This window comes from Protopterus annectens, chromosome 4.part1 (assembly GCF_019279795.1).
Source record: "Protopterus annectens isolate FY-2018-M chromosome 4.part1, PAN1.0, whole genome shotgun sequence".
In the NCBI taxonomy this organism is placed as follows: Eukaryota; Metazoa; Chordata; order Ceratodontiformes; family Protopteridae; genus Protopterus; species Protopterus annectens.
This window is the reverse complement of record NC_056734.1, coordinates 312787596-312859684: the sequence shown is the minus strand read 5'-3', so window position 1 is coordinate 312859684 and position 72089 is coordinate 312787596. Positions and strand designations below refer to the sequence as shown.

The 72089-nt window shown below is 40.0% G+C and overlaps 1 protein-coding gene across 1 annotated transcript; it reads left to right on the top strand.

The window, feature by feature from the left end:
• The first annotated feature begins 23440 nt into the window (after positions 1-23440).
• On the top strand, positions 23441-54615 carry LOC122801369 (C-C motif chemokine 8-like). Its single transcript, XM_044070900.1, has 4 exons — positions 23441-23589; positions 24923-25043; positions 32981-33058; positions 54438-54615. The coding sequence occupies exons 1-4, from the start codon at positions 23508-23510 to the stop codon at positions 54454-54456; spliced, it is 300 nt and encodes a 99-aa protein (XP_043926835.1). The 5' UTR covers positions 23441-23507; the 3' UTR covers positions 54457-54615.
• The last annotated feature ends 17474 nt before the right edge of the window (positions 54616-72089 follow it).

The window sequence follows — 72089 nt, the reverse complement described above, 5'->3', positions numbered from 1 at the left end:
AGATAACTCATAGCACATACACTGACAGCCTAGGACCCCAGAGACTGTTACTCCTACTCACATACATATAATAAAACAGCTGATGCCAGGCAACACACACAACCTGTACCTATCCATGTATTGGCTGTGTACCACATGCATTACACAGAGTCAGCCCTGAACTACAGGTCTGTCAACTGCTGCATTCTCAAGGTATGTCTGTAACCTACACACTAATTGTAAGGATTACTATAATAAGGTATTGTATGTATGGATCTGCTGCTGCTATGCAATAAAAAATAGTGGGCTATTTGGTCAGAGTTAGCATCCACATGGGACAACTGATACCCAGTCCATTAGTATATGTTCCTTAATATTCACTAGGCCTCATGGTTGGAATATTTATGACATCAGGCAAGGGATATGGTAAACAGTGGGCAGATGATATCTGGTCTACTGCTACCCAAGCTGATTATGTGCTGTTGTTCTCCCACCCCCAATACAATGGGGTATCCATATAACTACTTTAACAGAGAATCAGCTTTAGTATAGTAGTGGACCAGGTAATCTCAGGGCTGTAACATAGACAGCACTCACACATCGTTATGTCTCTCTTCATGCAGGATAACAATGTACATATGTATGTTGTTGAGGGTCTATATTACATGATTGAGTGGTCAAATAGTTGAACACGTAATAGTCGACCCGTAATAATCGAACCGCCACAATATCGAACGGAAAGTAGAAAAAGAAAAACCCACCCAAACAAAACATTTAAATGCTCTACGCAGGTTGGCAAGCCCCTCTGCACCCCCCACACCCCCCGCTACATAAATATACCAACTCTGAGATCTCACTACAGTGTAGACAATGGAAAACTTCCATTCCGCACTGTACGAAGATCTCCATTGAACCTTTCAACACTGTGGCGGTTCGATTATTATGGGTCGACTATTATGTGTTCGACTATTTGACCATTCAATCAAGTAATATAGACCCATTTTTGATTGTGTGATGGATGACCCCTGTCTGTCTAGCGAACTCTATAGATCAGTGGACTAGGGAAGCTAGTGGGTGATGGAATTCATGGTTCTCTAATCTGGAATTACTCACTTTTGCATGTAAGGTAGTAGGATGTTGGTGTTTTCACAGAATGTCATACCGCCCAACCTCTCAGTGCAAGCCCAAAACATAGGGATAAAGTTTAAATATTGGTCACATTAACTTTACTGAGCATAAAGGTGTGGTAGTAGTACATATATTCCGATAGATATAAAGTCTGACACACAATTGTTTGTGTATACTAAGTAGAATGCATTGGTGTCAACATTCAGCAAAGCACCAGGAGACTGTAAAAGTAGACACTGGTAGTCCAAAATAATAAAGGAAAGTTAAATTTAATGTTAAGCACTTTTCATTTACATAAAATAGTAAACTTCATCAGACCCACCAGGAGACCCACCAGCACCAGAAGATTACAGATGTCTGAGGAACAGACCAAATATATGAGGAAACATTCTGGACATTCTATGAAAATCAGGACAGGTGAGAGGTATGCAGACTGTCAGTCTATTGGTGGTGTAACATTACCAACCTCAGTCACATATTTAGTACAGCAAACAGCTGGAGAATGCTGTGGACATTTTTAGTGAAGTGCAGCAATGCAGAAACAGGGGCGGATGTTAATGCCTGTAATATACAAATTCACGGACTGGAATACAGGTAGATGTGGCCTGGACTCACATTATAGGTACTGGCAATCCCACTGGCCATGACCATACACCTAGTAAAAATGAGGGCAATTCTCTTGGCCCTTCATTGACAAGACCTATTATGTATAAATGTCTGCACATACAGACATATACATATACATATCCGTCTGTCAGTTTCTTTCTCTCACATGCATAGTATATCTATCACTGTGTAGTGTAAAATAAATATATATATAGCTATATATATTAAAATGATACATAGACACTCCCATATATGTACAGAACACATATACATATCACACACACACACACACACACACACACACACACACACACACACACACACACACACACAGCTACATGTATATATACATCCCTGTTATATACAGAAATATGTGTGCAGATGTCTGCAGTGTCTGACATACCCTAATAATGGTGAGTAAACTGCACTCTCACAGCCATAATGTTGCTCAAAATATCCAAACTAAGGACACAACAGTACATAATCCACTTACCTACAGACCCCTATGCCTGCTGGATGTCACCATGTAGACAGACACAGATGAGCAGGTGGTGTAATATATAATGGTGTCAATGCACATATGGACAGGTCACCTTGTCCATGCCCACAGTGTCACCTATCTAAATACAAGCAGCCACATATGGCCATACCGTACTAGTAACTGTACACGCATAACTAGGATAACATCAGTTATCTCACTGCTAGGATGCTAGATGCAGATAAGAGTATGAACCGATATCGCTCTGCAGGCCACAGATGATGTTCAACACAAGCCTAGTTTGTGTAATGAACAAGTACTGTGCCTGCAATTAAATATGCAACAGACATAACCTGTGGTGCATGCAATAAGTACTGTGATCTATAGTATAAACCTAGATAAGTAGTGGATCTAATCTCACTACAGGCCACTTTGTGTGTGTGTGTGTGTGTGTGTGTGTGTGTGTGTGTGTGTGTGTGTGTGTGTGTGTGTGTGTGTGTGTGTGTGTGTGTGTGTGTGTGTGTGTGTGTGTGTGTGTGTGTGTGTGTGTGTGTGTGTGTGTGTGTGTGTGTGTGTGTACCCCTGCAAAACAATGGACATGTCCTCATGGGCTATCCACCTGCAATATTTATGTATTTTTTGTGCCTGTAACTTTCTGCTGGCTGCCAAACTGCTCTATTCTAGAAGGCCTGCTGATGTCAGACACCTTTAGACTACCAGCTGATAGGGTAGCAGCTAGACTTAAGCTGTGGTGCATGTGATAAATACTGTGATCTATTGTGCATAATACTATATAGGTAGGGGTTCTAATCCCACTCTGCTATGGTGTGTGTGTATATCCATATGGCATATATATGATATCCTATGTAAAGCAGACATAGGTAGGGCTTTGCATCATTTTATTTGTAGTGGGTGATGTGGCCTCCCCAAATGACTGACCACAACAAGGCTTGCTTATATCAAGAAGCATTATGTGTTCTAAACTGATAGTACTAGCAGACATGAGTTGTGCTGGGTGCATTGAGCACTGTGTTCTGTAGTGTGTAACAGTACGTAGTTAAGTGTCATAATCTACATACAGCCAACTTGAAGTATGTGTGTGCCTTGGCGTGCCCTGTGTGCAGTGAGTGGAAGTGGTGCTAGCCTGAATGTGGCCATGTTTGTGTGTGAGCCTGTTACTGCAGTGTACATCAGGATTTGGGGCTATAGCACATGTGAACTTAACTAGCATAAGGCCATATAGCCCTCACAATCAGAGACATCTGTATACCCCTTGTACAGGATCAGCACATATTGCCCCAGTCCAAGAGGGACTCAGGCAGATGTGTGTTGATATGACAGCTGCCGAGCCAATCTAACAGATAGCATATGTTGAGGTGCACTGAAGTTATCTGTGTACCTTTAGGCAGGGTCTGTTTCAAGGGTGCATTTATGTCTGCTAGATAAATGTCTCACAGAAGCATAGGTCCATAGGTTCATAGGTTCATACTAGGCTATCTGCCCAAGGGCATTTATAAGCCTAGCCCATAGTTATTTGGCTTTCGCCACCCCTTTAGTTTGAATAAAACTATGCCTATTATTTTGCTGTGCCTCTGTCAAGCAGTGACACTGAAGTAATCCCTGGGGTATATCTGCGATCTCCCATCCATTGGTCAAGATTCCTCTTGAACAAGGCCAGCGAGGTGCTCTGCCTCACATGTACCGGGATTTTGTTCCACAGCATAGGGAGTCTATGGGTGATTAATCTGTCCCTCCAGCATGTTCTATTAATAACCGTGTCAAGGTTTAAGTCTCCCGCCCTTGTGGTTCTGAGGGATCTAGATTTTTTGAGGTGAAGCATATTCATCAAATCTGGGTTTGACATGGCCTTATATGTCAGGCACAGGTCACCTCTGAGCAAGCAGTATGAGACTGAATAGAGCTGGAGTTCTTTCAGTCGGGCAGCATAAGACATATTTTTGAGACCCTTTATCCTTTTGGTGAGGAACTTTTGGGGCCTTTCCAGCTGCTGCAGGTGTCGGGTCAGATACATTCCGAATGGGGCATTGTACTCAATCATAGGTCTAATGAGTGATGAGTACAAGGGGACGATGACCTCCCTTGATCTAGATGTGAATCCCTTCATGATCAGGTGGGCAATGTAGAAGGTTTTCCTAACTACTTTAGCAACATGAGTGTCAAGCGAAGGCTACTGTCAACCTGGGTCCCCAGATCCCTGATGACTTCTTCTGTGCTCAGTGGATTGCCACCTATATGGTAGCTAGGGGTAACCTTGTTTTTCCGAAGGGTATGACTATGCATTTCTTGGCATTTAACTTTAGGCCATGGCTCTGGCACCAGTTATCCGTTTCTGTGAGGCCCTTCTGAAGGATATCTGTGTCAGATGTGTTTTCAACTATGGCGCCAGTTTGCAGTCATCTGCAAACTTTGTCAGCCATAACCCTCCTGCGTTTGCTTGTACTTCAGAAAAGTAGATGCCGAACAAGAGTGGACCCAGGACTGAGCCCTGTGGGACACCACTTGTGACAGGCTTTGAGTCTGACATGGCTCCAGCAACTCTGACCCTGTGGGTTCTGTCACTTAGCCAGTTTGCAACCCATCTTGTGATGTATGGGTTTACATTCAAGCTGATGAGTTTTTCGATGATACCTGAGTGGGGTATTGTGTCGAAGGCCTTTGCCAGGTCAAGGTAGGCTGTATGGACTGCCTTTCCTCATCAATGGCCTTGGTGACTGTCTCGAAAAAGTCAACCAAGTTTAAAAGGCATGATCTGCCTTTGACAAAGCCAAACTGGGTTGGATCCAAAGTCTGCAAGTTCCCTATGTCTTTATTTATGAGTTCCATTATGATCCTCTCCATGGCTTTGCAGATAAGGCTTGTCAAGCTAATGGGACGGTAATTTCCAGGGTCGGTGGAGGCACCGCCCTTGTGAAGTGGGACCACAGTCGCCGTGCGCCACTCCTTGGGTACGTATCCTGAGGTGAGGCTAAGATTAAACAGCTGTCCTAACTGCGGGTTTAATTCCTCATTGAGTTCGTGGAGCACACAGCCGGGGACACCATCCGGTCCCATGGATGCTGTGTTTTTTGCTTTGGAGAGAGCAGTTCTCACCTGGGCGTTGGAGATGTTTGGGGGCTACAATCCTCTGGTATAGATATCTCTCCTTTTGGGGGGGGGGGGAGAAGTTTGCACTGAACCTGTCAGCCAGAATGTTGGCAATGTGTGTAGGTTCAGTAATCTTCACATAATTTTGAACTAATTCTGAGCATATCTGGGAGTTTCCTCCTAGGTTTCTAACATAGCTAAAGAAGGCCTTATGGTTGTCTTTTGAGTCCGTGGCGATTTTTCTCTCAAAATTTGCCTTGGATGATTTTATGAGAGCTCTTAGTTTCTTACTTATAATGATCAAAGGTGTCTTACCTTTCAAGGATTTTGCTCTATCTTGTAGTAGCTTCCTCCTTTTGTTGTAGAGCTTATTTATGGCTGGGGTCCACCAGACTGGACGCTTGCCTTTGGTACAAAGAGTCTTAGTTTTGTTTGGGATTGCCTGATCCATGCAGTCCTGTAGGTGCTGGTAGAAGGCATTTGTAAGTGATTCAGCGGTTTGAGTAATGTTTACCACTGGCTCAGGGGCCTTAAAGGAGACCACACTAGTTTTTAGAAGTGTGAAGTTTTTCACTGTGGTCTTTTTTATTTCAGGTGGGGGCGGGATGAGGACCTCCAGCGAGATTAGTTTATGATCTGATCTCACCAGCGAGGGGTATACTTCCGGTGTTGAACATTGTGATCCCATGTTCGTGGGATGTAGTACTAATTCACAGAGTAGGTTTATGTCCTTACAGTAAGTCATCCATCTACTATGCTCACAACAGATAGGCAGAATACACACACCAGTAAGGTCACTCCTTGCCTTGTAGCAGACCTTATCACAAATTATGAATGCATGAGTGTGCTGACCACCACCAATGTGCCTGATAGACTGTCATACAGATGTGAACCTATGGATCCAGGTAAGTATACTGCTGCCCCTTGCTTTAGTCATATTTCCGCTGTGCTGCCATGTCATGCTTTGCCACTTCACTGATGCTGCTTGTCAATAGGTTATCCCCTCAGACTCCTGCAACAGAAACATAAGCAGGTATGTGACATACCTGTCATTGTGTAACAGTATCACCAGTACATCATACAACATAAGGTCCACAAAAGTATGTTGCATATGCATGACACATTCCAGCATACAGTATATGTTGATCACTACAAGTGGCATGCAAAACACTACTACATTACACAATTGCATGTCAAGTAATATAATCACCCTGTGCATCAGGCACATAGGTTCATTCTCCTGCACCAATAGGAAGGATGACAGGGATGTGGCATAGGTATCCTCACTTGCACAGGGTGATGTGTGGGGGTGCTGGAGGCCTAGGCTGGCCCAAATGGTTGACACCATGTGTGTGAGTTAGGAAGGGGAGTGGGTTAGATAGGGCATGGAGAGGTGGCGTGTATGTCTGTAGGTGACCTGCATTGGAGGGTGGTGTGTGAGTGTGTGTGTATGTACACAGTCAAGCTCAGTGCTAGCCCTACACATGTTTATGTTGAACAGCTGTGGACCATATATGGTAGAGTTGACAGTTCACTGTCTCTGGTCCTGAATACAGGAACTGGCTCAGCCAGGAGGTGCACTGTCACCCACCATGCCCAAGGTCAGACATGGTGCTAATACCTGATGATGACTGCTGTCTGCTGGGACCGTGCCCCCCACATGACTGCTCAGGACCACGTGCCAATGGCCTGCCATGTTGTGGTGTGGACAGCATACTTCACTCTGTAGCACTGAATGTACTACCACTACAACAGCATCACTGCACATGGCATTGTGGACTTTCAGCCGATGGTGTTACTGAATTACACCCATGAGTTTGGCGACCAACTCCAATTATGCTTTCCAGCCCAGACAATGCACGGTCCAAGACAGACACTGTCTCATCCCACTATCTGTCCACCGCATCCAGGTTGTCCCAAGTGCGGTGGAGGCAGTCACGGATGTCACACTGTGCTGCATCAATAACCCTAAGCATATGACTGATGTTCTGTTCAGAACATGCCTGTGCCTCCATGACAGCCCAGAACATGTACCTCATAGCCCTTGCTGTGACACCTGCAACAGGTAGTGGATGGACAGTGGTTCTCCTATGAACACCTCTGTCAATCCACCTGTGTGGAACCTCGTCAGCTCTTTAGCTATGGCCAGTGTCTACACTCACTGATGCCATAGTTGCCACACTGGCCTGTTCAATGTCTCCACCTTCTGACTCTCTCATATATGAGGCCTGTGGTGACTGGGTGTGTGTGGGCATACTGAATGTGTGCATGAAAATTGAGGCAGAAGAGGGATGTCAACCTCTGGGAGAGAATCAGCCCCCAACAACCCCACCTGTCCCTCACTGTGGTCACCATCATCATCAGAGTCAGAAGAGACACTGAAATCAGGTGGTGTGGGGAAAAGACCCCAACCCCCCTGGTTACCTGTGGAAACCAAGACAAAAGCAGTACATTACTACCTGCACTATTATGTATGGAAAATCCACAAAGAGTCATAATAATAAGGATCCAGAACTGCATTACCACTCTCACATCCTCTCATCTCCACTTTCGTGCTCAACAGATTTCCTCAGAACAACATACACATTCAACTCAAGGTCTTTATAACAAGTACGTCAGGTAAATCATGTGACATTTGCCAGTACAATGTACCTTTTAGGTATGCAATATAACACTATACCTGATAACACAGCACATAAAACCCTGTACACCTCTCTTAACAAATATATACAAATGCAAGTTTCAATACCTAATGTATGCAACATCAACCTTTCAATATGTACAAGGCATGTTGTCTTAATTGTCTCATGTACACCAGGAGGCCTATTCACTCCGAACTATAACTGCAAAAGTGTTTCTGCTCATTCAACTACACTCCTGTGATTATCTGCTCTAGGAAACTTAGGTAACTGCTCCAGCCTGGAACATACAAACATTCTACTCTGGTTATACACAACATTATCTGTACATAGTGTATTATCCTTGCCCTCATCCTTAATTGCATATGTATGTTTCATAACAAAACAGTATCAAGCTTACCAGAAATAGCACCATGGCCCTGGACAACTCCTGTTGGACCTGTGAAAAGGTGAGGGTGAGGTAATTTCAGTACCACCACATGCTGCAGCACAACAAGGTAGTACCTGCATATATCTCACATGTACACTAGCTACTGTGTTATTTGATGTTTTGCTGACATTCTGGGTATGAGTGTACAACTGAGCTAAATCTCCCACCCCGCAGCACATAGACCTGACTCCCATATAAAGATATGTACAGCCTGACAGAATGACTGCTACAGTATAACAATGGTGATCACAGTAAGCTTACCTGCATGCTGCTCTACTGTGGACATTGTGGCACCCACCTACACGATGTATGGTGTGATGGATGCCTGGGAGATGCCATGTGTCCCTAGGTATGCCAGGAATTCCTCAGTAGCTGTGAGTGGTTGTTTCATTGCAGGCACTCCACCGGTAACAGCACAATCCCTGGCTACATTAACTGCTGCTCATTGGGCAGCATTCACAATGTCCGTAGCATGGTGTTGAACCTGCTCATATGTCCCGTCCTGGTGGCCAGTCTCATTTACATCCTGGACAAGGTCTGGCCACATGGCAGCCTGCTGCTACCTGTAATGCCTCTCCCTGGATAGGACGATGTGATGATGCTGCCGTAGTCCTTGAAGAATAAGTTCATTCTCTTCATCTGAAAAGGGAGCATGTCTTCTGTGATACAATAGTCCTAAACACACCAAAAGGGAAACACATTACAGGATCAAATACATGGATGTCCACTATGTACAGATAAAGCAAGAACAACATGGCTGACACTATCCACTGCTTGCTCACACATATCATACCCGACAGTGTGACTACATACTATGTGTATGGATACAACCACGATAGTATCATTACTGAGATAGTTCCCTGTGTGCCATGAGAAACTCTGCTGTATGATCATACACACAACACTTGGGTCCACTGTGGTTTGTCCCTTAAGGCCAGCCGCCCACTAATATGTCATAAGACCAGCACCAGACAAATAGCAGTGTACTATTATGACAATAATATTGGGATGTTCAACAGCACCAATGTGCCACAAAGACAAAATACAATGCAACCCTGATATATTGTGCATCCCCTGTAGACAGGCTAACTATTGTATTCCCTATTCCCTAAACCGCTCTCCTCCCATCTGCATCCTGTTATACACAAAACACAGTTACATATCTGGTGGAGTGCAATACTCCTCTGTTGAAATGTGCTATTACTACTGTGTCACAAAGATGTGCTCTGTGTGAGCGAAGTCTCATACAGAATTTTTGCCCATAGCCAGCTGCTTACATTTTAACATACTTCTCATTAGCAGATAATTGCCACTAAACCAATCTGTGATTCTGATATGCTAATGGCAGGCAAATCAGCTGAGGTGCGGTATCATTAGCCAATGGCATGCAACCACGGTAAATATATAAGGCCTTCATGTAGAGCAGGGCCTCTTTCTTAGCTGTTGAGATGGACATTACTGGGGTGAGGAGACTATATCACTGTAGAGGGTAGGTCTGTAGCATAAATCTTTGCGTAGAGCTGTGTGTACCATAAGCTGCAGCTGCTGCTGCAGGTAATAGACATGCGCTGTGAGTGTGAACACTTTGGAGGACAACAAGCTCTATGTGTATCTGTGTCAGCTGTGTCAGCCTTGTTGAGGCAGAGCCAGGGTGAGAATACCCTTGGCACTTCAATTACAGCATGTGTTTAAGATGCGTATGTTAGGAAATTGTGCCAATAACAGAGTACTAGGCAACATATAGTAATGCTATACAAATATGTGATATGTGTCCCTACCAGTAAGCCTGTGACTTCCAGCAGTGAAAAGCAGTTATTTACTTTGCAATGTTTTGTGTGGATAAAGAGTGCATGAGTCATTCATTAATTTCTGTCTTCACAATAATGTAATTGAAATACAACACAACACTGAATTTGAACCCATGACTGAGTGTGGCAAAATGTACTGCATGCAAGGCATTTAACAGACTGAGCTACTGAGTCACTGCTACAGTGGGTGTATTTCTAGGATATGTATGCAGACATACAGACGGTGACATACATTTACTATATCCATCAGTATGTGCATCACTTTATATAGATGTATTTCTGCACCAGAGTCCCACTTGAATATGCATTTTGCCATGAATGTCTTAGCAGGTGACTTTCTACATGTTGCAGATAAAAGGGCACATTTAACTGCAATCACAGGTCTCAGTTACATCCATTATCATGTATTTGGCTGTCTAGTGGTGTACTATTGCACCACACCCCAAGGTACACTCCCATTTTTCCATTACTATTTATTCCAGTTTATGCTGTGTGGCATGGCACACAGCTCAGTGAAACACGCCTAATGACTCTAAGTGGCAATCTTTATGTTTTTTTAAACCAGCTGCTTTAATTAAGAGTTGCTTGGTGTGGTGGGTTAATGCAGTGTGCTGCAGGTGTAATTGGCTTGGATTTGACACATGACATAGGTGTTTATTTTGTACATGCCTTTTACACAGTTAGAAACACATATAGTCATTATAGCTCCATTTAGTTGAGCTTAGCAAAGCTGAGCAACTCGCACAGCTCTGCACTAAAATATGTAAAGAAAACAAAAAAGGGGAACTAGGAAAGTGGTGAAATGGGGAAAACAGAGGGAAAAACATAGTGAAAGACAAGGAAGGATGTGAAGGAAGAGTGTATGAAAGGACCACAGTGTACCTCTCAACCTCTTAGAGCAAGAAATTTGGAAAAAAAACATGAATAAAACTGGGACAAAGGCCCAAAAATAGGGACAATTTTTAAATATTGCTCTTACAAAATTAGAACATTGATACAATAACAGGTTTTACATTAGCATGAATTTTCTGAATGGCATGAACTTTGAAACTCAAATGTTTGTAATTACTCAGTCTTTAATGATTTGCCACTAATTTGTTAGAAAATCACAATTGTATGAAAAATGGAACAAAAATATTTGGCAAAAATCTGGACATTCTGAAAAATCTGTATAGCTGAGAGATATGGACCACAGCTATCCATTTCATGTACAGCAACAACTGTAGACTTTGACAGAATTTATAGATGAATTTGGATTCTCAAAACCCAGAGAGAGGGGTGAGGACAACATAACTGCATTGTCAAGCCAGTTGGACTGAATTATGTGTGCTCAGTGGACACGTGTGCAAAATGGAGAGCTATGTATGGGATGATAACTATATATTTTGTGGGACAGGTGCCAATTTTCTTTAAGGTGAGAGTGGAATGTTGGGTAAGTAACATCGGTACATGTGGGGTAGGTAAGTTGGGTTGGTGAGGATGCATTTGAAACAGAAAAGACAGACAAGACAGCAGATTGGATGGCATCTGACACATGAGGGGGGTGTACACCTGGATAAGAAGGGTGTTGTGGAATCCAAGTCCCATGTGCCTCCGGATGGCAGCAGTGTGACTCATGTCCACCAATGGGACTATCAATACTCATCCATTACTGACCATAGGGTGGCTGTGTTGGAGGCTGGGCACCAGGGTGAGGCTGCCCCACCATCATGGCCAGAATGCCCTCAATCCAGTGCCAGCAGCAGTCAGAGCCATGGTGCACTGTCCTGTGCACCAGAGCTGGCAGCTCTGCATTGGTGACAACATCTCCTCTGCCACTGCTCCCAGAGGGGGGCCAGGCCCTGTCTCTTTTGGCAGTACTATGCAATGCTGCAGGTAGTGCAGGGGCAGCAGATGGGACCCCACCAGTCTGGGTCTCAGACGTGCTGAGACCCGGTGCCATTGCTGGTTGAGGCAAGGTAAGGGGATCAGTCAGAACCGTCCAACCTTGACGTGCTGTGGGATATGAGGTATAGCAATACATTGCGGTTAGTAATAACCAAACCAATGCTAGTATTAACAGAATTGAACATCATATACATTCATCCAAATACATATTAATGTATAACATGTGCAACACAACATTAAGTAACATAACAGTATGGTAGCAGCATGCCAGCAAAAAGTAAACCATAGGGCCAACAAAACAGTTAGTTTAACAAATATGTTAATATAGCATCATAATAAAACATAACAATAATCAACTACATTTCCCAATCTATAGTTAGATTAACAAAATATGTTATTAAATCATAAAAAAACATGCCCATAATGAAACACATTTTTCAAAATATAGTTATTGTAGAAAAGTATGTTAATATTAAATCATAATAATAAATAACAGTAATAAATAAATGAAGATGAGGGGTGGGGAGAGAGAAAAATTCCATTACTGACATTGCAGATTATATCTCTCAGTACACTGAAATATATACTCTACTGGTGCGTAGTGCCAGGTTTGAGTAAATGACTACAATTCTCGTATAACTGATTAGCACGTACATACCTCTCAAGCTGTTAGCATGGGTCAGTATGGGTGAAGCAATAACAAATGTAGGTACACCATTACACAGAACAGTTTCACATAATGCTGACTTACATAACTATCCAGGTGTTCTGTAAACGGATATGGTAATGCATTGCATTGCACTGCATTCCAGGTAATAATTTATCTGCTAATCATGTGACAATGGCTTAGGCAGTTTTAATTACATTATGAGAAATCATGATACTTGAGAGGCATGTTTTTGTACAGTAAGTAAACTATACAGGTGTCATGCCTTAGTTGGCAGGCATGGGAATAGAACCCAATAGCTGTGACTGCATGGGACATCTGCAAGTAATGAAATAATTGACTGCAGCAACTTAGTACAGATATACAAGACATGCAGCCATACTGGGATTCCACAGCTTTATTTATGACACAAAAATGCTGATGAACTCATTCATGGTATCGATGTTGACATTCTGCAAAATCTAAACACATTATCTGCTCATAATATGGGCCACCTCAACCATATATTTGTTGTGTCTCTAGTGAGAAAAAAAATGTGAGCATTGCATAACTGATACTGAAAATTTAATGCTACATACCACTGGATTTGAACTCAGGGCTGTATGTGATAAAATGCACTGGATGCAAAGCATTTAACAGACTGAGCTACCCAGTCACTGTTGACTGTTGAGTGACTGATACTTGCCTGGAGATCACCTGGAACTATACCATGAACTGAGCAATACAAGTTACAAGACATTCTTCTGACATTCTAGGACCATTACAGTGTTATAGTAGACTGCAGTGACAGTCTAACACACATGCATGTAAGTACAACCATTCTACATATATGAAAAATACTGCCTTTTAGAATTAACAATGCTAGTGAACACATTTTCTTGATATTGGTTTGAAATATCTATGAAGTCCACACATAATATCTGCCCATGGACTGGGCTACCTCACCCACGTACCTTTATTACCTGCTGTCTGAGAGTATTATGTGACCGATATTGGCCTTGAGACAGTCTTCAACACCACTATGGGTTGAGCAATACAGTTTGCAGACCATTAGATTTGCTGGCTACAGCTATTACTGTGTCACACTTGACTGCAGCAGCCTTACCATTGACAATCAATGCATACAGTTCTACTGCAATGGTTCTGACAGTACACAATCCTGTTGAACAACATTTTGCTCACTGTTATTAGTATTGCTAATGCTTTATTGATATACAGTTCTTATTGTTCAGTTATTGCACTACAGCTCTGCAGCTCTAATTATCCATTTACTGCACTACAGTTCAACTTGCCCATTTACTGCAGTACAATTTTTCTTGTGTATACTTTATTGCAGTAAATGCTTTACCCTTTCTTGCTTATTGTCCTACAGTTGTCATACTAAATCTATACTTACCATGCTCACGGTGCAACCTGGCTGGCTCAGCATGGAACTCGACACTGAGAACTCTTTCAGCTGCAACTGTTGGAAGACAAGCACACTAGTATGCATACTTGTTTTGCAGACCTTCAGCTTGCATATTGGTTAGACAGAGGAAGACATACTTACATACTTGTAGAGCATTTCCAGCTCGACCTTCAAGAATCCCAGGTGTCAAAGGTCCCTCTCTTCCTCCTTTTCATGTCATCAAAATGGTGACAGCACTGCTCAACTGTGCACTACAGTACAGTAACACTGGTGAGTTCTCTGGCCAAATGGTCTCAGGCCTCCTCCTTGCACTCTTAGGGCTGGAATCTGCCCTGCATCAACCAGAGTTCAAGGTTTTTAATAAGGAGCCCAACCATAATGCTGGCCTTCTGAATGGCCCACTGTGGCACACAAAAGTGCACACCTTGACCAACACGATCAGACATACCAACAGTTGAATGAACTCCGATGATTGTTGCAGTATTCCCACCTATTGGGCTTAATATAGGCTGTTTTCCCAGCCTTACACGTTATTCAGCATCATGGTCTGGTTGCTATTCGAGACATCTACCAGAAAAAGGTTATACGCCTGTAGACACTTGCATCATCTGGGGCAAGACTGTGGATCACCAAACAGGCCATGGCCTGCTTCTCTTCTTGAGATTGGTGTTAACATTTTGCTTCTGGTGAGAAGCAAAGGAACATTGTATCCCAACAGACTGAAGCTTTGCTGAGACCAGCATTAGTAGTAGCCAGGCAGTAGCCATTCATGCGACTCCCCTCTTTTCATTATTCTTAACAAGCTAATTCTTTATTTTTCAGTAAGTGCTGCTTGATTTCTTTCCAACTTCAGAATATCTGCCTAAATACTTCATCCTTAAATTTTCAGGGTCTACATATTAGTTTCCCCTCAAGTGCTTGGCAGTGCCCTGTACAGACTCAGACACCTTGACTGACATTTTTCCTGTAAAAGGAATATATAAGGAAACAGCTCCAGTAAATATTTATGACAAGAAACAGCTACCAACCAAAGGTCCGACTCCACAAGTTACAGAAAAATTAGATGACAATGGAAATGGAAGTAGGACCACCATGAGCCACAAAACAAAACTGAAATACGCATTAAACCAGAGAAATATTTAATAAAACAAGCGCTTTCACGTGCGATAAACATGCTTCTTCAGGTTTTACTCACATAACAACTGAGTCCATATATATATGCAAAGCATAACATTCAATAAATTAGCAAATTGATAAATTGATGTCAGCTATCAATCCATTAACCATTTAACAAAATAAACACAAAATATGCTTGCAGTCAATTAAATCAAGTGCATCAACATTTTCGATGGTAAAAACCTCACTAAATAAAATTAATGGAAGATAAAAACACATTAAACTAGTAACAACAATACAAGACAATTAAAACACATTGCATATAAAAGACAAAACATATAAAACTATTTATCTACGAGCAGCCAAAGCCGGCCTAATGCTGACATATTGGTTCAACCCAGGTTCAATGTGAGCCCTCAATTTAAAAATCCAATCTAGCTCAACTAATTCAAGATGACTTAACCTGTCCCCCCCACATTTATTTAACCTAACCATTTGTAGCACTCTAAACTCAAAACTATGTTCAGGATTTATATCAATATGTTTAACCAATGCGTTAGTGGAATTCATCTTCCTTATATCATAAATATGGTTATAAATCCTGTCCTTAAGTTTCCTAGACATCATGCCTACATAAAAAGCTGCGCATTTTATACAGGTTGCTAAATATATCAAATTTATACTATTACAAGATGCATGAAATCTAGGTCTAAAAACGTAATCTATACAAGGATGTGTAAATTCCTGCTCTTTAGTAATATATCTACACATATTACACCTATTACATGGATATGTTCCATTGTCTAAAACCTGTCTAACTTCATTCAAATGCCCATTACATTTCTCTGAACATAGTAACCTCTTCAAATTCCTGCTGTTCCTGTATCTAAACCTCGGGGTACATCCTATTACATCTAAAACACGTTTATCTAACAGCAACACTTTCCAATTCCTCTTAATTATTTCTATGATTTTCATATTATCATTTGTATATCTGATCATGATGGCTAAACAATCTATTTTGGAGGCCATTTCCTTTAAGCTTTTTACCTTATGTCCTCCATTCCTTTTATTATAAACTCGACAATAGTTATGCCTTATACCTTCAGAACTAATATCTACCAGCTCCCTTGCATTATTTATTATCCTCTCTGTATAACCTCTATCCCAAAATAGTTCATTCAAACGCTCCAGCTGTATACACCTATCAATAGGATCTGTACAGATATTAATAATCCTAGAATATTGACTCTTAACAACATTCGGAAAAGTATAACGGGGATGCATGCTGTCAAAATGCAACAAAGCATTCCTCCAGCATGTTTTCCTATACAACGAAGTCAACATCCATCCTACCCCATCTTTACGGATAGTCACATCTAAAAAATGTATCGCTGAGAAGGAAGTTTCCATAGTAAATCTCAAAAAAGTCGTAGTTGTCTCCAGATAGGAGACAAAATCTCGCAACAAATTCAACTCACCATCCCACACTATTAGTATATCATCTACAAAACGACGATACAACAAAATGTCCTGGAAGAATGCAGTGTTAAAAACATGTTCCTCCTCTCAGTCGTACAATACCAAATTCGCATAAGAGTTCGCACATGGGGTGCCCATAGCGACACCACATGCTTGTAAATAAAACATATCCTGAAACATAAAAATATTATTTTGTAGAACTATATCTAGCAGAGTACATATAAGGGCTTGTTTATCACTGGTATACCTACCAATTGCATGCAGCAATTCTCTTACTGCTTCCAAACCGTAGGTATTAGGTATGGCTATAAATAGATTTCTAACATCCAGAGTAACTAATACTAGGGAAGAAAGGGAATCAGGTTCTAAATTTAAAATCAAATCATTTAGTAATTGATAGGTGTCCTTCAGAACTGTGGGTATACTCCTAACTAAAGGACCTAAATTATTCTCCAAGTAGCGAGATATATTTTCAGTAAGCCAACCTTGTCCCGCTACTATCGGTCGCAAGGGCGGTGGAAGAACCCCCTTGTGTACCTTGGGAAGGCCTTTAATCTGCGGAATCACTGGATGTTCAATGTTAAAATAATCATAAAGTTCATATGAAATCTGTCTACACATAAGAAGGTCATATAGTTCATCATAGACCCTCTTCATAACTCTTTCTATATCCTCCTTCCTAATCCCAACATATGTTTCATTATCAGCAAGCATTAGTAGTAGCCAGGCAGTAGCCATTCATGTGACTCCCCTCTTTTCATTATTCTTGACAAGCTAATTCTTTATTTTTCAGTAAGTGCTGCTTGATTTCTTTCCAACTTCAGAATATCTGCCTAAATACTTCATCCTTAAATTTTCAGGGTCTACATATTAGTTTCCCCTCAAGTATTTGGCAGTGCCATGTACAGACTCAGACACCTTGACTGACATTTTTCCTGTAAAAGGAATATATAAGGAAACAGCTCCAGTACTTACTAATAATGGCCATCCCTCCTGGCATGTCTAAAGGTCAGTTTCCCATGCTTTCTCCTATTAAACTTGTGAACTTGGGCATTCAGAGGCGGTTTAGCAACTGCCTCATATACACAGACAACCCTCTTCTCTTAACTCCCAATACTCAGACTTGTGAGAGATGCACTTATTTCTCCAAATTGGAAGCCATGCACTCTCAAGCCAAGACCGGAATAGCTGGTCAAGAGGAAAAGGTCAACACCTGCACTACACAACAGACAACACATAGCCCTCCAGAACACTCACCATCACAGCTTTCACATAAAAATACAAACCACACACACCTTTGTGGAGGCTATCAACAGAAATTTACCCAAAGAGCAGAGACCTCCAAGGCAAATATGCACTTGACCGGTGCAACACAGCACAAACCACAAGACACATAGCTCACCTACACAGCGTGCCCCTCAACCTAAGCCCCTAAGCCAAAACAGCTTGCCCAATACTCTAATCATAGGTGACTCAATAGTGAGGAACACTGATGTTCCACTCACTTGGTTGAATAAGGAGAAGGTAACAGTCAGCTGTCTATCAGGTGCAAAAATCCAGCATATAATATACACACCCAGGTCACTTCACAACAAGTATGACTCTGTCACTGTCCATATGGGTGTGAATGACCTGAGACGCACCTCTCTGGACTACCTGAAAAGAGACATGGAGAAGCTCTCAGATTATGTTGCCCAGACAGGTATGACCCTAGCCCTGAGCAGCATCCTACCATCGCCTAAATTATACCACAGTACAAGCAGAAATGTATTGACTTCAACAATTGGCTAAGTTTCTGGTGTCATTCTAAGGAGATCCATTATCTGTCTTCTTGGGATGACATGGTTGAAAGACCTTGATGCTTTTCCAGAGATGGCCTGCATCTATCACCCCTGGGTTTCTGGATACTGGCTAAGGGTCTTGCCTCCCCATAGCATCTTTTTTAGGTGATGTTCCAAAGTCCAAATTACCACCATAACAGCTATAAATAAATGCAATCTGAGGGTCATGCTGCACAACACTAGAAGTCTAAATGTCAAGATGCACTTGCTTAAAGCATTCCTAAAAATGGAAAACATTGACATTTGTGCTGTAATGGAGACCTGGTTTAAAGCAGCAGAAAGCACCCCTGTACTACCAGGCTATAACTCATTCCACACCTTTTGGCCCCAGAACATGGACCGAAATTCCAAAGGCTGTGTCTCCATATTCATAAAGGATATACACACCTCCAGACTTGTAGACCAGCATAACACATCTGAGATACTTCAGGTACAACTAACATTGGGTAAGATGGTGATTCAGGTCATAGCCTGCTATAGGTTGCCAGCCATGTCCCAAGACTCTCACTCCATGTTACTAAGCACCCTGGAAGCTTTTAGGGTCCAACCCAACACTCATACTAGGTGACTTCAACTACCCCTCCATCAACTGGGAAAACTACTCATGCACCAATACACTGGCCCAGCGCTTCCTGGAATTCATCAATTCCAATGCCCTGGACCAGCTCATTCTTATCCCCACTAGAGGAAGCAACATCCTTGACCTGGTTATTACTAACAAGGCAACTATTGCTCTACACCAGTAGTCAATTCTTCCCTGATTAGATCTGACCACAACCTAATCACCATGGAAATCCACATCTCACCCACTCCCCCTGCAAAGGTAACCACCATGAAAAACTTCTCCAAAGCTGACTTTGGTCTCCTAAAAACAGAGGTGGCTAACTTCACAGCACCCATGTCAATGGGAAATAGATGCATGACTGCCAAATCATACACCAATTCACTGTACGAAAACTTACATAAAGGCATGGAACTAGCCATACCCAACAAAACCAAGATGCTCTCCTCCAAAAAAAGGAAGCCAATCTGGTGGCCCCCTGCCATTAATAAACTCTACAACAGAAGGAATAACCTGTTGCAGAAAAAGGTAGAGTCCCAAGACTGGAAGAACTCCCTTATTAGCCTCAACAAAAAGTTGAGATCCATCATCAAAACCTCTAAAGCCAGCTATGAAGGCAGAATTGTGGCAGACACTAAAAACAATCACAAAGCCTTCTATAGTTATATCAAGAATCTCCACATCAATACCCAGGTTTGCTCTGAGTTACTGCGTAATGGTACTTCCTATACTGAGCCAACAGATATTGTCAACATACTGGCCAACAGATTCAGTGCCAACTTTACCCCTCTCTCCCCCCATAAAGGACCAATCACTATACTGGAGGAATTCCAGGCATGCAGCATTACTGCAGCACAGGTCAAAGCTGCTTTGATCAAGGTCAATAATACAGCTTCCATGGGACCCGACAATATCCCTGGATGTGTTCTACATAAACTACAAAGTGAAATGGCACAACATCTGTGTGCCCTGTTCATTTACAGCCTCACCTCAGGCTTTGTCCCTGCCGAATGGCGCACTACTACAGTCATCCCTCTCTATAAAGGGGGAGTGACCTCAGACCCTGGGAATTATCGCCCTGTTAGCCTGATGAGTCTGATATGTAACGGTATGGAGCACATCATCATGGACCTAATTAACAAGGATATAAGGAATCTCTGAACTCTATATCCCATGAAATTTGAATTTGGTTATGTGAAAGGTAGATCATGCCTGCTCAACCTGGTTGACTTCTTTGCGTCAGTTACCAGAGGAGCTGTGGATGAGAGAAAGGTAGTTCATACAGCCTACCTCGATCTGGCCAAGGCCTTTGATACCATTCCCCTCTCAGGAATTATTGATAAACTCGGCAAACTAGGCATCAACCCCTATATCACTAGGTGGGTTGCAAACTGCCTCACAGATAGAGCCCACAGTGTGAAAGTAGCAGACTCCTAGTCAGACTGCCGACCAGTCACGAGTGGAGTCCCACAGGGATCAGTCTTGCTTCCTCTCCTGTTTGGCATCTATGTCTCAGAAGTCCAGGCCAACACAGAGGGACTCTGGCTGACAAAGTTCACAGATGACTGCAGACTGGGAGCCATTATTAACTCCCTAAGTGATGTAGACATCCTAAAGAAAGGCCTCACTGAGACCAATAACTGGTGTTGAAACCATGGCCTTAAGCTTAATGCCAAAAAATGTGTCATCATCCCGTTTGGGAAAAACTCAGTTCCCACTATTTACCACATCGATGGCAGCCCACTAAACACTGAAGGCATTATAAGAGATCTGGGGACACAGGTTGATAGCAATCTCTCCTTTGACCACCACATTGCCACTGTGGTGAGAAAGACCTTCTATGTGGCACATCTCATTACCAAGGGTTTTGCATCCGGGAAGAAAGAGGCCAGTCATTGAGTATAATGTCCCATTTGGCATGTACATCACTAGACACATGCAACAGCTGGAAAGGCCGCAAAAGTACCTCATGAAGAGAATCCTAGGCCTTAAACATATGTCCTACATGGACAGACTCAGAAAAATCCAACTATTCTCTGTCTCATATCATCTACTAAGAGACTTACAAAGCCATGTCTGACCAAGTTCTGTTTGAAATGCTGCATCTAAACAAATACCAATCTCTCTGCACCACATGCTCCAGAGACCTCAACCTCATTACCACAATCAACAGAATATGCTGGAGGGACAGCTTCATAATGCAGAGACTGCCCATGCTCTGGAATAGACTTCCCATACATGTCAAGCAGAGCACCTCACTAGCCTTCTTCAAGAGAAATCTTGATGAGTGGATGGAAAATAGAAAGTTCACCCCAGGGATCACTGCAGTGGCTCTACTTGAAAGAGGCACTGGGAACTAACGTCAGGCGGCACAATGTCAGGGCACTTTTATGGGCTAGGCTTGTAAAGACTCCAGGGCCTTTAGCCTAGTACACACCTATGAAACTATGAACCTAATAATGGGCCACATCACTTAGCAGTGCACAAACCAGCTAAGCAAAGCCAAGCTGTGAGAAAACTCGCAGAACAATGGTTTTAGCAAAGCTTAGTATCTTGCAACCATTAGTAGCTGTTAGCATGTTTATGTACTGTGCAACGTGATTGAGCAGTGTTTAGCAGAATGCAGCAATGCCAAAATTCACAATACTATAATAAAATGAAAGAAAAATGATACATTCATTATAGACATTCTGCCTGCTATGGACTCAAACCCAGAACCTACTACACATAAGACTGTAAGTTGGCCCATGGAGCTAGTTGGATGCTTTAAAAACTGGTATACCTTCACATATAATACTAGGCTACCTGTTAGCATTGCTGAGCACCATGCTGCACAGCACAAACATGTTTAAACACACCAATAAACAAATAATTAATTACATCTGTTTTCTATTTTTAGATGTCTGGCAGGTGTCTGCCATGTATGTATGCATGAGCTCCTCTCAGCTCTGTTTCACCCCACGCCAAGCAAACATGCAGTAAGAAAAAATATAGAATAAAAATATTTAAAAAATAACACTTCATACAAAAGACTTATTATACAGTTGACACACTTCACAACATTACAACAGTGGTGGGGAGCATTACAGGGACACTCCCATTCATCTGCAGCCATGGGTAGCCACTACACTTCTCCCTATACTGATTCAATATCCATGTTCCTGAGCTCCCTCTCAGCAACATGTCATCATTAATTTGCATGGCACGCTGCTGAGGGGGAACCGTGGCCGTGTATATGGATATATTCCATGTAGGCTCTACAGTGTGCTTATATGGATTTTATTAAATCCTGGGGCATATATTTTTTTAAAGCATAGGGAATGTATATTATAGATCATAAATATACATATCAGTGTTTAAATTGTTTCATTAAATTAAAGATTCAAGTTTTTTGCAAATGTAACAGAAAGGTAGCATCAGTTAATATGACAATAGGTGAAAATCATCTGGGCACGAACCAAACAGTACATTCAGAAAGTCATTTTTGCTATTTCTTATCGATAATGTTCTCATTACATATCTTTCAAGTTATTATTCTGCATAATATAATTTGCTTTTCTCTAAGATACCCCTCTCTCTTAAGGCAGAATTGTTTAATTCACAAAGGCATTTATTGATATGATAAACTGACTGCTTACAATGGACATTTAATTTTTGAAAGTAAAATTATTGTTGAGGTTTAGTAAGATAAAAATGCAAACATAACTAGCAGTTGATTATATTCTAATATTAAACAAAAACATGTCTGTACAAGGTGCTCCATATTAGTCATAAAAATCTCTTGAGTTGCAGTCAGGAGTTTTATGCACCCAAATTAAGGAATCTTTAGTGTAACAGGACAATTGTTGCATAGAACATGCTATGTACTAATTAATGAAAACAAACTGCACTGAGGAAAACAAAAGAAAGAAAACAAGTATGTTTATGTTGCAGTTAAATGATTTCCCTTTCAGGATGATGAAGAATATATGACAGAGCTTTACAATACAAAAGTGCAATGTTCAAATTAGTTGTGTCTGCTATTAAAGAAAAATAGCAAAGAAAAAAACCTGAAAAAAAATCCAGCTCGTGACAGAAACCATCTTCACAGTTTCATTACCTTTGCAAAAAAAAAAACTGATTAGTGGAAATATTGCCCACATACTACAACTTTCTTAACTATAGCCCCATGCATCCTCTTTACACCTTTAAAATGACACTGTCATTTGCTAACCTGACAAAACAATACATCTGCCTAAACCAAACATGTGGCTAACACCTGTAACAGGAAATGTGCAGATAATTATATATACAGTTTGTTTCTGAAAATGCTTTCCTTTTGGCTTTGTATATTAAAGGAATAGGATTTTGATTATATAAAGGACTTAGAAAATGTATAATTCTTCACTCAGTCAGATGTTTATCGTAATGGTCATGTTATTGCTGATAAGCCATACTGCTACTTTACCTGACTGTAAGTAAACTTGTATCCCTACAAAATTCCTCTTTATATATTATTTTAAATAAAAGCCCTTTTGGTGTTGCACTGGCAAAATATCCTTAGGAAAAAAATGTCTCTGTGAAATTGTATTTTAAAATCAAATATGCATATTTGTTTTGAAAGCAAGACAGATATCAAGGGATAAAAGTATTATTTTAGCTGTTAAATTATATCATGGAGTGATAATAATGTTTACTTGCATGTTTTCATAATTTAAATCTTGCTGTAAAAATATTTGGGATGTGTCATGCATTTTTACACTGGCCAGTCATTCGAATTTAAGAACTTGGTTATAATAAACTGTATACATTCATTTTATGTTTGTTTAAAGAGCAATTCCTTTAACTTTAATGACAGCTTTGGTAGTAATCAGACTAAAATAATATGCTAAAGTTAGTGGTAAGATGAAAAACAAGACAGCACTGCAGCTTCAGTTACTTTGCTAAAAGGAACATGCAAACTCCTAAATTACTTCCTCTTACATTTTATGGTTATACAGCCTAAAGGGACAAGAGACTGTGTATGTTAATAAGCATTCTGTAATTAGCCTTAAACATATTTTCTACTGTCAAAAAGTTAAATATGTGGAGAACTGTGGTGTATTTGAAATCCTATCTTTAAATGATGACCCAGTGGTATGATTTAGGTTACCTAAATATTGCTGCTGTGTTGATATGTAACGTATCCTAGGTGTACGCGCAAATGCAAAGTCACAAGTTGGAGGATTAAGTACATGCATGATACTTCATATATCTGTGCCTATAATGATTTCATAATTATAATACTATAACTATAGTACTTAGATTGCAGTCATTAAGACAGGGCAGATATTGTCCTGACCAAAATGTGCTGGTATTTAACAAATGAAGGAAACAAAATGAACATTCTTATTAGTTTATACTGATGTACAAGCTGAAAAAGTAAAGCCTAAAACTAAAAACGCATGTAAACTGCAACTACTGAAATGCAGGTGAGTGTTGTAACATGAACACATTTTGTTTTGCAATAGAAACCATTTAGATTTATTAAATAATTCAACTACTGCTCTCTTTTACTGAAAGATTGTGTCCAGCTATGACCACTCAGTGACAGTGCTGAGCAGTGAATATTAATCAAAATGTAGTGATTACATTAAAGCAGTAACTATCAAAGTAAAAAAAAATGTATGGGCAACAGGAATTCACAAAGCAGGTAAAACAATTATACTTAACTAATATAAATGAAGTCTGGAATATGAAAAAATAGTTTCTTTTTTGATGATATCATATAGATAAGTATTTTAATACATTCTTTCTTCTCTTCTTAGTTCGACGACCTACAAAAGTGACCACTAGATGTTGTGAATCTATTTCGTCAGCAAAGATTCCATACAAAATTGTCGGTTTTCAAAGACAAAATCCACTTGGTCCATGTGTAAGTGCCATCATGTAAGTATACCACATAAAATGCTATACAGTAAGAAGGTAGTGTTCTAGTAACTGATTTCATATGAAGCATCCATTGCATTGTATAATATTGATAACAGAACTAGACAGGATTATCTGCCTGGTGTTCCCTTTTTGTTTGGAACTAGACACTTTAAATGCCTAACCCATGTCCAGAAATCCCTCTACTAGCCTATGTCACCTATCCACATTTTTTTCTGAGATAAAGCAGTATTTTTAATGATGAGAAAGAACTTTGTGTCTTTGGTCTGAAACTCCTCCTTCTTTTTCCCCTTTATTTCGTCTGCATTTTTTTATCTGAATGTCTCTTTGTTTCCCCAGTATTGCCTCAGCATATCACCTTACCCATCATTTCCTCTAGCTGAAACATGTCTGACTCACATAGTTTCTCCTCTTTTTTTATTCCTTTCCTTCCAAATCCCTTTCCATCTTCACAGCAGGTAAGTGGAATCAAACTGTATGCTTTTCTTTTTCTTCTGAAGTCTGAAGGGAGATATGCAGAGTACTAATACGGGAGATACAGAGAGTACTAATACGGGTGATACGCAGAGTACTAATATGAGAGATATGCAGAGTAATAGTATGACCTCTCAACTTTCCAAACCATCTCCAAAATGATGAATAAAAGAATCCTCTTAGCTCATTGCTGCAGAAAACATCACACTGTGTTACAATGAGTTCATGTTTTTGTTCTGTCATTGTGTTGAGTCTCCACCCTTGCCAGCGCCTATCTTTGGGATTCTGGGCCATTAACAATGTATCTCGACCTTTTTTATTTTGAAATTAATACTTAGTTATGTGATGCTTTTGTAGTCATACTTCTCTTCCCCCATTGTCCCACCTATATTAGTATCATTTTCAAACAGGTCAAAACTACTCTCATTGCCAATAATACTATCTGATATGATGATTAAAAAAAAAAAACACTGGGCCTAGGAAGGACCTCACTCACCACCATGCCTTTGTTTTGATAGGTATATCCATAGCCACCAAGCTCTATCTGTCACAATTTAGAGTAACCAATCAAAGAACTGGGTCAGGTTACCTAACATTCCCTGTTGCATGTAAACATTGCTGGTTATTTTTCTTTATGTTGCTTACTTCTGATAAAAGAATAGCTAATGCTACCCTCACTATCTACATCATATTCTTCATATCCTTACATGATTATAAAGTAGGGTTTTCACATCTACAGGTCACGTAATAGCTTTTTAACTCTTGTTGCGCTATGTTTCCACTATAGCATCCTTTCTGTTTGCTTGAGTCTCACCTCTGCCAAGAAATTGGTTGAGGAGTTTTGCCAGTGGATTTGTTAGTTATTTTGCTAAGTTAAACTAATGGGAAGTGTACCACTCTGGTGTTTTGCCCTGATGTGCTCCTTAAGCTTTCTTGCATATGAGAACATATATTAAATTAAAACACTAACTTTTTTCCTAGTTCCTAAACCAATATCTTCTCCCATCTTTTTCAAGAAGACTTAGACAAAATACCATTTAGAAATTCTGCTTTGCCATCATGCAGCATCCTCTGTGTATTGCCAAATTTCCTTTTTCAGCTCCAGAAGGTTTGCTTAAAACTTCTTTGGTTCACTTAGAGAGAGAGAGAGAGAGAGAGAGAGAGAGAGAGAGAGAGAGAGAGAGAGAGAGAGTTATCCAACTGTTTGACTCCTGTTACTAATTCCTCTCTTTTTTCTGATGGTCGTCTACAGCAGCATTGATAAGTTTTCCTGGTTTTCATACCCTGGAATATATTACTTCAGTTTCCTAAGCATATGACCAAAAAATTAAATACTGAAACTCAATGTTATGATGAATTTGATAGTATAGCTAAATGCAACCTTATGATGAGAAAGTCTGTAAGGTGCAGCAAGCATGAGGTGCTTTATCTTGTAATTTGAAGTCCTTCTTTAGCTTCCCACTATTAATATTATAATGGACTCTGAGGTGAAACTTCACCACTGGGTGTAGAGTATAAGTTTGTAGTTCTACTACAAGTGCCCAAGTCCCAGACACTTGAACATCCAATAGCTCATTCAGGCTACCTCTCGCACTTGATCTTGAATACAAGTTCAGGCATCAGCCAGTGCACCTTACCAGAACACATTATTTAAGTCTGAGTGAGGTAAATGAGCAACTGTGGTGACTGAGTAGGAGTGTAGATCAGCTAACAGGATGAAGTATAAGTTTAGGAAGGGGACTTTTGGGATGAGGAAGTAGGAAGGGAGTTTTTTGGGTTAGGGAGGAGAAAGGCACTTTTTTGGGGAGATTAGGGAGAAGAAAAGGATTATTAGGATTAGGGAGAGACAGAGGGGGATGGAGATTGAGAAAATGGTTGGGAATTCTGAGTGTTAGACAGTATGAAGAATGTTTTATGCTTAGGGAGTGGAACAAGAGTTTAGGATTAGGGAGCTATGGGGGTTAGGCTTAGGAAGTGGGATGAGAATTTATGGTTAAGGAGCTATAGGGGGGTAGATTTAGGGAGAGGGGCTGGAGATTCTGGTATATGGATTGAGTAGAGACATTAGAGTTAGGGATGGGAAATGGAGTTTTAATGAGGGTGCAAAAGGAGTTGGTGACATTGTTAGGCTTAGAGTTAGAGTAGGGTGGGGTGTTGGGAAGGCTAAGTAATAAAATCAGGCTAGTTGGAGTTGGAGCATTTGCCTTTTCAAGCAAGTAGCAGCAAGCAAGTGAGTTACAGGTTACTGGCAAACAAGCACTTATAGTAGACCTAAAATTTATTATTCAGTTTATTTCAAAAGAAAACCATGGACCAAAATTTTAATTTTAACTTGCTATTATTTATTCATTTTGTATATTTTGTTGAATATGACAGTTTTTTGTTAACATTATTCACAAGAATCTGCATTACAGAAAGTAACATTTGGTAACTATTATTTCAAGTCAGTAACAGTAATTCCCTTTTAAAATGTGCTAATAAATTTAGATTTAAAATCAAGCATTTAAAGGCTTTAGAGGTGTGTATTTGTGACATAACATAAAAAGGGAATGGAAGGAGGGGTGTGGCATCCGTCTGTGCTTTGCTAACTAGTCAGGCCGATTAGATATGCAGTCCATTTTCAGAAATGACCTGGCTGCAGTGTCTGGTTAAGTGACTTACACAATGTCAGAAAGTAGACAAATGAGGTCTTAGTGTATCAAACCCTGTGCTTTACATATGTCTACAGTGAATGCCATCTTCTTTCTTCCTTTCACATCTCTTTGTCATCCTTTTCAAATCCTTCCTTAGACTTGTTCCCTCATTCTATACTGGTGTCATAATCTTTATAACATCGGGGAAGAGGCTGCTCCTGTTCTGTATTCCATCAGATATGTCTGAAAAAACAAGCTAAAGAGTGCTCTGTCCTGGAGCAGTGCCTGCAGAACTGCAATATTAATTTTACGTATACCTGATACTGTGACTTTCACTACAATGTAGCAGTCCTTTCCTCAGTCTTGGTACTGCACACACCGCACTGGATCTCCTCTCATCAGCTTTGTATAGGACAGAGTCAAACACCTTAGCAAGCAAATTTCAGACAGACCACTTCTACCACTATCGCTTGGCAAGTTCACCTGTAATCCAGTCATAAAACTGATCAGGTTTAGTTGACTGTACCTTCTAGCCACAAACCCATGTTGATTCACCTTTTGATTCTCTGCACAATTTACTACTCCTTGGCTTTTAGGTGAATATGCATATAGCTCCCTTCTATTTTCTCTGCAAAACCCCCACCTCACCTCAAGGGTGGCACACATGGTGTTCTCCTTCAGTCTTCAGGTACTGTAGTACTGGGTAGTGATCTCTCAGTGATCTCCATCAAGGGATCTCACTGTTCACTAACCAGATTCCTAAAGAATCTGGGATGTGGCCCATCTGGTATTCAGCTTTTTCCTCAATAGAGGAAATTTAGTTATAACTCTGCTTCCTCTACCTCTATTCTCATGGCTGACTAATCTTCTCCCCTCTCAGATCTACCTCTCTTCAAGCAGGGAACCCTCATCTTGCTTTCCTTTGTGAAAATGTAAACTGAAGTAAAGCATTCAGTACCTCTTTTCTTTTTCTGTTCTCCATGATCTACTGCATCTCTTTGCTTAGTGTGACAGGTGACTGTCTCTCCATTCTGTCTGATAAATACATTAACCCCCCCTGATCTCTTTCTTCATCCCTTTATTTCCATTTTCACAAGTGCCATTGCCGTCCTCATTACCATTGTTACTATTGTCACTCTCCTTGTATTGGGTCTTGTCACTCTCCTTGTATTGGGTCTTGTCACTCTCATTGTATTGGGTCTTGTCACTCTCCTTGTACTGGGTCTTGTCACTCTCTTTGTATTGGATCTTGTCACTCTCCTTGTATTGGGTCTTGTCACTCTCTTTGTATTGGGTCTTGTCACTCTCCTTGTATTGGGTCTTTTCACTCTCCTTGTATTGGGTCTTGACACTCTCCTTGTATTGGGTCTTGTCCCTCTCCTTGTATTGGGTCTTGTCAATCTCTTTGTATTGGGTCTTGTCACTCTCCTTGTATTGGGTCTTGTCACTCTCCTTGTATTGGGTCTTGTCACTCTCCTTGTATTGGGTCTTGTCACTCTCTTTGTATTGGGTCTTGTCACTCTCCTTGTATTGGGTCTTGTCACTCTCCTTGTACTGGGTCTTGTCACTCTCTTTGTATTGGGTCTTGTCACTCTCCTTGTATTGGGTCTTGTCACTCTCCTTGTATTGGGTCTTGCCACTCTCTTTGTATTGGGTCTTGTCATTCTCCTTGTATTGGGTCTTGTCACTCTTCTTGTATTGGGTCTTGTCACTCTCTTTGTATTGGGTCTTGTCACTCTCCTTGTATTGAGTCTTGTCACTCTCCTTGTACTGGGTCTTGTCACTCTCTTTGTATTGGGTCTTGTCACTCTCCTTGTATTGGGTCTTGTCGCTCTCTTTGTATTGGGTCTTGTCACTCTCTTTGTATTGGGTCTTGTCACACTCCTTGTATTGGGTCTTGTCCCTCTCCTTGTATTGGGTCTTGTCACTCTCCTTGTATTGGGTCTTGTCACTCTCCTTGTATTGGGACCATATATCAACAATAAAGTTGTTTTTCCTTAACCTAACTTCATAATTTGGTTTGCTGCTCCAAGCAAAGAAATAGACTATCACAGTTTAAGTCGGCAGATTTACTATGTCTTTTATTTACAAAAAACATAGTAATCCAAAGAAAAAAGAAATGATCAATGGAAAAAGGGGGCATTCCCCCCTCATCTGAAATGACAATGATGTCACATAATGGGAAAAAGTGAGCTTTGACATTGGTGGGTTTGTGGAAGGTGCAGGTGGTGTGGCCTAAGTCCAGTTTTTGTCACAACAAAAGGTGGCAACCTTAACAGTCTTTCCTGACTGTCATAGACCTTCTCTTACACAATCCATCCATTTGGGGGTTGCCCTTGTTTCCTCTTGCCTTCCTCCTGTCTGTTACAAATCTTCACCAGATTGTCTTTTGCCTTCTTGTACATGTGCCCAAACAACCATAATATGTTTTCTTTGAACTTGTGTGCAACTGGAGCTGCTTGGGATTCTGTTCTGATATCCTCATTTCTTCATCTGCCCAGGCAGTGTGCATCCTACCATCTGTCTCAGGCATTTCATCACTGTCACCTCTAGCTTCCTCAGCCACTCTGCCTTTACTACCCAGGTTTCTGTACTATACAGTAGCACTTTTTCTACACCTTAATTTTAATCACCTTTGGCATTCTTTGGTCATACATACGCCTGACATTCTATGCCAGTTTGATGCAGACCCTCTGATTCCATTTTGGATTTCCTCATTCTGATTTCCCTTCTCCTCAGACACCCCTCCCAGATACCTGAAGTTGTTAACTTGTTCCACTAATTTCTCTTTTCTCTCACTTCTCATTTTCTTCTGATTTTCCCAATTTGTTGCAAATTGCAACTCCATTAACTGTACTCAGTTTCATCCTGTGTACATTTAATTTTGCATTCTATTCCTTAATCATTTGCTGAAGCACTTGTTCAGTGTCTGCCCCTAATGCCAAATCATCTGCATACAACAACTTTGTTGATCGTTCCCTTCTGACCTTTTTACTTTAATGTAGTACATCACCAGTATGAACAGCAGTGAGCTAAGAGATGAACTAGGATGCACTCTTGTGTCATTGGGTTATTGTATATAAGCTGCACTAATACAACAAATGTTCCTGGGGCTTTCATCCATCACAGGACTGCCCAAATCAGCTTTTTTGCGGCTTTGTCATATGCATTTTCCAAGTCTTGGAATGCCCAGTTGGACTTCTTCCTCATTTGTAGATTTGTCTTAACCGTAAGTCTCACTATAAACATTGGGCTGGCTGTGTTGTATCCTGATCTGAACCAGTGTTACTTTATAATTCTCTATGTAATCAGTTATCAGTCACCCTATCCATAACTTTCATGCAGTGTGACAGGAGTTTGATACCTCTATACTCCCCACAGCTGTGAATATCCCCTTTATATGTATGTATGTATATATATATATATATATATATATATATATATATATATATATATATATATATATATATATATATATATATATATATATATATATATATATATATATATATATATATATATATATATATATATATATATATATCTGGGTTCACTATAGAATCCTGAAATACTGAAATCGCAAATTTCAGTATTTCAAAATTCTATAGCCGAAAGCTTTAGATCACAAAACACCAGAAGCACGAAATTCAAAATACCGAAGTTCGGAGCGTCTGGTGTTGCAGTGTGCAAATGTATAGGTGTTCATGTAAGTATGTATGAGCGTGCTGGTTAGGGGCTTTAGTGTATGTTAGTGTGTGTTTTGGCTGTGATGTGTTTGTGCAAGGGGCTGTGAAATGCGTGGGTGTGAGTTACTTTTGTGTGCGTGATTGTGATAAGTAGTCTGTAGTGTAGGATTGTATGTTTTTTTGTGGTGGGAGATTGTGTGCATGTGTATGTGTGTGGTGTATTTGTATTGTAGGCTCACAATTTTAAATTTTGCATTCATGGGGTTTCGGGATTTCAAGCTTTCGGGCATAGAATTTCAAAATACTGAAATTCAGGATTTCAGTATTTCGGGATTCTATACTGAACCCATCTATTGGTTTCATTCACATGATTGATGTCTTTACATATATATACAAGTCATTAACAGTGGAAATGCATTTAATGCATTCATATTTCCTGATTAACCAATTCACTTTGATGCAAGCAAATTTGGCAAACAACTGGTACGAACCAGGAATTATTTGCCAGTCTTTCCCATTACAAACATGGTTCTACACCTCCAGTCACACCTATGTCCATTATAGCAGTATTAAATCTTCAGCTATCATGTCATTGGAATGCAGAAGTAAAAGGCCAGTTAGTAACCATATGTGTATGATGCTGACATGCTAATTCCACCAGTTCCATGAAAAAGGAGGTCCACTGTTAGACAAATAAAGGAGGGATCACAAATTACGATGCAGCAATGCTTTGGTTCCACGTACAGCCATCTGATAAAAACATATTTCACAATAGTGCTATAGTCACTTCATTCTGAATCTTTACCATCTGAAGCATCTATTCGATTGTGCAGGTACTAAAAATTCCAAAAGAGGATTCAGGAAGAATGCAGGAATTGTAAAGTGAATGTGAATTCAACCAAATCTCCTATATAGCACAATCCTTTTTTTTGGGGGGGGGGGGCTAGTTTACCTGGAAAATGTGTGGTTTGTAAAACTTCTGACTGTTATATTTATACACAGACACATATGTATATAATAGAGAGAAACAGAGAGAGATTTGCATTTGCCTAATTAACTGAATCACAACATTTTGGTGATTGTATATGTGTTTTATAATACATGACATTTTCTAATGCTTTGATGTTTTTTTCTGTTTGGCTAGATTCTTCACAGAAGGTAATGGAGCCATTTGTGTACACCCAAAAGCTCCTTGGGTATTGAGACAGCTGAGAGAACTTGAGTAAGTAGTAAATAAAAAAAGCAAAATTAGCCATGTCTGGTGTCATTCCAACTGGATATATGTTCTTAAAATTCTTTTAAAAGTAAATACTTGACTGATGATTTGGTGTGTTGGGAGGATTGCAGAGACTCACTCTGCTGTCAAAAATCGAATTAATTTTTTTCAGAAAACTGATTCGTTACCCATGTCACATTTTCAAGGAAAGTGATGACAACATTGCAGGAATCAGTACTACTCAAATGTAATTATTGTCTGAAGCAGCTATTACTTATAATGTTCAAAATGTGAAACTCTAACTCATTTTACTAATATTGGCCAGTTTTCATACTCAGTTAGTATATAGACCTACACCAAACAGCAGACACACTGGAAATATGCTGGAAAGCGGTGTTTCAGAGACAAAAGTAGCACAATCACATCATGGCAAAATAAATTGTAATGCAATATATGCAAATGACATAATAATAATAATACTGCAGCTCCCAATGAAAATAAGGCAAAGTTATTATCAAATGATGACATCAAACATGACAGTGTAATTCAAAATAGTATAAAACAGGTATGTAGTTTAGTAGTGTGATGTACAAGATTGTTAAAAGTTTGTGATAGTGGCAGCTATAGCCTGCCTACATGTTAGCAGCTACAAGCGCCTGGCTGTTCAGAAAATCACAGACCATTACCATGTGGCTAGGGACACCACATATGAGTTTACTGAACTGCATTACTCACAAGTGGAATCATGGAGATACACAGACTGACCATCTGACTGGGCACTCTCATACATGTGGCGTTAAGCATCCTACTTGCACCAACATTTTCAAAGACCTATGGGCACATGCTAGAAATATTGTAGGTGTCAGCTTTGTGCATCCTATACCTTTCTCGTGACTATTATGCAGCATGTGGAGGAGCCTACCTGATTACCAGTGACAACAATGGAGAGAACAACCATTACATCAGTGTTTTACAGCACAGCCCATTATTCTAATGATCTAGGTATAGCTACAAGAATGGCAGCTACTCCACAAAGTTCCAGGTGGGTTGCAGTGTCTAGGGTATCATCTATAATGTTTTTGTCCACCATCTAGTCATTTTAAATGATTCACATCTATGTAACATGTTTGACTTATACCATCATTTTATGTAGCGAAAGAGTGGAATTCCTACATGGTCATCTATTTGGTAGGTACACATGTAGGTAGGCACCAGAGGCCAGTATATGCAGTTACCATGTAAGCAAATAGCAGACAACATATCATAATGCCACTATCTTTTTTTGTAGATGATGTCAGATATGCACTGGTAGCATGCCTAATAATTTATGTCCACAATTTCCAGACCATGGCACAGATGGCATATAACAATGTGTATGCAGAAATATGAAACATGATGTTTGACATATTTGATCATCAGAACGGATGCTTTCTCTGCCTTGTTGAATCTGATGGGATAATGTAATATTCACTAGAGATCTACAGCCAGATATTCATTGTGTTTGCCTTGTTTCATAAGATGGCTTTGTGGAAATATCTATAACAGCGGGAAGACATCCACGTAGGGCTCATCATATTTGTATCAGCAACACCAAAGAGACAGGGTAGGTGGTCAGATGATGAACATGTAGCAGCAGTACCACATGTCAGTCAGCATAATACCACATGATACTGTCACAGAGGTGATGACTGGTCCACAACAATAGACATGGCACAGATGATGCATACATACAAATATTTCAAGCACAGGCATTAATGCCCTTCTAGTATGCCAATATACCAAAACACTTGCTCCCATAATAAATGTCTAGGGTGTTCTTAACACTATCTAAACCTAGCACTTGCTTTAATGTAATTTGGTAGTCTGTTCCATGCATCAGCTACTCTGTCAGTACACTTCTCATTCCTATGCAATATTCTACATCGGTTGTCTGATGATTCCCTAGTACTTTTTGATAATCACGAACATTCCCAGAGGTAGTTGTCTATAAATGCCCTATATATCTAAATAACACTTCCTCTTAGAAATCTGTTAGAGACACTGTACAAGTTCAGATATTTTAGTATTTCATAAAAAAAATTAAAATTTTTGCATCCATGGATGCCGTTGGCATATTTCCACTGTACTCTTTCCAGTTTACTCATGATTGTTTTCTTATAGGGATTCCATATCGTTATTTCATACTCAAGTTTGGGTCTAATGTAACTAATAAACAATGACTTCATTATTTTTGATTTCCTAGACTTTATACTTCTTTTTATACAACCTATAGTTCTCTAACTATCATTAACCAATTGGTTAATATGATTAGAAAAACGCATAGCTGAATCTACCCATATACTCAGGTCCTTAAAAGAGTCTACAATTTCAATCACTGTGTGCTGTATTTATGTTTCCCAAATCTCATATATTTAGTTTTTAATGTATTTATCAGCATATTATTCTCCTGTGCCCAAATGGTCGATTTAGTCAAGTTATTTTGCAGACATGCCTTATCTGTAACACATGTAATCAGTTTACCCAATTTCAGGTCGTCTGCATATAGACTGTAGAACACCTCAGATGAAAATTTTAGGTCTGAAAGATACAATCTAAACAAATAAGGGCCTAGGGCAGAGCCCTGTGGGACACCCTAACTGTAATTAAGGATTTCACCTGTCCAGTTACTGTATGATACTTGCTATGTCCTATTTGTAAGTCATGCAGCTATCCATGTTATCAAGAGTACTTCAATACCTAGTTCTACTAATTTATTGAGCAGTGTTTTGTGTATGACCCTGCCAAATACTGAAGATAAATCTATATAAATTACATCACAGCACAATTTTTCATTAATAGCTGTTATTATATTGTTATAGAACATTATGTTACAGGTGGTAATAGAACTGTTTTCAACATATGCATGCTGATATATGGTTTCAAGTCCCAAGCTATCCAGTTCTGACAATAAGTTATCCAATATTATCTTCTCCATTATTTTTCACAACATGAAAGTAGACTTAAGGGACTATATGACTCTGGGTTTGTCCTACTCACCTTTCCCTTAACAACAGGTTTAATAAGCATGTCTCCAATCTAGAAGAATCTTCCCCATATTTATATGACCTAATGAATACTAGATATAATGGTACTGTAAGTTCTTACTGAAGTGTTCTAAGGTTATTGTTACTAATTCTTTCTCCTCCCTGCACTTTGTTTAGATCCAGTTTGCTTGGTTCTTTTTCAATATAATCTAATTTGATTCTGGTATCTGGGGTTACCTGGATGTCACTAGGACAACTTATCACCCCTTTTGAGGAACCAAACTCTGTTTTGCATAAGATTTTGTAAATATATCTATAATCTGTTTTGTCTGAGAATAAATGATAGAATCTGCACACTGCATGTGTCTTTACTCCTTCCACATCTTATGTATCTATAGAAAGGTTTCCAATTATCTTCAGTATCTTTATATAAATTTTCTTCACATTTTTCTTGATCGTCTCACACTATACTTAATCTGTTTGTCCAGCTTGTTTATTTCATTTTTCAATGTTGCATTTTGACCGCTCTTCCGTTTCTTATATTTTTTTGTCTTTCTCCATAATAAGATATCTTGTTCTTATGGAAATATATCCCCCTGATGTTGTATGCCTAGATCCTGATGTTATTTATTTATTTATTTTTTTATTTTTTGCACTCAAACAATTTCTCTTTCAAAACTTTTCACATTTCATCTGCAGTTTTTCCACTGAATATCTCACTCCAGTTAGTTTTACATAGTGACTGTTTTGCTTCCATATAATCTGTAATTAACCTTCTGTGCATTGTCTTACAAATTAACCTTTATAATCCCATGATCACTCCACATCAGTGGTGGTAAAACTTGACTTAAAGTTGCAGTAATTTCTTTGGAACACAAACAATGTCTAGTATGATACAGAATAGAAAGAGGCATACATTATCATACATATGCCATACAAGGAAATTCCTGGTCCAGATAAGTTGTAGAGCAGGGTAAAGTTATCAGTGCTTGTATAGGTGGGGATACAGAGGCAGGTGACAGTAACATTGTTATATAGGCCATGGGAGCTGTGGTACCCATGAAGTCTGGTAGTGGTTTGTGGGTTCAGGATTCACATCTGCCAGGGGTAGGGTGGAGTTGCTATGTTGCAAACACTAGCAAAGTACACTTTGGTAGCATGAAATTTCAGATGTTGATGTATATGGCAGAGGCTGTACAGCTCATATATATTTTGTGTTATGGGACTCTGCTGTAGCCTGGGTTGAAGCTTACAGTTACAGGATAATTGACAACACTACTGAAGTTGGATGTCCAGTCTTACACATTGTAGTGGCCTCATATGTGGTGGATGTGTATGTGAGATTGGTGACAGCACCACTATGTCATAAGAGTGTGCCATGTGCATATTGCATCACTGTCAGTGAATGCTGATCTGCTAACATCAGGCATGTGCTGTCCCGTTATGCTGGAACTTTCACCAGTAGAACCTGTAAAAGCATAGCCTTTATATAATATCCTCTGTTATTTTTGTCTTTGTTTTAATTCATTCCATACATAATCCATTGATCATTATATTCAATTATATATACTTTTAAGAAATACACCCTAGAACAGTACATTTATTTCCATAGATAATAATTTGTATTTGAAAGTTAAAGTCATAGGTGGGAGTGAACATTCACACAGATAACTGGAATTTGAAGCATGTACTTAATATAGTGAATATGTACTCCGTATTTAGAACTTACTCATCGGAAAACTACAAATAATGGTTTAGTTATGTATATGCAACACTGAAGTGATCTGTTACTGTAAATAGATCATACTGAGGTGACGGTAGCAAAATAAAGTTGATCTGAAGACAGTATGCAACAAAAAAGTACCAGATGTTGACTATATGACAAGACTGTATAATAACTTTAAAAACACACTACTGTAAAACTGTACTCATAGAATAACATGAATGAAACATTTATTCATCAAACATTGGAGCGAGTTGAAACTGACAGCAACGAAGATGCATAAACATCATTCAAATAACACGCTTCACAACACCATTTGGTACAACCTAAATATACATCAACTGCAAAGACAAACAAAATAATTACTTCTTTGCCATTTCACGTACTACCACACACACACACACACACACACACACACACACACACACATACACACTCAAGGTTGTGTATAGAACAATGTGATTGACCGTGTTTCTGATGAGTCGTGAAAGATTCAGAACTCCCTGATGAATTAGCTGCTGGCACAACCACATGCTAACAAGAATACATTTATACTGATGGGGAAACAAATGGCAATGGAGAAGCATTAAAAAAGGGAAACAACATAAGTGAAAATAATAATGCTTGATATTGTTTTATACTGTTGCTACAGAAAGTTTATGGTTTATTGATCCATGTAATATAAAAGGAAGTTAAGGTAAATCCCTTCAGATGACAGATGTACATTAACGTGCTCTCTAACGTCAACACAAAATCCAGTGCTAACTGCAACATCCTCGCAAATGCAAAACCTGTCACTTTCTTCATTTCTCTAACTGAGGTCCCCTTTAATGTGTCTGATTACATTAGAACTGATTAATGGCAGAAGTGGAAGCAGTGGTCCATTTCAAGTAAGTTCCCCAACTGTTCTATACCCTATCGAATGTCTCTGTCAATGTTTGTGGATTTCCTCTCCCTCACCAGTAGATATTAACCATTCCTTGTCTTTGTAGACATACTTATGAAAGTTCACCCAGTAGTTGCTTCCTACTGTTGGCGGGCTGTGTCGCTGCTTATCACCATCCTTCCTGCTCTTGTTGCCTTTTAAATTCTCCACGCCATCATCTTGTGTACTTATGTCACATGCCTTAATCCTCCTCTGACGACTACTGATAAGTGACACAAGTGACTAGACATTATCTCTGCTCTTATATTATTATCTCCATTCTATACACCCTTCTGGAGGTCCTCCTTTGGATTTCTTTCAGCAGCCTAAATTCCCTCTCTTTCTGTTAGCTTTGCATCTGTATGTAGTATTCAAGATGTGGCCTGAAGAGGGCCCAGAAGGGAAATGGCATTACTTTTACACTTTTGATGCCTATCCACCTAAAGATACACCATGGCATTTTATTATGTACTGCCTTAGCCTTCTGTCTCTATGCCTGGTACTTCAACTCAGGTGTGATATGCTCCTATAGATCTTTTTCTTTACATGTTTCAGTTAATTCCAGTACCCCATCTGCTATTTTACTCCAGGATTGTTTTGGCCAAACTGCATTACTGCAGTGAAATGAAGCTGCCTTTTTTGTTCACTTTATGACAGGCTGCTGCTGTCTTTCTTCCCCCACCACCTCATGGCTAATGAAATGATTTTGTGTGACATAAAGAAAGTGGGGTTGTCGTTTTTCACCCAGGTATGTCTGAATTCAAAACACTTAATAGTATTGGTCCAAGGAATAAATAGTGCGGTACTTAAAGGTGCCTTCCCTTTTTAGTAGTCATGTAATTCTCTTCACTACCCTCTACTTTCAGCTCCAGTACCTATGCTGCAGTCTTGTTCTTCAGTTACAATCTTATCACCAACACCTGCTGTCTTATCCAGCAGCAGCCTGTGTGAGACTGAGCTAAAAGCCTTGTTAAAGTTCAGGTTAACAAATCTGCTTTTGCCTCACTTTCACGTTTTCTTGTACTCTGAATAGAGAGCTAGATCAGAAGTATGGTTGTAGGAGTGCCTGACTAATGGAGAACTGAGGATATCCAGATGGGAAAAGGGTCATTTTTTTTTGCTCCTCAATTTTGTGTTGATTGGGAGTGGCACTGGGTGCCCAATGATTTTCATCCCTTTTTGTCTTCTTGCTTGATCCTCATTACTCTGTCTATACATCTAAGCACTTCTCCCTGATCTGTTTCCCATAGTTTGTATACAGTCTCAACTTGCTTACAGTCTCCTGATAAATTCGTGGTCACCTCGTCCAACAAGGCATTCTCCAGTCCTCTGAAATCCCTTATTTTTTTAGCCCATTTCATAGCTGATGAACTCTCCCGCATAAGAAATGCTTTGGGAAAACCATAGTCCCTGGAATTTGTTATTGCCTCTGCTGCTTCCTCCCCTCTCTTTTTTACCTGTTTAGGATGAACACAACATCTGTTAGATATATTTTAGGTCAGTACCATGTGTCCCCAAGTAAGAACCAATCTAACTCCTGCAAGCATCGGACATATCATTTCCACTCCCTCCCAGATATATTTATTTTCACTTTTCTCTGGATTTCTTCCAGCACCTTGATGTACTTTTCCTTTCATGGACTCCATTACTACACATAGTATTCATGGTGTAGCCTCATCAAATCTGTGTAGGGCGAAAACATTAGCTCTTTATTTCCACTCATTTCCCCTCTCTACTCTGGAGCTTGGAACCTCCCATTCTGATCATGACACATTCAAGATCACCCATGAGTATTACTCTTTTCTTTCTACACTGCTCCCTTATCATGTCTCCAAGTCTTTCATCCTGTCCCCTAGTTATGCCTGGGGGGGGGGGGGGGGGTGATAATCTGTATACAACAGATCTCCTGTCATCCAGCTTAAAGGCTGGTCACTTAGCTTCTGACCCTCTCTACTCTCTAACTCCTTTGCTGATTCATTGTTTTTCCTCTTCTTTGACATCACATGTGATGCCTTCCTTTTTACATTTACTGTTCTGTCTTATATTTTCCTTCTTTGTGACTCTTAAACAGCCTATACCCAGACCCTTCCATTGTCTCATCTAGTCTTATCCATATCCCATGTTTTTGTGCTAGTAGCAATGGCCACCTTTACTACTTGCAGCTCCCATCTTCCTAACCAGATGCCTTGCTTTACAGAGTAAGACCACTCTGCCTCATTTAGAGTTAACATTCTTTGTTGCTTTACAGTATTTTATATTTGATTTTACCTGCTGCCCACTCATGATTCTGTCACTCTACCTACAAATGTCTACCATAGTTTTAAAATACAAACATTGCGTTATGCCTCTTCAAACCAGCACTATGCCCTGCTATCCTCTCTGGGCTAAGATGGACCATTTCCTTTGCATAAAGTTGGTCTATATGCCAGATCATCTCCCTCCGTTTAACCAGATCAAATCCCTTCCACTTAGTACAGTGCTGTGGCCAGTCATTAAACTTTCTGGCAGTCTGGTCCCTCTGTGTGCTGGCTATGAATACTACATTTACCCCCCCCCCCACACACACACACACACACACACACACACACACACACACACACACACATGACCTCTTTCTTAGCATTTCTCTGTCACTTTCCCAGTTATGCTACCTACCACCTCTTCTCTAAAATTTGATAGCTTGGCTACTCACACTTAGCACAACAGTAATCTGCCCCTTCACTTTCATGAAAATTTAGGTTATCTCCTTTCACATTTTACTGAATCTAAAACCAGAGATTGATTTCAGTAGAATCTTACATACAAGACAGTTATGAACTTACCATGGTGATGAATCCATTTTGTCCTTGTCCATCTGATATGTCTGATGGGACTAGAGCCACTTGTCAGATCCAGTCCAGCCATTTGCCAGTACTCTCTGCCTTGAGCTCCAAAACATTTCCCTCCCAAAATGCTCAGATTGAATTTGCTCACATGATAAACTTGAAAATCAGCACAAGTTCATATGTGAGATGAGATGATGTATCCGATGGACAAGGATGAAAAGGATCCATTGTTATGGTAAATACATAACTTCTGTATCATGTTTCATCCATCTGTCTAATCCGATTGGTGGGACAGAATCCCAAGATACCTTCTTTCTTGAGTGACATCATGACAGGATAACCCTAAAGAACAGAAGCCGGAAAGGGAAACCTAGACCTAGAAATTGGCAAAGGTATGTAAGGTAAACCAAGTAGCTGCTACACATATTTCCTTCACTGTAGAATTTTTGAAAAAGAAGCAGATGTGGTGACTTATTTGGTAGAGTGAACCTTAAGTTTACCTGGGAAAACTTGATTCCTACAAAAGTAAATTATATGCAATCAGATAACCATTGAACTATACTTTGCTCAGAAATTCTTTGACCCAGTTTGTTTGGAGCAAAGGAAATGATCAGTTGCAATTCCTTCACAAAGGTTTGTTCTCTGCAAACAAAATCAGATTTATGCTGGACATCCAGTGCATGAAGCAAGTATTCTCCTCAGCTGGTATAATTTGGGAAAATTGGGAGCATGGTTTCATTGGGTTCCATAGTCACTTTCAGAATAAACAATGGGATAGTCTTCAGAGACACTCTATCATTGTGAAATATGAAGTATGACAAGACTGTGACTATGATGCATAACTCTGAAATTCTTCTGGCAGACATAGCAACAAAGAAAAGTTTTCCAAGACAAAAATTTGAGATTCACAGAAGAAGCTTTCTCAAGCTGAGGTTTGTATTAAAGCCTCCAAGACAAGGTTAAGATCCCAGAGAGAGGTGGGGTCCTTTATGTCCAGACATAGCATAAAATGTTATTTGAGAAGCCAATGAATGGTTTTGAAATCTGAAATGATAGTTGGGTGAGAAGGCCAGCTGTAATTTGAAAGCATACAAGCTAAATACTTATTCATAAAGGGTTGCTAGGAAGTGCAAAACCTCTAGCAGAAAATGGATCTATGTTTTGTGAAGAAGTCCAAAAGGAAAACCTTCTACACTTGGTTTTATTCTGGGTCTGGCAGTTGGCTTAGAGGATCAAGGGTCTGTTTCCTGTGGTCCAGTGGTGCAAGTTTGATTACCTCAGCCTCCTCTACCTAACTGAGTGACTCTAAGCAAGTCACTTAACCAGACATTTCTCCAGGGCTGAGTCTATGAAAGGTCCATCAAGATCAGTGCTCCTCCGTGGAATACAGATACTAATAAAAATAAATAACATAAAATATACACCTTCTAAGTAGATAATATGCAGACTACATTTTGAGAAAGAGAAGTGACTATGGCCATCATGGGAATTGGAGGTACCATGCGGTAAGTCTTAGACTGGGGAGATATGGATGAGACTGTCCTGAAGACCTATAAGGTAGGTGCAGTTTGGGCTTCAGGAGCCAAGGAGGCTCCTTCAGAAGAGGTCTCATAAAGGAAACTAGATTTGCCTTAGCCATGGGGGAGTAATGAGGATTACAGCTGATTTGCATTGAGTTGCTTTCTGAAGGAACTTGGCATGATAGTAACTGGTAGGAAGGCATACAGTAAGCCAGGGGACCACTGACTGAATAGAATGCCATTTAGATATACTCCTCAGAGGTAAAAGTGTGAAGTTATTGTTGTATTTTGTGTTTTCTGGGGTGGCAAAGACATAACAGCAGGGTGTTTCTCAATGACAGAAAATCTGTTGCACTATTGTTAGATTGAGGGACCAAACCCAAGGCTTCAATATAGACCTGCTGAGCCTGTCTGCTAGACAGCAGACTTTCCCCTGGATGTACCTTGTTATAATAAAGCAATGAGTGTCAAATGCCCATTGTCAAATCCTCACTGTCTGCATCAAAGGTGGTAGGGTTTGGTTCCTCCCTGCTTGATGTACCAGACTACTGCAATGTTGTCTGTTATGATCAACACCTGCCCCCATGGATGAAGTCCTGAAATTCCTTCAACACCAGAAGGACTGCACTCATTTCCAAAACACTGATGTGAAGATTGACCTCTGCCTGTCTCCATACTCCTTGGACTATTCTCCTTTCCAAATCCCCTCAAACTCCCCACCCCCACTCAAGAGCCCAGAGATGAGGCATGGATGATGACTGTTGCTGCTGAGAAACCTAAAATGAAGGTGTGGCCCAGCAGATGATTTTGGTAGACTAACACCAAATTAGATGTTTCCTTCAGATCAAAATGATGTGAGTCAGTAAAAATCCAGACTGGGCAGAGATTAATCACTGAAGAATTTTCATATGTAGGCAGGCATGAAGCATTGCTGTCAGGGAAGCTGCCATAAGACACAACACTTTAAGAACTAATAGAGCTGGAGGACATTTTTGTTATAATAGTAGAAGTACTGAAGATTTTAAGGTATGTCTTCTTTCTAGAAGAAGACTGAGGAAGCAAGCTTTTGCACTTATGCAGTAACCAGTGATTTTTTTTAGTTTGCATATAGAGGAGGTATTTTGAGACTTATATACCTAAAGGTTGGCAGAGCTATAGGAAGTAATTCCTGGCTGCTATTAAGGACTCCATGGTCATTGGAATGAGGAGCCAGTTATCTACATAAGAAAACACACACACCCCTCAGATTCACATATGATATATGACTACTGCCATGTGTTTGCTGAACAGGTGGGGAGGGGATGTAGTAAGGCTGAAGAGTAGGGCTATACATTGATAATGGCTGGCTCCCAGCTGGAAGTAAAGATACATCTTGGACTGCTTCCCAATTTTTATGTGAAGATAATCATCCTGGATGTCTATAGAGTATATCAAATTTGCTCTCCTTTAGACAAGGGAGGATTGCTTGCATTGTGACAATTCTGAATGGGGTCTTTTTGATAAGTTAGCTTAGATCACAGTCCAGAATTGGCCTTAGGTCCTTGTTCTTCCTGAGGACTAAAAGGCATCTGGAATAATTTCCTGATCTTTTCTGGTCTGGTGGAATGGATTACTCTCTTTGGAAGAACAAGAAACATTTCTCACTTTGTCTCTATATATTGTATAGGTGGAATGCCCAGAATCTGCAATATCTCTGGAGGTAGTAGAAGGAAAAATGGAATGAAATAGCCTGTGGATATTATGACTGCTAGCGACTTATCTTATATAATGGCTAACCATGCCACTGAGGAAATGGACAGATATCCTCTCACTACCTACAGAGATGGTTTATTGAGCAAGCATTCATGGTCACTGATTCTGCCTTATAGAGAAGAGACCATAAAAACCCTGATTCTTTGGCTCTCCCTGACCCCTGGGTTAGTGTGTATTAAAGAATCCACCTCTACTGTGACTGTTCCTGTCCAAAGTGAAGTCGAAGACTTGGTGTTGGGTTTTCTAAACCACATGGACTTGGAACCCTTATAATTCTTTTTAAAGGGTGATGCAGGGTTATCAAATCTAGTTACTATGGGAAACAATGTCTTGCCTTCTTTTTCACACTTTGACAATCTCTCTTTCACCATAAGACCAAATAGTGAGGTGCCATTCTTTGGGTATTGGTGAAGGTGAAGGATGAATTGAAACTGCAAAATCACATAAGCGGAGCCAGGTAGGATTAAACATCATAATATCTGTGAATGCTGCTCTTACATCTCCATCTGCTGCATTATGGAGTAGGTGTATGGAAAGTTTGTGAAATTAGACATCATTCTTCGGGTGGCTTGTACAAGATTTTAGGAATCTCATTGAAGAAGATTTTTGTTCAAAGTGTCTATAGCCGGAGTTGCTAAGTCCCTTTGAAAGTGATTTATGAGTGTTAAGTAATTCAACACACTCAAGGCAGATATGTCTGAGACATAGTCTTGCTTCCCCTTTCTATCATTCCAGACTCTCTGTTAGGAAGCTGAATAGTCAATGAATTATTTTATTGTTCCTTTTTGTTGTGCTGCTGCAATGATTGTGGAGTCTACCAGAGGGCCTTTTGATCAGAACTGCCTATATTTAGTAGGGAATACATTTTTATCAGGTTTATATGGTTTAGCATCTGCCATATCAGGTACTTGCCATAACGTCCTAGTGACCAGGTCTATATGCTGCTTGAGTGACCACCCAAAAGGTAGAGTAAGAAAAACTATATGCCTGAAATAGCACTTTCTCATCCTAAGAGGGTGGTAAGGTAAGCCAAGAGCACCTCCGTCTCAGTAGTTCAAGGATTTCATGAAAGGTAATATCTTTGCAGGAGGACTGTGAGAACTCACTTGGTCATTAAAATCCATGTCTGAAGTAAGATACTCTATAAGGGAGTCCATATGTCTCCTTTTGCCCATCCTTTTCCTTGGGATCTCTGACTGTGATAGAAATGAGTTCTTGGAAGAATCTGTTGGCAACATGTTTTTTTTTTCTTTGAAAACATCTAGTCTGCTCTATCCCTGGGAGCCATCAATTTAGAGTTTGGTAACAGGTGGCTGGGCACCTGAGGGGGTTGCCAGTGCTGAAGGATGCCTTTCAGAAGATCTTATTGCAGAAATTATTATCTTCTCCATAACTTTGAATGCCAGTTCAGAATCCCAGTTTCTCTAGAAGTTTAATTCTGGAGCCAAGCCATCCACTACTGAAGCAGTAAAAATGCAGGCCAAAGATTGAGCCCCCATAGCTGAGAAAGCAAACAGGTATGAGCTAGGGACTGGAACCACAAGTTAAAAGGCCGAAGACTGTGATGCCAAAAGAAGACCCCACCTATGTTGGAGCCAGAGATAATTCCAAAAGCCTGACATTGGGAGGTCATCATCATGGCTCACCAGACCTAGAGGGTCTTGGAGTTGAGTATATCAGATGCAAAGCATTTGTTACTAATACGTAGGCTTAGGAGATAGTGTCTCAAGGTCCAGGTGGCATGTTGCTAAAAAAAGCTCCTGCACAGAAACACGTGCTAGGAAAGAAATAATACTTATGAGAAGAGGACCATTTGATCAACCTTAGGTGCAGAGGGTGATGAAATGGTGGCCATCTCCATCTAACTCCTATAAAATGCCCTCAACATGGGCTCCCAGTCCACTTCTCTAGTGCTCTTAATGGATCTAAAAGATCTGATAGATTCAGCTGAAGGTGGCCTAGTAGGAATGAGCCTGCTTAGTTCTCTCATCAGTGAGTATCTATTCCAAAATGGAGGTGGGGACTTATCCCTGATTATTATAATATCTGGTGACTTAGCTGCAGCTGTCAATGTGGATGGAAGAGAAGACTCTTTATCTTGGGGTCTAGGAACCTTCGATCCTGATGGGTATCAGATCCTGTGCTTTCTTTTTTCTCAAGTCCTTATCTTAATATTTCTCTTTCTTCCCCTCTGAGTTCTGAGGATCTGGAGGCAGAAGGCCTTTTATTATTACTTTATTGCACTGATTATCTAATTTCCTGGTACTGACACATTGGCAAAAATTGCAATTCACATCAAGATGCTCCACAGCTAAACTGATAACATAGGAATCGTGCAGGTCCTGAGGGGAATTTTGTGCCTCCACTTGGCACACTATTCAAAACTTTTCTCAGACTTTTCCCCATCCCAAAGACAATTAAGTTACCTCTTAAAAAGGTGAGCCATACAATACAACACCACACCACTAGCAATAATTTTATTTACATATATATATATATATATATATATATATATATATATATATACACACACACACACACACACACACACACACACACACACACACACACACACACACACACACACACATTTTAACCAAGTCACTAACTGTTTTTAAACTTGCACCAAGAAGGACACTTGACAGCTGCCTAGACATGAAGATAAGTGGAGGTAATTTATTAAAATCTCATGCAAATAACTATTCTATAATACATTAACAACACCTAAAGTGAAAGAGTAACAGAAAAAGTATTAAGAAAAGGTCTAGAATATGAAAGCACTTAGCTGCAAGGCTTGTTGGATCATCCATTTCCAAAATCAGCAAATGGGATCTGAGAAAAGGTAGAACACGGAAAATTATGTGAGGGAAACGTTTAGTAGCTCCAGGCAAATAGAACTGGCATACAGCTGGACTGATCCAGCAAGTGGCTCCAGTCCCAGCAGATGGATCAGATGGATGGATGAAATAGGATCCAGTTTTCCTTACATAGATTCCTAATCTCATATATGATTTTGTCTCTAATCAGCAAATGTTTCCATCCTGTCTTGACAATGTTGCTTATCTTCACCATCCCTCCCATCTGAAAAACTTCTACCTTCACTTTCACCAGTCTTAGCCTCTATCATTGCCTGTACTGGTAGGGACCCTACCAATGGTTTATATGATATCTTGCCCACACCTCTTGTGCTCTTTCTGCAAGATGTTTCCTGTTTGTTTAGCCCACTGGCGTTGTCATCTGGCTGTATCAGTCTTGGCTCACTTCCTTCCTGGTCACCTTTTGATACTTCATACCTATCAACCTCTTAGCACAGGAAATCTGGACAAAGCCCAAAATAATGGGGGAAGAGGGAAAAGGTCCAAAAGTCGGGACAGATTTTAAAGGGTCTATATTGGAACATCGAGTGTTTAACAGTTCGAATCACTAAAGGTCGACCCTTAGTGATCGAACTGTTAAAACATCGAATGTTCCCCCCAAAAAAAATGAAAAATAAATAAATAAATAATAAATGGTGTAGGCAGGAGGGCAAGCCCCCCTGCACCCCCCCACCCCCCGCTACTTAAATATACCAACTCCGAGGCCGCACTGCATTGAAATAAATGGAAATCTCCCCTTACGAAGATTTCTGTTTACTTCTTCAATGTTCTGCAGTTTCGCTATTCTCATGCCGACAATGTCAGATTCAACATTGTTGGCTTTCGAGAATTCAATATAGACCCGATTTTAAATATTGCTTTTATAAACTTAGAAAGTTTCTAGAATAACTAGATTTGTATTAGCTTGTATTTTTGTAGGACATGAAGTCTGAAACTCAGATGTATGCCATTTGTAGTGACTTCAGTCCTCAGTGATTTGCCAGAAAGCCACAACTTTTATGATGAACAGACCAAAACTATGAAACAAACATCTGGACATTATGTGAACATCCATACAGTTGAGAGGTGCTACTTCTATGGTCATCTCTGACTCTGACAGTAGCAGCAGCATATTAATATGAAGTAATGATAGCAACAGGTTCATAGGTAGGTACCTACCTACCTATAATGATAGCAACAGTAGTAATAGTAGTAGTAATAACAATAGCGGCCATACTAGTAGTTATCACAGTAGCAGCTGTAGTAGTAGTAGTAGTAGTAGCAGCAGTAATAGTAGTAGTGGTAGCAATAGCAGCAGTAGCAGCAATAGACACAGTAGCAGCAGTGGCAGTAGCAGTAGTAGTTGTTTTAGTAGTAGTAGTAATAGGAGTATCCATCAGCAGCATTAGTATTAACAGCAGTAATATTAGTAATAGCTGTAGTAGTAGTAGTAGTAGTAGTAGGAACATTAGTAATACTAGCAGTAGCAGTAATTTTAGCAGTAGCAGTAGTAATGTAGAAGGAGTAGTAGTAGCTATAGCATTAACATCATTAGTAATAAAAGTAATAGTAATAATAGTAGCAGTAGTAGAAATAGTTGTAGTGGCAGCAGCAGTAGAAGCAATAGTAGCAGTAGAATTACTGGTAGTAGTAGCACCATTAGTCGTAATAACAGAGCTATAGCAGCAGTTGTAGTAGTAGAAGTAGAAGTAACTCTAGTAACAGCAATAGTAGGGGAAGTAGAAGAACACAGAATAAGCAGTAGTAAGAGTAGTAGTAGTAGTGGCAGCAGCAGTTATGGAAGTAGTGGTGATAAAACTGACCTTAATTAAATGTGTTGGGTTAGGTCAATATGCAAAGAAATCAACGTGAAAACAACATACAATGTGTATTTCACAGATGAGACACAGATATTAAAAGGACAGACATAAAAGCAAGAGATAAATAATGGCATTTTGAAGATCAGGAACACAAGAATAGTTTTCTGCACATCTGTATAAAATGCTATTTTGTTCATTACATAGTAAAATTGCACTGATTTATATTGAGCGTATTGTAAACCCCTAATGCATCACCATTCTTGAAACTTAATACATATCATATTGTTGATGTTGGTCCATTTGCTGTCCAGCCCACTCTAAGTATAATCTTTAAGAAAGAAAGGCTAAGGCTACTAAGAATATAGTTTACATGCATCATTGCCTTGACAACATTATGAAAATTCTGAATATTACATTACATTACATTATATTCCCAAGCTGTGTCCTTCAGTTTAATACACACACTGCCAGAAACGCTTAAGATTGTATCTATCATTTACATAAACAGTTATCACTACACAGTCATGAGTTTGTCAATGTCAGCTAATAAGTTACACTTGAAGGCACTGCATAAATGACACATATAGATTATATGATTTTCATCAAAGATCCATATGGTCTACTTTGCATGCAGTTCTTTAATGAATATTTCAGTCAGCCATGGTGAAGAATAATTACAGATAATATAAACTATTTTGATAGTAGCAAAAACAATACAATAAAAAAAAATGTCAGTAGCCAAATTATCATTTATTTTGGTTACAAGCAATGGATACCTGATTAGAGTAAGCCACAAAAGTGTAAGCATGTGGGCCTACTGTAGTTTTAGAAGTAGATAGACTTAGTAATATATTATAGTCACGTAACTGCAAGATAAGCAAAGGATATGTACATGTAGACTATACGTGGTCAAACGAGCATGCCATCTGAAATCATAGGCACTTACTAACCTATTAATCTGTGATTATCTTAAGAAGCCTAACCTTGCACTTCCTATGGCAATTATTAGCTTTTGTGTTTTACAATATGAATATCCAAAGACAGGCTAAGCAATTACATGTTGGGGTAAGGCCAGTGGTGATAAACTGGGTGATAATTCATAGTTACCCATCCTGTTGTCCAAATTATGTTTCAGCAGAGAAAGAGAAAGAAAGGTACTCTGCTTTATGTGAAGTAAAAAACAGTAACATAGAAGTGGTATTCTCTGTGATACACACATATACCTCTAGCATATTTTGCTAATTTTGCAAAAAATTTTGAGGTCCCTTGAGTGGGACCTTATCATACCTTTGGACTTGTGAATATATAATAGGTCTGTCAGAATAACGTCTGCCAAGGCCATGCACACGAGTCAGAGTTCAACTCTCATAAGTCTGAATGATACAAAGAAGAGAGACAAGGCTTTGAACATAGTTTTTTATGATTTAGGCCCTTGATTATTATTTTTTTAGTGAGAAAGTATTATGGTCATTCCTGTTGAGACAAGTGTTTGGACAGGTGCATACCAAAAGGAGAATTAAAATCTGAGTACAGCAGGACAATTACTTCCCTGAATCCGGTTTCCATATCTTTAGATATAAGCTTTGCAATGAAAAAGGACTTCTTTACAACAGCATATAAGTGATGAACAAGTGATCAAAGAGCAGTTCACTCTTAATATAGCTCCCAGATCTATAGCAAAAGCATAAATTTTTGAGGGGTTGGGATTGTTAATACAATAGCTGCAAGGAGACACATGCTTGTTGAAGGATATATTTATACATTTCTTGAGCTTTTGCTTTAGTCAATGGTTTTGATACCATATATTTATTTGAGACAGGTTCTCATATGATTCCGGAGTCCTCCAGGGAATTTATGATGATAACAAGTTTGCTTTCATCTGCAAAGTTGGTCTTTAGCTTTGACTTTAGAGAAGTAAATGCCAGAAATTAGCTGTCCAGGTACTGTGACCTGAGGCATTCTTCCAGTGACAGATCAGCTGAAGGAAATAGAATTACCCACCCTTACTGTCTGGGTTTTATTATGAGGTAATTGGCTACACAACAATTTACATTGGAATTAACATTTAACATGGGAGAATTTATCTATACGGCCTGAGTGTGGGGCGATGTTGAAACCTTTGCAATGCCCAGATATGCAGTATGCACTGATTTGAACTCATTCATTGCCTCAGTGAATTTTTCAAAGAAGGGAAACAGGTTAAGTAGGCAGGGCCTTTTCAAATACAAAATGGATTAAGTTGCTTGGCTATGTCCTTTTTATTAGCTCCATAATGATCCACTCATAGCCTTATAGATGAGAATGGTCAGACTTCTGTGTCTATATTTATTCAAATCCATTAAAACCCCAGCTTTGTGCAAGGAAGTGACTGTTGCTTTCATCCATTTATCATGCACAAAGCCTGTTTCAAGGCTACTATTGAGTAGACTGTGTAGAGGGGGCTGACAAGTCATGTTTCAGGCATACTAGTAGGTAGCCTATCGTCCAGCCACATAGATGTAATGTTTTTAGCCTTTCATAGCACCTGTAGATCCTGTTCTTGGCAGGTTTGGGGACTGTAAATGGTGTATTTGTTTTGAGAATATTGGAGGACAGAGGCATGAAGTTAAAGCTGAATTAGTCCACGACAAGATTAGCTATATTTTCTAGGTATCAGTATGTGACTTCATGCCAGGCATTATTTCTGAGGTTTCTAACATAGTTAAAGAAGAATTTCTGGTTACATTTTACCTGTGTTGCTTTTTTTACCTCATATTTGGCATTGGTAGATTTGACCACAATACAAATTTCCTTATTTAGTTTAGAAAACAAATTTTGGCTAGCTAAGAGTTGGATTAATTTTTGCATGCAAAGAAGTTTTTTCTTTTATTATAGAACATGCGAATGTTAGGATTCTACCATAGAGGTTTATTTTTGAATTTGAACTTTTTCTGAAGTGGTAAGATGTGTTTTTGCAACTATTTGCATGTGCATAGAACTTGGCAGTAAAGGATTTCTTATAAACAGTGGGATTGTCAAAGTGGAAAGGGATTTTCAGTTTAGCCAGGTCATCACTCATTATAGTAGATTTGTCTTCACATAGTCTCTGAATACAGAGGTGTTGGGGAAATAACTGAAGCGTCCAAGGAAAATAGTGCTTGGCTTAATGCATAGGGATGCCATATTGGTTGAGTAGGGGGTATGAGCAGAGGGGAGCACAGAGGGGGGTCCTGTAGTTAGCTATAATGTGATAAGGACCTTTGTTTGTAGTAAGGTAGATGTGGAGGAGTTCCAGGCCATAATCGTGTCTAACCCCTTTACACAGACTATTCAATATTAGAAAATGAGTTTTTTTACGAATATAGAGACACCTCTATTTTTAGTATACCAGGCTACTTGCTAGTTAGACTGAAACATTTACAGAGTCTAATCAATATTATAAGATGAGTGTTTTTTAAGAATATAGAAACACTTCTATTTTTACCATTCCAGTCTACCTACTGGTTAGCCTGAAACATGACATGTCAAACCTCTTTACACAGTCTACTCAGTATTAGAAGATGAGTTTTATTTTAAGAATATAGAAACACCTCTAGTTTTAGTGCCATTAGTGCCTTTGTCTAATATGGTGGGCTTTTATGGGTGATAAACACTGAAGCCCTGAACTGATGGCGTGCCTTCACTGCCTTGCACCAAGTCTTTGTGAGGATGCATGCATCAACTTTTTCCAGGCTAAGTGGTGCTTGTAGAGTCTGAAGCTTTTTGTTAAGGTTCCAGGAATTGAGCAGCAATTTCCTTAATTTTGTCTGAATTTTGTTAGTTCTGATGGAAGGATTAGAAAACTGGCATTAACCAAAAAAGGTGTACAAGGATTTAACCAATATACCAAAGTCCTGGGTGGAGAGGTTCAGAACACTCTTGGAAAAGTAATCAGGACTGTCTACCATCTCTTCCCAGGCTGATTTACATTGTACCCCCATAGAAGGGCACCAGAAGCTAAAACATTGTTTGAAGTCAGTTATCTTTTGTTCATATTGCAGTATTATTATTAGTAATGACAAAATATTGCTCAAGGATATAACCTGCCTCAGAGACATATTCCAATAGCTCCATCATGTCTCTCTGCATATAGTAGGGGGGGGGGGTAAGAGTTGTTTCATTTAAAGCCACATGTACAATGACTGTCATGCGTCTACTTATGATATAAGGAATTGAGTGCTTACCTGATGTGGTGAATTCTGGCACCTGATAGACAACTAAGTTTCATCATCTCCTTACACAGCTTGGTGAGTGACTCATCAGTGTGTCTTACTATGAAGTCATCCATAACTAAGATATCAGATTGAATGGAGGTATGACTTATGGGCATTTGACCTAAGACAATGTTACTCTTGGATGTATATTTCATGGTGAGTGCTTCCTGTGTTGTATGTTTGTGAGGTTGCTGAGTGCAATTGTTTCTTAAGTTACATTTAGAAGGCCTTTATAGTTTAGGAAGGATATTTTAATAGAGTCAGCATATGCATGTTTTTGTGATTGGTTTTCAAATCCAAACATTAAAACTGAACAGTTATAGGAAATATTCCTGAAATAATGGCATAATTAAATGGGCATAATCACTAATAATATATTATGCATGTAAATTTTAGTACTATTAATTGCTTAGTAAAATGGAAATAAAAAGGAAAACAGCAGCATATATGAAAAGTGATAATATATCCTGCAGTATTTCAGCAGCAGCATATTCAACGGGTTAGTACTGTGAAGCTAAGAAAGAACTGGAAGGAATAATCCAAAAGAAGCAGAAATTTAACCAGCTCAGAGAAGCGCAAAAAAAAAAATCAGCATGTTATATTTTGTTTTAATATATCTTGTCATATTCATTTACCTGTTCTCATTTAAGTTTTGTATAATATGCTCAGCTGTAGTACAATTCATACCAATTCCTTTTTTTTTCTTTCAGAAAACCTGCATCAAATTAATGAAGCTAAGATGCCCTACTATGAAGCAATCGTATACAATCCACAATCAAGATTAAAATAGTATTAATTATCTTCTAATCTTTATCTGTTTGAAATTATATTCCACACTCTGTTCACTAATGTAATACTTGCCAAATAAATACATCTTAATGCCTTAAATATTTTATTTTTTATTAATATTTTTATTTACAAACACATCTATACAGGAGTAAAAAGATGGAAAATATTAGGGTTTACTATTTACCAAAAGAATCCAATTCCAATAAGGGAGTGTAAATGATATCTTTAAAAATATTTCAGGCATATCATTTTTAACATACTGTATTTGCATCATTTTACTATGCAGCTGCAAAATCAAAGGCAGTTTATTCTGAACATACCTCTTTGTGAAGGAAACGTAATTATCCAACCCACACTCCCCCCAGTTTTCAGTTCTTTAGAGAAAGGGTTCCTTAATTTAAGTAACACATTTTTAGAGCTATTGTTCTTTTCAGTATGCGTCATCTACCAATGCAACTGATTTGCATAAGTTCTTTTAATTTCTAATCATAAGTTTTAACATCATTGGAATAACTATCACCTCTCCATTTTCTGCTAATTGATAATTGACATTGTACCAGAGAAATATGTTGTAATATACTTTGCAGTAATAAACCAACAATACTCCACTATGAAGTGGCATAACCTTATGCACATCCTGTCCTTTTCAGAATGCAGGTGATATTACAGACTGGTGTAATATTCAAGGGATTGTAAAATTCTATATGTGTAATATGCAGTATATAGGCATGCCAAATTAGAAACTGGATTATTTGTAGTGGAACTGGTAACATTTATTGTAGTTGATCCAGAAAGATCTAATAACCATAGTTGTGACTTAAACTGTAACCAGTCAATTTGTAGCTAAGAAATGTGAAACCTATTGAACTGCTCTGCATGGGTCAACATAGGAGAGAGAAACTACCACAATTAAATGGCTGTTTATATGTATCTCATGGTGTATTTACGGGATGGAGCTTCCTTGATCTGAGAAAAAAAAAAAAAAAACTTTGACTTTGCAAACCACTGATACCTTATTCAATTCCTGGAGAGAACTAGCTTCTGCTGACTGTCTCATCTTGGGATTAAACACTTCTTGAGCAGAATTTTTTTTGGAATAACAGTAGGCAAATGATGTATACCTTAACTACCATGTAAATCCTCATTGTCTAACAGAGATTTCGGGGTATCTCTTATTTTCTTTATAACCAACTTGGCTTCAGTAAAACCTGAGCTGACTGATCATTTTTGCTCAGAAAAATGACATCTAGTGCATCTTAACAAATATTAGTGATGTAAAATCAGGCTTGCAAAATTATCTTGTTGCATTCTTCCACAGCCTGTAGTGCTGCCATCTTTTTATTCTTGCTAGAAATGCATCCACAGTGAATTAGTTGATAACTGATGGTTAAAAGCCTTGATGGTTTACTTCATGAAAGACGTGATACCTACAAATATGTAGGCATCAGCTTTGAATTCATTCTTTTCTTCATCTCATGTTATAGCTAATCTGACAAGCTATGATATTAATAATCTTGTCATGCAAGACAGGCAGTAGTTTGACTTTGCTAAGTGTAGAGCTGGTCTAATGAATCTAATTAACTTTTTCAAAAGGGCGGCACAGGCTGTTGACATGAGGCAGGCTGTCCATACAGTGCACATAGACCTGGCCCAGACATTTGACATCCCATTCCCATGCTAGAATAGTTAGTAATCTTAAGGCATTTCAAACTGATATCTATGTAGTAAGATGGATAGTAAATTGGCTAAAAGACATTACAGTAAGAAGGTGAGCAGTTGTATTCCACAAGACTCTGTGCTGCAATCTCTTGTGTTTGGGATTTACTTTTCTGATTTCCAGAACATGATCCAAGACCTCTGGCTACCCAAGTTTGCAGACAACTGTTAACTTGGAGTCATTGTTACATCTTCCTCTGATGCCAAAGCCCTTCTTCAAGAATTTATACTCATAAATGCCAGGTGCAGTAAAATGGGCTCAAATAAAATCCTAAAAAGTAAAATATTGTCACATTTGGTAAAGAACCCCCTCCATCTTCAGCCAGCGCTGGCCTTTGGTCAACCAGCACCCTAGGCAAAAGGGCTCCACAGCACCCCACCCCTCACTACTCAGTGCCCCCATCCTGATCTACTTACATCATCCAAATTTTATTTTTATTTGTTTTTCTCACAGTTTGTCTTACTGTTCAGTTTTTCCTGTATTTATTTAACTAATTTTAAAGAAACTATTTCTTTACTACAAAAAATAAAAAAATAAATACTTGAAAAGCACCCCTACTATAGCAGTGCCCTGGGCAGTCACCTAGATGGCCTGTGCCAAAAGCCGGCTATGTCCCCAGCATATGACATATTCAATACCCAACTCAAAAATGAGAATATTGTTAAATACCTTAACACGTGGGTTGCTAATTCACTCTCCTTTGATCATCAGATAACAATAGTAGTCAGAAAGTCCTACTTAACACAGCTAATTGCCAAAGAAATATCACCCACATATTCAGCATCGGTTAGGCCAATTATTGAATACAATGCTTTGTTTTGGATATACCTCACTAGAGATATCAAACAACTAGAAAGACCCCAAAGCTTCCTAACTAAGAAGGTCACTGACTTAAAAACCCTAAGCTTTCAGAAAAGACTGGAAGCACTTACTCTTTATTCAGTGTCTTCTAGACTCCTGTGGCTCTTTGCCTTGCCTTTCATGCCATTAGGAGCCCAGTGGTCCAGGATCTCTTGTTATAAACTAAATAGACCTCCAAATACCAGAACCAGGGATCTAAATTTTAATAAGCAAATATATTAAAATGGTGGAGATATTGGTTAATTGTGCAGCATCTTCTCCACCTCTAGATTGTGCAGTGTGATACATTATCTTCCTTCAAATGGGACCTGGATGAATGGCTGTATATTCACAAATACACACCAGTTTGATTAGCCTATCTCTCTCCATGAAAAAAGAGGTACAGTCTAAGAGTTGTTGCTGGTAGGACATTGACAGTTGCAAGACTTAGTTGTTTTGCATTTCCTTTGATATCTGAAACAGTTTTTGTTGGACTGGTTGGCACTATGAGGAGTTGTAATACTTTATGTCTTCACTACCATAAACTTAATTCAATCCATTGGGCTGGTATAGACATAAACATTTGACAGACCCATGTGCTCGCTGCAGAACTTCTTAATTTATGGAGCATCTCCTGATATACCACTGTGTAGCTGGGACATGTCAGACATGTGGCAGTAAGGTAAATAAAGTTAGATGACGTTTCTATAATTTACAATTGAATGATGCTCAGTAGAAGGGTGCCCATAGAAGCATGCCACTATGGGAAATCATATGTGAACTAATTACAATACAATCAATAACCATCAGCAACAGATCCCTGCACAAATTGTGTTGCTCAATGAAAAATGCTTGAACAATGTCAGTGGTCAATTGAGGAATTTGATGGAATCTTTAAAATAAAAACAAGCTTGGAATGTAACATGCCCTGCGCTGTACACACAGTTCTATAGGCAGAGTCCATGTCTTCATATGCTGATGATATAAAGATTCTAACAAATGCAGTTTGTGACAAACTAAGTTGTCCTGGTCCCACAAGCAGGGGTAAAAGGGTGGGGGGGGTGAGTATAGAAGTTAGGAATTAATTGGAGTCTTTGCAGGTAGGTTGGATAGTGGGATTGTAGTGGTGAAAGGGTTAAAGAGGAAGGGAGAGGTTAAGGGAAGTGATGTAGGGGAAGGAGGGACTTATAACAGGATTAAGAGGACGGGATTAAAGGAAGTAGGTACATTTTGGCATGATTTGGTGGTGAAGTAACAGCTAGCTCATGTCCAGACAACCTGTAGGTATTGTGGATGGAGATGGCTAATTTACCAGGACTACATCAGTGATGCTGAGCTATTGTGGCCCAGGCAAAAGAGTTGTTTCAGGAGGTGGCAATGTATGAGGTGGTAATGGAACCAGAACAGGCTCCGGGTCAGAAGAGGTGGAGCACCACGGTGAGAACCCCAGCTCGGGGGAAAAGACAGCAGACAGAGAAGCAGGTGGTTGCAGTGGATACACCAGCTCCCAGTAAGTCTCAAGATGAAGGTGCAGGTAATGGCTTTACTTCAGCAGTATTGTCTGGGAAGTTAGAGGTTGAGGATTGTGAGGGGTAGGGATGAAGAGGACCTGTTAGTTGAGGACCTCGGGGGAGGATTGCAAGTGATAGAGGGTGCTCAAAGGCGGCTGGCACAGGGAACCAGGTATCCTGTCGGAGATGTGACTGGGGTTGGTGTAGGTTCCAGGGACAGTTTGGTTTTGGACTTGGAGGTAGGCTCTGAATTTGGGCTGCAGCCAGGGGACTGGTTAGCCACCCAATCTTTGGGACAAGGGTCAGGAGCAGTTTTCCTGACTCCGCTCATTCCAGGGTCAGTCAAAGAAAAAATTGGAAAGGCAAGTATGTGTATTTGTTTGATCTGATCAATGCAGAAGGGGTCCAATGGCTAGTGGAGGCAGAGTTGTCTAATAGAAAGTATTTGCTGGCGGCTTTAGCTCCATTAGGAAAGAAGAGGGTAGGTAAGCTTTGCCCTAGGACGTGCGATCATTGGGTGGTCGTCTATATTTACTTTATGGTGATGCAGCTGGAGAAGGTTGGGTCATTGGCCTTGCCTGTACTAGGATACTTCCTTACCATTCAGGTGGAGCAATGGTTAAGGCCGGAGAATGTGTGGCTTTGGTACGATCAGTGTTTCCACAAATGGAAGGGTGTGGCCCAATCACTATGTTGTGAGGTGCGTCATCCGAATATATGGTTAGCTATGATGATGGATAGTTATAGTGGCTTTAACAGAAGGGTGTGCAGGGGAGAAGCAGCAGATGTGTGTTGGTCTTTTAATAGTGGTTCTTGTTCATGAGTGAGGTGGAAACTTGCACACATTTGTGCAAGATGTGGAGGGAGTCATTTGGCCATTTGCTGTGGTCAGCAAGACCTTTCCACATGGAACCCCAATGTTATGGCTCATGAGGGTGGAGTGGTGGGCAAAGCTTCTCCTTGCAGGGGTTTCAACTGGTTCAGGATAGGGGTAATTTTTGTGGGTCCCAGGGACTTGGGTTCTTTAGAGGCAATAGAGGAAAGGGTGCCTTTTCCCATTAAGGTGGAGGTCCTGCGTGGTATGCTCTGCCGGTTTCCTGGCCTTGCCATCAAGAATGAGATATTGCAAGGATTTCGGGGGGGGGGTTCCTATAAAGTCCACCATGGGTGGGAGTGGGGGGAGTTGCAAAAACCTGTTATCAGTTCAAGGTAAAGAGGACAAGCTGGAGATTTTGCTGAAGAAGGAGTGTCAGGTGGGGTATTTATTGGTAATTTTGACAGTCTGTCTTTCAGTAGTTACAAGGTGTCACCTTTGGGGTTAGTGCTGAAGAAACGGGCTGTGGAATTCAGATTGATACATCACTTGTCACATCCAGAAGGGAATTCAGTGAATAATTTTACTGTGGACGAGGAGGTTAGGGTGCAATATGCATCCTTGGATGATGCTGTGAAAGTGATTAGGGAATTTTGGGAGCCACAGATGGTTAAGGTTGACATTGAGTGGGCTTTTTGCTTGTTGACTATTAGGAGTGAGGATTGGCCATTACTGGGGATACTGGTAGGCAATAAGTACTAATTCAATAAAGCTATGGCTATGGGTTGTTCAGTGGTATGTGTGACTTTTGAGAAGTTCAGTACGGTATTGCATTGGATTTGGCAGCAGAGAGTGCGAACTCAAAAGGCAGTGCATTATTTAGATGATTTTCTGCTGGTGGGCAAAGAAAGGGTAGGAGCTCAGGAGGGGTTGCAGGAGTTTACGAGCATGTGTGAGGAGTTGGGGGTACTGTTGGCTCAGCATAAGATGGAAGGTCCTGTGAGAGCCTTAGAATTTCTGGGAATAACGGTTGATGCAGAGCGGGGATTGTTTTGCCTACCCAAGGATAAGATAGACAGGCTTCAGTCAGCTATACATTTGGTGTTGGGCAAGGATAAGTTTTGGATTCATTCAGTCATGGAGTTGTTGGGGCTTTTGAATTTTGCCTGTCAAGCTGTGCACTCAGGGCGAGCCTTTTGTAGGTTGGTTGATTATATAATGAAAGGGTGTCGGAGTAAACACCATTGGGTTAGGGTGTCCAAACTGGCGTGGAAGGACCTGATGTTGTGGGATGGTTTTGTGCAACAACTTAATGGGATCTCTTTCTGGCAGTCAGACTGGGTGGGGCAGGAGGAACTTCAGTTGTTTACGAATGCAGCTGGGGGTGCGGGTATGGAGGCCTATTTTGAGGGTCAGTGGTTTGCGGCTGAATGGCCTCGGGATTGGAAGGAGGTATATGGAGGCGTGGCATGGCCTTTCTAGAATTGATGCCTAAATGGGCAGCTTCTGTTGTGTGGATGGAGCATTTAAGGGACAAATGAGTAGTTTTTAATTCAGACAATATGGCTGTAGTGAGGGTATTACAAAAGAAGAAGGCTAAGTCAGACTTGTTGTTGTTGGTATTATGTAAATTGGTTTTGCAGAGCCTGTTAATAAATTTTTTCTTTACAGGAGTGCGTGTGCCTGGCGTAAAGAACGAGATTGCTGATAGCTTGTCCCGATTTCAGTTTTGCAGGTTTCGAGGGTTGGCTCCACGGGCAGAGGAAGTGCCAGAAACCCTGCCGGAGGAGCTGTGGAATCTTGGGTCATCATAGCCAGGTGGTTTGTGTGGCATTCCTGGGCTCTTTCTATGAAGAAGGTGTATGGTAGGGCTCTTTCTGATTTTAATCAGTTTGTTTTGCAGTTGCCAGAAGAGAAGGGGGTGTGGTCAGAGGAACTACTATTGCGATATGTAACTTGTGCTTGGGGGATAGGCAAGGCTTTGCAGACGGTCAAGGTGGATTTGGCTGCTACTAGCATTTTTGCTAAGGGAGCTGGGTTGCAAGATTTCACCAAGTCTTGGACATTAGGGCGAATGTTGATGGGTTGGGGAGAGAGTGGTGGTGGAATGTAGGGACTTTCAATGTCCACTTACAAGGGTTATATTGAAAGTTTTGTTGAGAGGGTTAGGGTTGTTACAAGGGGGGGTCTTTGGATTACTTCACGTGGGGCACGTTGTGTACATGGTTATATTTTGGCGCCCTCCATGTTTCTGAGTTGTTAGGTTCATTATGTTGGAAGGATGTTATCATAGGTGAGGGAGATGTTACTATTGCATTAAGGAAGGGCAAGACAGATCAATTGGGTAGGGGATGCTTGGTGATGATTAAACTTGACAGGAATCCTAGCCTTTTCCAGTAACATGGGCTAAAGCATTCATGAGGAGGCGGAAGGGGAATATATATGAGTTAATTTTTTATTCAATGGATGAGAAGGTGGCGTCAAGTAGTATATTCATAGGTTTGGTGAGGAGGGTTTTACATTGCATGGGATTTCCAGCAGATAGGTTTGCAGCTTACTCATTTAGGATTGGTAGAGCTTCAGATTTAGCTAGAGAGGGTAGTTCTATTGAAGTGATTAAGAGATTGGGAAGGTGGTCTTTAAATGCATTTTTATCATATAGTAGATAAAGTCGTTGGCCTGATTAATAGCTTTCTTTTCTTTTCTTTTAGGGAAGCATAGTATCATCTTGGGGCATTCGTATATCCACTGGATGGTGAAGCGTGCATTAGTCAGGGAAGATGGAATAAATCTGGGTTTATCACATTTAGGGTGGTCAGTGACTTGGCATGGGGTTAGGGGTCTTAGGTGGGATAGGTTGCTGCATGAATTTGAGAAGGTTAAATTGAAGGTGGGGTGTCCTTCTATACTAGTAATTTATTTGGAGGGGGGAATTATTTAGGCATTCTTTCCAAAAAGTGATTAGTAGATATTATTCTTCAGGACTTGCTGAGATTAAAGGCATTGTACCTGGGTATGGAAATTGTTTGGTCAGAGTTGGTTCCTCATTTGTGTTGGGGGATTGCTTATTGTTATAGGGCAATTGAAAGGGTTAGGATGTTCATCAATCAGAGACTGGCTAGGCAGTTAAGAATTTTGGGGATGCATATCATTGAACATAGAGATTTTGGGGATGGAGAGGAGGTTTGGTACTGAATGGATGGGGTCCATCTTAATGAGGTAGGATTGCATCTGTTTAATCTGAATTTGCAGCTCTTTTTAGAGGGTAGGTTGGTGCTAGGGTTTAGGAGGGTGGAACAGCCTGGGGACCAGGCTGGTTGTGGAGAAGAGGGATAGGATTGTCCTCTTCTGTTCCTCCTCTAAGGAACATGGTTATTCATTGGTCAATGATTGCTTTGTCAGGAGGTGAGCATGTACACTGCTTATTTAAGTGCTGGGTGAGTAGGTATGCTGCCCCAGTGGAGGAAGTATCAGGGTGAGCAGGTAAACTGCCCTGAGGTATATTTGTCTAGGGTGAGTACTTATGCTGCCCTGAGATAGTTGCTGATGAAGATAATTGATGTTGTTTTGTGTGCATAAGTTCATTGTACAATAATGTTCAATAAAGGTCGTCAAATGGCTTTATGTGTTGGTGTGGTTTATTTAAAGGGGGGGGGCGGGAAAAATGTTGTTTGGGACAAACTAAGTTGTCCTGGTCCCACAAGCAGGGGTAAAAGGGTGGGGGTGGATATAGAAGTTAGGAATTAATTGGAGTCTTTGCAGGTAGGTTGGATAATGGGATTGTAGTGGTGAAAGGGTTAAAGAGGAAGGGAGAGGTTAAGGGAAGTGATGTAGGGGAAGGAGGGACTTATAACAAGATTAAGTGGTATGGATTAAAGGAAGTGGGTACATTTTGGTGTGAGTTGGTGGCCCTCCCACCCTCCCTTTTTTAGATATGGATGGAAGATGTTGGGCAGTTTAAGGTGGAGAAGAGGTACAGGATTGTCCTCTTCTGTTCCCCATCTAAGGAAGGTGGTTATTCATTGGTTAATGATTGTTTGGTCAGGAGGTGCACAGGTATGCTGCCTATTTAAGTGCTGGGTGAGTAGGTATGCTGCCCCAGTGGAGGAGGTATCAGGGTGAGTAGATATGCTGCCCTGAGGTATATTCATGCAGGGTGAGTAGTTACACTGCCCTGAGATAATTGCTGATTAAGATAATTAATGTTGTTTAATGTGCATAAGTTCATTGTACAATAAATTTCAGTAAAGGTCATCAAATGGCTTTATGTGTTTGGTGTGGTTTATTTAAAGGGGGGGGCTGGCCAATGAGAACTATCACTGCACAAGGTCCCATCAGTAGAAAAGAATGCAAAACATTTGTTCACATGGTCATAGTAACTTACCAGGCTTACATTCTAAGGGAAAACTAAAAAACCCAGCCATATAACCCAGTAGAGTTGTGATGGCCAGTTCTGTTCACATAGTTCACATATATCCGTGACTACAGCAGCCTAAGTAATCTGAATTCATCTAGCATTAGAGAACCTTTTACAGGTGTCAGTTGGCAGACATGAATTACTAGGCTATGTCTGTTCACCTTTCTTGGAGTCAAAGGATGACATGAGGTTGGGACTAGACTGCTCACCTAACTGTGCTCAGAGCACATACCAGTAGCCTAGCTGAGTGAATGGGTTTATTTTGGATCATACCCTTTCTTGATCCCTGGGAAGGTTTGCTTCCAGTTACTGTGCCTCATAGCTCATTTTAGCTGCCCACATGATGCCGACACATGTTGGGGGAGGGGGCATGGGTATATCCTGCACAAGCAAAGCCTGTATCTGTCAGCAAAAGTGGCAGCTTCAGATTTGCATTACTCTGGCAAGATCTCTTTCATCGCCATTTATGAGGGATGTAACTGGTGACTCCTGACTAAAGGAGGCTAAATAACCAGTTAAACCATTAGAAAACTACCAATAACCCAAAAACACTTCCCCAGTAAAAAGCAATAGCAGATATAGTTGTGAATTTGTATTTCCCCATGTATTCACTGAGTGGGGATTTAAGTTCTTCTAATTTAAATTCTTGTACGTTTTAAAGTTATTTATATGTGAGCTCATCTGACTATTATACATATATTTTTAACATTGTTTTCATGTATATATCTTATGTATATATCTATTTTAGTTATAAATGGAAGTTTTCATTTTGCTATGAATAAAGGGTAGATTTTTACATTTGCATTTTGGAAATATTGCACATGCACTAATTTAAATTTAAGGAATTAGTTAAGCATTGATCAAAGGCATATTTGATTGTTCACTGATTTTATTTAAATGGTGGTAATTATGTTTCACCATATTGTGATGTAGTCTTTGAGATGATGAAAGCACATAATCTGGAAGATACGTGAATAAAAGTGTCTGCAAAAAACCTTGGATTGTTGGTGTCGTACTACAGAACAATTATAACTCCTTTATACCAATAAACCTCTACAAATCCCATAAGTATCCATTCACATGAAATAATTCTTATTTACATCATTCATCTATCCTTATCTAGCTATGTGCTCTTTACCCATGTATCCTTTCTAGCAACCCCACCATACATTTTCTCTTAATCCCTTGGATAAACACCCTCTGTCACATGCCTCATCAAACATATTCACCATGGACTTCTGTCTTTCAGTTCTATACCCTGCATTTTTTATTGTCAGTCTACTGTACTTTACAGTCTAGTCATCTGTCTTACAAATCAGTAGACCTGCATATAATTACTACCCATCTGTTTTACCCCACCTATAGCAGACAACTCACTCAGCTATGAATACTGTATATAAGCATAAACCTAGAAGCCAATATTAATAATATAACCTGCACTTTTTTGTTTTTGAATCCTCTCACACATCTTACTCTATTCTCTCTTGCTGATTAAGAACTTTAGCCATGTCTGAAACATGTAGAATGCAGGTAAGTTATTTATGTTAATGTTCAACATATATTATTTATTTTCTCTTTTACATTCATAGTTATTACCATTAGCTGATAATTCTTAGTAATGTTTTTATTGGATCTGTACTCCTTTGCTTTACTGTAACCTTCTGCAAACTTAAAGTATGTAGTTTAAGTAGAGCTTTTCTTCCTAGGCCTCTGCATAAAAACATCTCATTCCCAGCTGGACTATATTGGAAACATACTAGTAAATAAATAAATACATGTTTTTCAAAAGACTTCTCATTTAACCTGTTCCATAGCTATGTATAGTGTTCCACATGTGCCATAGCTATGTATAGTGTTCCACATATATGCATGATATCCACTTTAAGGTGTTTTCTTTATATCACATACCACTACCTCACCTTCATTTCTCTTGCACATATGTGAATGCATTTTTTTCACAAAAAAAAAAAAAAAAACTTTAATCACATAACCCTCTCTGTCACAATATGTTTTAGAACTTTTTCAAATCTTTTGTTTAAAATCTTCATTATTACCTTATAATCCATGATACATAATGTGACCAGCCTAGACCAATTTCACTTTTATATCTTTCACATCTCTTATTCAGGAATAGTTTTTTTATGCAATCATTCATTTAAAACATTCAGAAGTATTCTTTTTCTTCACTTTCCATTTTCTTATAGAAAGTGTAATTAATTCCTTTGCATTCTGCTTTCACTCTTTAACAGACAATTGGATCTTCCATATTTATTGGCCTATCTAAATTATTTTGCCCCGATTCTGCAACTTTTCTTAATCACAATATGCAATACTCTCCCTGTCCTGCTTAAGATTACATATTTGCCAAATGTTCATCCACTCACTCTTCTCTTTATTCTATTTGGAGTAGTTACCATATGTTATAGTTTTTATAACTTTTAAATTTTCTATCCTTCTTTGTTCATGTTTTATATATTTTTTAAATGTTATTAATGCATACAGCACCCTTTAGTCATGTGCAGTCCTCCTGCATGGTGCACCATATCTCAGCAGCAGTCGGCTGCTACATTCCCCAAACTATACCTACAACCCCCACCCCCATTTTCTATTTTGGGCCGCTCACTCTGAAATCTTGGTACAATTTGCACTGCTGTTATTATGACATATCTTTCCTTCACATTTTTGCTCCCTTCCTTTTCTCATTCTAGTCCGTTTATTCCATCTTCTCCCTATGTCTAGGGTCATCTTGAATAACTCATACTCCTGTACTGTTTCTCACTCCTTTCATCGAGAAGGTTGATTTTAACATTAAGCAGTCTGAAAATATTCATTTAAATTTCTTTCCAAATGCTGTCTTCTTTCCTTATGCTCCTTATACACCATTCTTAAGTATTCTGTGATTCTTATTGAAATATGTCTGTCCAAATCTTCTTGCCTGTTTCCAGACGTCTTGTGCAAACCCACAGCCCCACAACATGTGTTTCATTCCTCCCTCTTCCATCTGACACTGGCATTATCAAATATCCTCCTTTCTACCTTCCTTTATTAATCTCATGTGGTTAGTATCCACCTATGCAGCTTAGTCAGGTCTTGATCTCCAATTTCAAGTACTGTATACATGTGCCTCACTGCCTGAATTGTCTTTCTGTGCATATCCTCTAACTCCCTTCAATAACTAAGTCTCTCGTAGTCTCTCTTTCTTCTTTGACTTGGTTCCTTCTTTTACTTAACACATTGTAGATCTGTGTGGTCCTTTGCTGTTCCTTCTTTTACTTAGAACTTTGTAGATCTGTTTGGTCCTTTGCTTTTCCTTCATTTACTTAGTACTTTGTACATCTGTTTGGTCCTTTGCTGTTCCTTCTTTTACTTAACACGTAGATCTGTTTGGTCCTTTGCTTTTCTAACCTCTTCCATTTCCTCCAGGGTGCCATAATTTCATTTTTCACTTTCCATACCTGTCTGTTCCTTTTTCTTCTGTGGCCCTCTTTATATTCCTTTTACAGGACCTTCTGAGTACCAACTAGTTCCAACACTGCACCTTTGGTATTCTGCATGACTGTATTAACTCTATTACTTTAAATTTACCCCACTATGCATAACAACTTTTTTTCATGAGCCATTTCACTTCTCCTCCAGCTTTATTCATTTTTCTGTCTTGTACTTTCCTCCACCCTTCATTTCCTCATAGTCTTTTGAGGTGACCTTCATAGGTTCATAGGTTCATAGGTTTATACTAGGCTATCTGCCCTAAGGCATTTATAAGCCTAGCCCAAAGTTTTGTGGCTTACGCCACCCCTTATGTTAAAAAATATTGTGCCCATTAGTTTGTTGTGCCTCTGTCCAGCAGTGACACAGAGATGATTCCCGGGGTAAACCTACGATCTCCCATCCACCGGTCAAGATTTCTCTTGAACAGAGCCAGTGAGGTGCTCTGCCTCACATGGACCGGGATTTTATTCCACAGCATAGGGAGTCTCTGAGTGACAAATCTATCCCTCCAGCATGTCTTATTTATATCCGTGCTAAGGTTTAAGTCACTTGCTCTAGTGGATCTGGTAGATTTGGATTTTTTGAGGTGGAGCATGTCCATTAATTCCGGGTTGGACATGGCCTTGTATGTCAGGCACAGGTCACCTCTGAGCAGGCGGTATGCGACTGAATAGAGCTGGAGTTTCTTCAGTCTGGCAGCATATGACAGATTTTGGAATCCCTTTATCCTTTTGGTGAGGAACTTTTGGGGTCTCTCCAATTGCTGCAGGTGTCGGGTGAGATACATCCCGAATGGGGCATTGTACTCGATCATTGGTCTGATAAGTGAAGAGCACAGGGGAACAATGACCTCACTTGATCTGGATGTGAATCCCTTCATGATCAGGTGGGCAATGTAGAAGGTCTTTCTAACCACTTTAGCAATGTGAGTATCAAAAGAAAGGCCACTGTCAACCTGGGTCCCCAGGTCCCTGATAACCTCTTCTGTGCTTAGTGGATTGCCACCTATATGGTATCTTGGGGTTACCTTGTTTTTCCCGAAGGGTATGACTATACATTTTTTGGCATTTAACTTCAGGCCATGGCTCTGGCACCAGCTATCAGTTTCCATGAGACCCCTCTGAAGGATATCTGTGTCCGATGTACTTTCCACTATGGCGCCCAGTTTGCAGTCATCTGCAAACTTTGTCAGCCATAGTCCTCCTATGTTTGCCTGTACTTCTGAGAAGTAGATGCCGAACAACAGGGGGCCGAGGACTGAGCCCTGTGGGACACCACTTGTGACCGGCTTGGAGTCTGACATGGTGCCAGCAACTCTGACCCTGTGGGTTCTGTCCTTTAGCCAGTTTGCAACCCATCTTGTGACATATGGGTTTACATTTAAGCTGGTAAGTTTCTCTATAATACCTGAGTGGGGTATTGTGTCGAAAGCTTTTGCAAGGTCAAGGTAGGCTGTATGGACTGCCTTTCCCTCATCAATGGCCTTGGTGACTGTTTGAAGAAGTCGACCAAGTTCAAAAGGCATGATCTGCCCTTGACAAAGCCAAACTGGGTCGGGTCCAATGTCTGCAAGTCCCCTATGTCTTTGTTTATGAGTTCCATTATGATCCTCTCCATAGCTTTGCAGACCAGGCTTGTTAAGCTTATGGGGCGGTAATTACCAGGGTCCGTAGAGGCACCGCCTTTGTGGAGTGGGACCACAGTTGCCGTACGCCACTCCTTGGGCACGTATCCTGTGGTAAGGCTAAGATTAAACAGCTGCCTTATGTGCGGGTTTAGTTCCTCATTGAGTTCATGTAGCACACAGCCGGGGACACCATCCGGTCCCATTGATGCTGTGTTTTTAGCTTTAGAGAGAGCAGCTTTTACCTGCACATTTGAGATGTCTGGGAGGCTACACTCCGCTGGGATAGTTATCTCTCCTTTTGGGGGGGAGAGGGGGGTGAAGTTTGCACTGAACCTGTCCGCCAGTATGTTGGCAATGTCTGTGGGTTCAGTGATTTTGTATCATTTTGGACTAATTCTGAGCATATCTGGGAGATTCCACCCAGGTTTCTAACATAGCTGAAGAAGGCCTTATGATTGTCTTTTGAATCTATGGCAATTTTTCTCTCAAAGTTGGCCTTGGATGATTTTATGAGTGCTCGTATTTTTTTACTAATAATGATCAAGAGTGTCTTCTCTTTTATGGATTTTGCTGTATCATGTAACAGCTTTCTCCTCTTATTGTAAAGTTTGTTTATGGCTGGGATCCACCAGACTGGACGTTTGCCCTTGGTGGAAAGAGTCGTGGTTTTATTAGGGATTGCCTGATCCATGCAGTCCTGGAGGTGTTCGTAGAAGGCATTTGTAAGGGCTTCCGCAGCTTGGGTTGTGGTTTCCACTGGCTCGGGGGCCTTGAAGGATACCACACCAGTCTTGAGTAGTGTGAAGTTTGCTTTAGAGAAGTTCTTCACTGTGGTCTTTTTTGTTTGGGGTGGGGGCGGGATGTGAATTTCCAGTGAGATTAGTTTATGATCTGATCTCACCAATGAGGGATATACTTCCGGTGTGGAGCATTTTGTCCCCATGTTTGTGATGATAAGATCTAGTATATTTTCTCCTCTTGTGGGAACAGTGACTAGTTGTTCCATGGCATTTGAATTTATGAACTCCAGGAACCTTTGGGCTAAAAAGTTGGGGCTTGAGTAATGTTCCCAGTCTATATTCGGGTAGTTGAAGTCACCCAATATAATGGTGTTTGGAGATACATTTATACCCTCCAGTGTCTTCAGGAAGGCTGTGTGGGGTTCCTGAGTTTGAGAGGGTGGCCTGTTGCATGCTACAAATTGTAGAACAGTTTTGCCTATGGTTAATTGCACCTGGATGGTTTCCGATGCTTTGTGCGTTGCCACCAACTTGGAGGTGTGGGTATCCTTGATGAATATGGATACACCCCCTCCTTTTGTGGTGTGGTCCGGGTTTTGGGGCCGGAACGCATGATATGAGGTAAAACCTGATAGTGCCGGGGTGCTCTCAGGAGCCTTGAACCAGGTTTCAGTTACAGCACAGACATCGATGTTCTCCATACTGAGAAGGGCCTCGAGTGCATGCATTTTGAGATTTAGACTTCTGGCATTGAGCAGCATTGCCCTTAGTTTCTTCCCATTTTTGTTTTCTAGGGTGGTAGGTTTAGAATTTGAGCCTTGCCTAAAAAGGCACTATGGGGGTGGCAAGAGCCTTAGCCAATATCCGGAATCCCAGGGGTGACAGGTGCAAGCCGTCCCTTGCGAAGCAGCGTGGCTTGTCAAGCATGTCATCCCAGGCAGACAGACACTGGATCCCCTTTGAATGACACCAGAAATTAAGCCAGTTGTTAAAGATGATCATCTTGTCTCTATGTTGTGGCATCATTCTTGGTGAAGGAAGGATACTGCTCAGGGTCAGGGTCATACCTGCCTGGGCTACATAATCAGAGAGCTCCTCTATGTCTCTTTTCATGTAGTCCTGGGAGGTACGTCTCAGGTCGTTCACACCAGCATAATGACTGTGTCATATTTGTACTTGCTGTGGAATGACCCGAGTGCTTGTGTTATGTGGCAGATTCTAGCGCCCGATAGGCAGCTTACTGTGACCCTCTCCTTATTCAGCCTGGTGAGTGGGACATCAGTGTGTCTGACTATGGAGTCACCTATGACAAGTATGTTTGGTGTTGTATTTGGCCTTAAGGGCTGTGACTGCTTTGCACACTGATTTTGTGGTTTATGTGTTACCTGTGGTGTGTCATGAGGTGGCAGTTGCTTGGGTGTCTGCTTTGGAGGCCTCTGCTGTTTAGGTACATTTTTGCTCAGAGCCTCCGAGTATGTCTTTGTGTGTTTATGTGTTTGATTCATTGTTGTGATAGCTTTATGTGACACTGGTTTTGTGGTGTGTGTAGTTGCCTTCTCCTCCTGTCTGGTCTTGCCAGTCCTGAGTTGAGAGAGCTCAGCCTCCAGTTTGGCCAAATAGCTGCATCTTCCGCAAGTATTTGTGTTATGTGGGAGGAGGAGAGGGTTGTCTGTGTACATGAGGCAATTGTAACATTGCCTCAATATTCCCAGATTCACCAACTGTGAATCCACTTTTTACATTTCAGTTCTTGCCATAATGCTTCGTTTTTGTCCTTTAATAAGCTTTCCGCAACTCTCTCAAATTCACTTTCATTTACTTAATCTCCTTCACTTCTGAATGTGAGTATCCTGAGTCCCACCTTTTACGTTCCTTCTTATTTTTGCTTTATTTACTCTTTTTCCTTTGCCTTTATTAACACAGTCTTTTTCTTTTTGTTGTCAAAATGCCTTTTTCATTTGTTGTAGCCCTTTGTCCCTAAGGTCTGTTTCTGTATGTTGCCATTTAGGTGGATGATTATTCCTAGTATCATCATCTTTACTTCATTAATTCACTCTAGCACTGTATAAGTCTTCTTCCCCATCAAAGCCCTAGCTACTTGGGAATGCTACCTCTTCCATCCCACATTTTCCCTTCACTTTATTTAATCTTAGTTACACTGTATTTTTGTTGTTAACCCAAGCCCTAGCATTTCCCCAAATGTCTCATATGTCACTCTTATAGTCCCCACTGCTGCAACCATATCCTCTGACATTAACAGGCAACCACTTATAAATAAAACAAACTGAGATCTCATCCCCTCCTTTTCTTCAAGCATTACTATACTGAGTCTGATTTCTGTTACCAGCTCATTGATCACAGTTGTAAGCAAATATGTCAATAGCATGCACGTCCCCTTGTCTACTGTGCTACTCATCC

Coding starts and splice junctions, on each gene's coding strand:
- LOC122801369 (XM_044070900.1), top strand. CDS start 23,508: ATGTATAATTCTTCACTCAGTCAGATGTTTATCGTAATGGTCATGTTA. Junction 23,590..24,922: donor TACTGCTACTTTACCTGACT/GTAAGTAAACTT, acceptor TTCTCTTCTTAG/TTCGACGACCTACAAAAGTG. Junction 25,044..32,980: donor CCATGTGTAAGTGCCATCAT/GTAAGTATACCA, acceptor CTGTTTGGCTAG/ATTCTTCACAGAAGGTAATG.